General features: G+C 42.9%; 1 protein-coding gene and 1 long non-coding RNA gene across 2 annotated transcripts; one reads left to right on the forward strand and one right to left on the reverse strand.

The window, feature by feature from the left end:
- The first annotated feature begins 2,920 nt into the window (after window positions 1-2,920).
- On the forward strand, window positions 2,921-4,722 carry LOC112610292. The gene is made up of 2 exons (XR_003116304.1): window positions 2,921-3,636; window positions 4,173-4,722. It is a non-coding gene; the product is annotated as an uncharacterized LOC112610292 (long non-coding RNA).
- Window positions 4,723-13,585: 8,863 nt separating this feature from the next.
- FBXO47 (F-box protein 47) lies at window positions 13,586-45,317 on the reverse strand. Its single transcript, XM_025363656.1, has 11 exons — window positions 45,145-45,317; window positions 40,372-40,578; window positions 39,436-39,606; window positions 34,820-34,896; window positions 31,642-31,719; window positions 28,377-28,485; window positions 22,987-23,163; window positions 21,612-21,758; window positions 20,515-20,657; window positions 16,348-16,507; window positions 13,586-14,447 (listed from the first exon to the last, which is right to left on the reverse strand). The coding sequence occupies exons 2-11, from the start codon at window positions 40,550-40,552 to the stop codon at window positions 14,332-14,334; spliced, it is 1,359 nt and encodes a 452-aa protein (XP_025219441.1). The 5' UTR covers window positions 40,553-40,578; window positions 45,145-45,317; the 3' UTR covers window positions 13,586-14,331.
- Between the last annotated feature and the right edge of the window lie 26,772 nt (window positions 45,318-72,089).

Genomic DNA, 72,089 nt, shown 5'->3' on the forward strand with positions numbered 1-72,089 from the left:
ATGGGACCTGGCTAAAGCTGTCTGTAAGGTGGCCTGGTAACCCAAAGCACTACTCACAGTGCCTTCTGAATGTAATCTTTAATACACATCCCCTTTCTTCCTTCTTCCTCACAACCCTGTGAGAGAAGTAACTACTTATAGAGGGGCTCACTGAAACCCAGAAAGGCAAAGCAGATTGGTGGCAGTCACAGTGGCAGAGTGGGGCCTGAGACCCCCATGTGATGCTCACAATCTGGTGCTGTGCCATCTGGCCGTGGCAGGCCATGTGCCTGTGTCCTTGGCAGCTCTCAGATGCGTGTCTCCTGGGCTCCATGTTTTGCTCCAGGTGCCCAGGGTCTGTGACTGGCCAAAAGGCCAGGCGGCCTCCCCTCTTGCTCAGTGGGCTTGGGAAGAGGACAGTGGTAGAGAGGTGAGTCTGGCCCTGCTCAGTGCTGCCAATCAGCCTCAGGTCCAGCTGCTTGAGGGGCATTTCTCTCTTGGGGCTCAGAACTAAAGCATTCTCCAGCCTCAGAATCACAGCAGGGTGGAGAGGAGGAGGGCTCTCCTGAGCTGAGCATTTGTAATCTGGAGAATGACATGGCCAGAGTCCGCCGAGCTGGGCCAGTGTGGGGAGCATCCAAGGCGGCCCTGGGTGGTATAATTAGAGACAGCACTGACACCTGCTCCCCTCCAGGGGCGCAGGCAGCCCAATACTTTCCCAATAGAAGGGAGTTTGTTGGCAAAGCTTGCCTCATGTTGGCCTACCCCACTCCTCAGGAGGCTTCATTCACCTTCAGATCTATTTGAGGGAACAGTGCTTTGGGGGCATTGCTGCCACGTCTCCACTCCCTGCTCACAGAAAGCTCTGCCTCCTGGGAATGGGCCAATGGGAGGGGCTTCTGGATTTCCTTCTGAGTGGCCTAAGTTCTTGAGGTCTAGCATTATGAGGAGGTTACCAATATATCTTAACCCCAGGCCTTTAAAAAAAAATACTATTTGGGGTGGGGGCCAAGGAGACTAGGTCTCAGAGACATCCTAGGGAATTTTTTAATTTAATAGAAAATAATTGAGGCTTATAAAAAGGCAAAAAAATCCTGGCTAACATGGTGAAACCCCGTCTCTACTAAAAATACAAAAAATTAGCCGGGCGTGGTGGTGGGCGCCTATAGTCCCAGCTACTCGGGAGGCAGGAGAATGGTGTGAACCCAGGAGGCGGACCTTGCATTGAGCAGAGATCGTACCACTGCACTCCAGCCTGGGCGACAGAGTGAGACTCCGTCTCATAAATAAATAAATAAATAAATAAAAATAAAGAAAAGAATAAAACAATTCTCTTTTCCCCCTCAGAAGAAACCACTTGAATTTTTTTAATTTCAGGGATGCCCCCTGAGAATTCTTCAGTGTCCTCTCTGTGTATAACACTATGCTGAGCTTTTGGAAGAGGATACCAAAGAAAACAAAATTAGGCCCAGTGCAGTGGTTCACACCTGCAATCCCAGCACTTCGGGAGGCTGAGGTGGGAGAACTGCTTGAGTCCAGGAGTTTGAGACCAGCCTGGGCAAAATGGCAAGACCCCGTCTCTACAAAAAAAGAAAGAAGGAAAACAAAACAGTGGGTAATGACTGCAAGAGACGAAGGAGTGAGTGGAGGAGGGGTCTCTGGTGCCCATCCTGTAAGTGCACCCTCCGCAAGTTGAGCAGTGCACGTGGGGTGTAGAGGCCTTCCAGACCAACAGGGGGAGCAGTGTGGGGCAAGAGGAAGAATATGAACTTTGATGTCTGCGTGCTTAGTTTTGAATCTTGGTCTCTGACATTTCTTATTTATTTATTATTTTATTTTATTTATTTTTTTGAGATGGAGCTTCACTCTTGTTGCCCAGGCTGGAGTGCAATCTCAGCTCACTGCAACCTCCACCTCCCAGGTTCAAGCGATTCTCCTGCCTCAGCCTCCCAAGTAGCTGGGATTACAGGCATGCGCCACCACGCCCAGCTAATTTTGTATTTTTAGTAGAGGTGGGGTTTCTCCATGTTGCTCAGGCTGGTCTTGAACTCCCGACCTCAGGTGATCCACCCGCCTCAGCCTCCTAAAATGTTGGTATTACAGGCATGAGCCACGACACTAGGCCTTTTACTTCTTATTTTATTTATTTATTTATTTTTGAGACAGAGTCTCGCTCTGTCGCCCAGGCTAGAGTGCAATGGCACGGTCTTAGCTCACTGCAACCTCCGCCTCCCAGGTTCAAGCAATTCTGTAGCCTCAGCCTCAAGAGTAGCTGGGATTACGGGCATCTGCCACCATGCCCAGCTAATTTTTTTTTTTTTTTTTGAGATGGAGCCTTGCTCTGTAGCCCAGGCTGGAGTGCAGTGGCACGGTCTTAGCTCACTGCAACCTCCGCCTCCCAGGTTCAAGCAATTCTGTAGCCTCAGCCTCAAGAGTAGCTGGGATTACGGGCATCTGCCACCATGCCCGGCTAATTTTTTTTTTTTTTTTTGAGATGGAGCCTTGCTCTGTAGCCCAGGCTGGAGTGCAGTGGCACAATCTCGGCTCCACCTCCTGGGTTCAAGCAATTCTCTGCCTCAGCCTCCTGAGTAACTGGCATTACAGGCATGCGGCACCAAGTCTGGCTAACTTTTGTAGTTTTGGTAGAGACAGGGTTTCACCATCTTGGCCACACTGGTCTTGAACTCCCGACCTTGTGATCCACCTGCCTTGGCCTACCAAAGTGCTGGGATTACAGGCGCGAGCCATTGTGCCCGGCTGGTCTCTGACACTTCTAAGCTATGAAGCATTAGGTAAATTTCTGGCCATCTCTGACCCCCATCTATGAAAGACTCGTAGGTGGTTGAAATTGCACCACATGTACAATATCTGGCCCAATGTAGGAAATGTGTAAATGTTAGCTTCATCCCCCAGGGAAGCCCACTGAGATCCATATGAGTCCTTTGTCTGTGTCTCCCCATAATGTGACCTTTAGAAGTTGCCAATGGCCCACCCAATACCCAACCGTGATTTTTCTGAGATAATCTGCCCTAGGTGTGTGAGAGGAAAGGCGAAGAAGGCAGTCAGGAGGATTCACTCGCTGGGGAGCTGGGTAGGATCCTATCTCCTCCTACATCCAGAGCATGCAGGCTCCATTTAGATACAAAGGGGTCAGATTGGGTTACTGGGGAGAAATTGAGCCCCTTTGATTCTGCGGTTCTGTGGGTCTAAATCTGGCAGCTCCTTGGCTATCCACCCCCAGGCTTTGTGATTGGTTGGCTGTGGTTGGTGGGGGGGCAGGAAGCTGCTGGTGGAGCTGCAGCATCCTTCAGTCTCAGGCCCCCAGGAGGGGGAGGGGAAAGAACAAGGGCTGAGCCGTGGAGGGAAGAGGAGCCATTTCTCTCCACCGATTGCAACCTCCGTGCTCACAGCTCACGTTTCACCAGAATCCAGGGGCCTGGTCGGCCTAGGAATCCACAATGCTGGATATTTTCATCCTGATGTTCTTTGCTATCATAGGCCTGGTCATTCTGTCCTACATTATCTATCTGCTCTAGTGGCCTGGAGCTGCGGCTGGAGCCTGCTGGAGAACAGCTCAGAGGGAAGGATGGAGCTGAATGGCCGAGTGCCCTGCTTGCTGACGCACCGGTGGATTTTTGCTTCTGGCTGTTATCTCGGGTATTGATTTAAAAAAAAAAAAAAAAAAAGGAAAGAGTTTGCTTTCCTATTTTTTTTCTCAGACCACTCTGAAAAGAATAAGAAATGCCAGCTTCTTTCTTTGGGACCTAATTTAAAATAAGAGTTTAAAAATTACAAATAAAATCTACAATGCAAAGGAGTTTTAGGCAGAATGGGTTGGGAGTGATGGGTGTGGTGGGGAGGGACTATTATTTCCTAATTTCTTCTTCAAGTTAGGTGCGCAAACTCAAGTTGTCTATTTTCTTCCGGTAATTAAAGATAAAACACATCTTTGCATGTCAGCATACTTGCAACATAGTTGTTTACGACTCTGCTTGTATAATTGCATTACTTAATTATTGACTCATTCTTATTTGAGGGTGAGACAGCAAATAATTTTACTTGGGGTGGGGCTTTCAGGGAGATGTCCCAACTGTGGGATTTGGTGGAGAGGAGGGAGGAGCTCCTGGTACTTGGGAGCTGATACCTTTGCAGCTGTCCCCATCTAAGCCTTTTTATTTCTGGGTTTCTTACAGCTCCTGGTCTCTCCAGTCCAACAAGAGGTCTCTCATCCACAGCAGCAGTCCCGCTGCCCAGCAGACCTCTTTCAGAGCCTTCCAGACATGGCTGACCCCTGGCAAGCAAGGGGCTTTTTGAGCTGAGAGGCACTTGGCTGGGACATCAGGAATTCATGGACATGGCTGGCAGATACTGCATGTGTTTGAGCTGTAGATAGAGGGGATTGAGAACAGAAAGTTGAAATGGAGACTTATTAAAGTTACAGTGGAGAACTGCTCAAAAATTCATTTTGAATTAAGGAAACTTAAATGAATTTAAGTTTCCTTAGATCTAAATGCAACTGCACATTACACTCAAATATGTTCCTTCCTTCTCACACACAGGGCTCCCTTGTGAAACTCAAGGGGAAGTTCAAGTTGTCCATCTTCACCTATGAAGTAGTCACTTTATCACTGTCTTTACAGATTGCACAATCTGGGGTTTTGTGGTTTCTCTTGTCTCACTCTCCAGCCAGGAAGAACTTGTCATTTGAGTTTTTAAAATTTATCATTTCTTCCCTACCTCAAACCACTTGTATCCCAGTTTCTCATTTAAAGGGAGAAATGGTTATATAGTCCTCATCCTTGCAGCTGATTGAATTATAAATGATAGAAACAAGATGGCTATACTTATTTAGGAAAAATCTCTTACCCCAAAATGAGTGGGTGTGTGTGTGTGTTTTGTCAAAGATCTTTTCTGGAAAAAAAAAACTTTCCACATAGTTCTCTGACCCATTAGAGTTGAAGAAACTATATATTTTGGGATTCAAAGTAGAATTGGCTTGCAAATCTGGGGTGTTTATTCCTTTTACAAGTCTGTCGTAATTGTTCTACATTTAATTTTCCCTTCTCACTTAAAAATAAACAAGGAGAGTCAGGCGCGGTGGCTCACACCTGTAATCCCAGCACTTTGAGGCGGGCAGATCACCTGAGGTCAGGAATTGGAGACCAGCCTGGCCAACATGGTAAAACCCCATCTCTAATAAAAATACAAAAATTAGGCACGGTAGTGCGTGCCTGCCGTCCCAGCTACCTGGGAGGCTGAGGCTGAAGAATCGCTTGAACCCGGGAGGCAGAGGTTGTAGTGAGCTGAGATCATGTCACTGCACTCCAGCCTGGGAGACATAGTGAGACTACAACTCAAATAAAATAAAATAAATAAATAAATAAATAAGGAGAAAGGTTAAATTAATAGCTTTTAGTAATAACATTGTGTCCAATTTCCATGTTTTAGAACAAAAATTGAGGCATTATATGTCACAATTAAAATGGAAAAGTTGCATTTAAAAATTACGGACAAGGCCAGGCACAGTGGCTCACGCCTGTAATCCCAGCACTTTGGGAGGCCGAGGCAGGTGGATCACTTGAGGTCAGGAGTTTGAGACCAGTCTGACCAACATGGTGAAAACCTGTCTCTACTAAAAATACAAAAATTACGTGGTGTGGTGGCAGGTGCCTGTAATCCCAGCTACTCAGGAGGCTGAGGCAGGAGAATGGCTTGAACCTGGGAGGCGGAGGTTGCAGTGAGCTGAGATCACACCCCTGCACTCCGGCCTGGGTGACACAGCGAGATTCCATCTCAATAATAATAATAATAAAAACATAAGAATTATGGACAAGAAAAAACACAATTCTGGAAGCTTTGTTTTGGCAACAGATTATGTGACTTTGCATAAGTCATTTAAACTTCAGGGCTAGGCCAGGCACTATGGAACATGCCTATAATCCCAGCATTTAGGGAGGTAGAAGCAGGAGGATAGCTTGAGGCCAGGAATTCCAGACCAGCCCAGGCAACATAGCGAGACCCCCATCTCCACAAAAATAAAAAATAAAATAAAAATAAATAAATACATAAGCTTTAGGTCTTCTGTTTATTCTGTCAAATGAAAGTGTTAGGCCAAGGTCGCATTATCTCTTTGGAAACTACATCATTGAGAACAGAATTCCCATAGAACAAACTCTTAATAGGTCACTGGTAGTCCCCCTTTTCTGAATATTCTCCCCAACATGACATTTTATAGTGAAAATTTAACTGCAAAACTCCCTTGTTTTTTTGCACCAACAGCCAGATTTTGATGAGAAAATGGCCATTATTTATTTACTCCAAATATATATATTATGTCAGTGATAATTTGCCTAAACTGTTTCAGGAATATTAACAAGTATGATACTGCATTGTGGTATACTGCAAAAAGATAGGTAATCTGACATACATAGATGCAAGAAGCATGACTGTGAACCTGGATATATTTAGGAATGATCTTCAGTGGAGTCCTTGACGTGACATTTTCCACTAAAATATTCTTCTAACTCCAGTATAACTTAGTGTTTCAAACTACAATTTCCCTCTTCAAGCCAAGACAGCAGCTCTACATCCTTACCTAGGTAATTCAGGCAAGTGCCAGTATTTTGGAGGAGTTCAAATTAGAGTTAGTTATGACGGTATAGATCTTTAAGGTATAGTCTAACCAAGCTTGCTCTGGCCTTTTGTGACATCAAGGCTTCTCAGTCTGTATTCTTACAAAGTTGAACCAACTAATCAATTCAGTGAAAAAAAACCAGCAGATTTCACTCATGCACTGGTGACATATACCACTGGTATTGGGTACAGTGTAAGGAGAGAAGATTACCCATCTCTTCAGTTGTAAAATAGGATTTAAAAAAAATCAATACATTTTGGAAAAAATGTATGACTTTGTGTTTATATTTATGCAACAGTATGCTAGCTTATAACAGGGTTTTACTGTATTATTTTGATAGTTGTTTAAATTTTACATTTAAACTATTTGTATTTTGGCATCCCAAAACATAATAAAACACTGAAAAAAGTTACTTCTGTAATATAAGGTTTTGTATAAATTTTATAAATCTGTGTCATAGGGTAATTTTGTCCAATAAAATGTCAATGAAATAAAAACCACTCTGAATAGATTACTTAGAAAAAATCAAGTGACAATGCTAAGAATCATTACACTAATACCTGCTTTCTTGATGAAAACGGGGTTTGTGGGGAAGAATGATGTATTTTATTTATTTTATTTTTGTTTTTTGAGACGGAGTTTCGCTCTTGTCACCCAGGCTGGAGTGCAATGGAATGATCTCGGCTCACTGCAATCTCTGCCTCCTGGGTTCAAGCAATTCTCCTGCCTCAGCCTTCTGAGTGGCTGGGACCACAGGCATGCACCCCTATGCCTGGCTAATTTTTGTATTTTTTTAAAGTAGAGATGGGTTTTCATCATGTTGGCCAGGTTGGTCTGGAACTCCTGACCTCAAGTTATCTGCCTGCCTCAGTCTCCCAAAGTGCTGGGATTACAGGTGTGAGCCACCATGCCTGGCCAAAATGTCATTTTGATTTTAAATTACTCAAAAATAGGCCGGGCGCGGTGGCTCAAGCCTGTAATCCCAGCACTTTGGGAGGCCGAGGCGGGTGGATCACGAGGTCAGGAGATCGAGACCATCCTGGCTAACATGGTGAAACCCCGTCTCTACTAAAAATACAAAAAACGGCCGGGCGCGGTGGCTCAAGCCTGTAGTCCCAGCACTTTGGGAGGCCGAGGCGGGTGGATCACGAGGTCAGGAGATCGAGACCATCCTGGCTAACATGGTGAAACCCCGTCTCTACTAAAAATACAAAAAACTAGCCGGGCGTGGTGGCGGGCGCCTGTAGTCCCAGCTACTCGGAGGCTGAGGCAGGAGAATGGCGTGAACCTGGGAGGCGGAGCTTGCAGTGAGCCGAGATCGCGCCACTGCACTCCAGCCTGGGTGACACAGCACGAGACTCCGTCTCAAAAAAAAAAAAAAAAAAAAAATTACTCAAAAATAATGGGACTTTTCCTTAGTAAGGCATCAAAGCACAACTGAAGTGGAAAATTGTCTTTGTAAATTACATGCTTTGGCTTTATCAAACTATAAATATTTTCAAAAAGTCTAGAGTATCCTCTTCTAAGTCAGTTTTGCACCCATCTATTTTAAACAAAAATAAAACCAAAGTCATATATTAAGAGGGGAACAGAAAAAATCATTGACACAACGCCCATTATAAAATCAATCACACTAAGGCAGATACATTTAGAAATGTTTAAGAACATCTTTGTACTTAAAATTTAAACTGTGAGACTGCCAGGCACGGTGGTGGCTCACGTCTGTAATCCCAGCACTTTGGAAGGCTGAGGCAGGTAGGTCACTTGAGGTCAGGAATTGGAGACCAGACTGGCCAACATGGTGAAACCCCATCTCTACTGAAAATACAAAATTAGCTGGGCGAGGTGGCACATGCATGTAATCCCAGCTACTCAGGAGGCTGAGGCAGGAGCATCACTTGAACCCAGAAGGTGGAGGTTGCAGTGGGCCGAGATTGCACCACTGCACTCCAGCCTGGGCGACAGAGTGAGATTCTGTCTCAAAACAAAAAACAAAAAACTGGTCGGGCGTGGTGGCTCAAGCCTGTAATCCCAGCACTGTGGGAGGCCGAAACAGGCGGATCACGAGGTCAGGAGATCGCAACCATCCTGGCTAACACGTGAAACCCCATCTCTACTAAAAGATACAAAAAACTAGCCAGGCGAGGTGGCGGGCACCTGTAGTCCCAGCTACACGGGAGGCTGAGGCAGGACAATGGTGTAAACCTGGGAAGCGGAGCTTGCAGTGAACTGAGATCCGGTCACTGCATTCCAGCCTGGGCGACAGAGCAAGACTCCGTCTCAAAAAAAAAAAACCAAAAAACAAAAAGACAAAAACAAAAAACAAAACGGTGGCTCATGCCTGTAATCCCAGCACTTTGAGAGGCCAAGGTGGGCAGATCACGAAGTCAGGAGTTCGAGACCAGCCTGGCCAACATGGTGAAACCCCGTCTTTACTAAAAATCCAAAAAAAAAAAAAAAAGTTGGGCATTGTGGCACGTGCCTGTAATCCCAGCTGCTCAGGAGGCTGAGGCAGGAGAATTGCTCGAACCCAGGAAGCGGAGGTTGCAGTGAGCCAAGATCACACCATTGCACTCCAGCCAGGGCGACAGAGCAAGACTATGCCTCGAAAAAACAAACAAAAAACAAACAAAACAAAAAACAAAAAAACACTGTAAGAGGCCGGGCACTGTGCTTCATGCCTGTAATGCCAGCACTTTGGATGGCTGAGGGAAGCAGATCACCTGAGGTCAGGAGTTTGAGACCGGCCTTTCCAACAAAGTGAAACCCCAGCTCTACTAAAAATACAAAAATTAGCCAGGCGTGGTAGTGTGTGCCTGTGGTCCCAGCTTCCCAGGAGGCTGAGGCAGGAGAATCGCTTAAACCTGGGAGGCAGAGGTTTCAGTGTGACAAGATCGCACTACTGTACTCCAGCCTGGGTGACAGAATCTGTCTCAAAAAAACACTGTAAGATCTTATAGTCATGGGAAATTGCAGGTAATCCACAATATTTAATTACATATATTATTTTTTGAAACTGGTATTAAGCTATGATAATTATAGCATTTCTAGTTTAGCAGTAATTGGAATATTCATTGCTTATGGATTTAATCACTGAATTAAATAGCGGAACAGTGCAGAATACTGTTCTATAGATTACTGTTTATGAGTTATTGCTAGTAAATGAAATTATTTAATTTTATGTTAATATTAAGTGTAAGTATACACATACATAAATATACACCTAATTACAATATTAATTTATATTAAGACATTTCATTTTTTTGATCATGGTAGAGCTATAATTAACAGCTTAAATGAAGATAAGTTCCCCCACAAAAAACTCAATGACTTGCATAATGACAAACTCTGAACAAGTTGGAATGTTTTCAATTTTAACATAGTTTTATTAATATAGTAAATAAACAAAATTTAGCAAATATATTTAGTGTCAAAGAAATTTTACCATAAATACAATACTTCTGAAATAGCAATGCATATTTTCCAGTTATATGTACCTTTAAAAAAGCAGTGATCTCAGAATGTCTACAAGTATTACTATTATTATTTTAAGAGTCTTTCAAAGGGCAAATCATTGGGGTTTGTAGGGTTCTTTTTTCAGTCTCTAGTTATTTGAGGAATTTTCTGGAGTTATATTTTTCTTCTTCTTTTTTTTTCAATCTTGCCCTTAAATGGAATATATTTGTTTTCTCGATGAAAAGAATGCAATCTTAGTCCTTTGGAAATTTTTTCTTTTTTAACCTGGAGAAGACTGTTCAATGCAGCTATCTTTCAGGTCACCTTTCCTAGCTTAGTAATGCTTCAAAAACCAAGAAGCATATGTCCATATCCTGATTTCTTACAGGTTTCACAGTTACCTGCTGGTGGAGGTGCTACAGAAGTCACATTGTTAGTAAGATATCCAATAACCAAAGAGGCTTTTGTAATAGCCTTACTTTTACCTTTCACAATATTTATTGACATAAAAACCTTTAATCATACAATTGAGTACTATTTGCATAAAGAGGTTAACCTTTTAGTAACAATCACAAAGAGGTTAGTATTTGTTATTCATTGACATAAGATGGTATTTCCAGCTGCACCTTCTGTCGGGTATCTCATAATTGGCATGAGAAGGAATCCTCCAAAAAAGTGTTAAAGTTTCATAGTTTCACAAGGTACAGAGAGTTTATCACAAGTTGTACATTTTCAATTAGTTTCTCAGGAAGGTAGCATCATTAGTTTGTTAGTACTATTATGGTGCATGGTGTGTGTAGAAACAATAATAAAGATAAAGATAATAATGTGTTATTGAACTTGCCTTCTACAGGGAGTAAAAAATCATTCTACAAATCAAAGTCAAAGGAGGCTGAGGAAATCATTACAAAAAGGAAAAAGGAGCTGGGCGCCGAGGTCTGCTAATTTAGGCCAATCTTTTTTTTTTTTTTTTGAGTCAGAGTCTCGCTCCATTGCTCAGGCTGGAGTGCAATGGCGTGATTTTGGCTCACTGCAACCTCCGCCTCCTGGGTTTAAGCAATTCTCCTGCCTCAGCCTCTCAAGTAGCTGGGATTACAGGTGCCCGCCACCATGCCTGGCTAATTTTTGTATTTTTAGTGGAAACAGGGTTTCACCACACTGGCTAGGCTGGTCTCTTGGCCAGGCTTGTCTCGAACTCCTGACCTTGTGATCTGCCCGCCTCGGCCTCCCAAAGTGCTGGGATCGTGAGTCACCACGCCCAGCAGCCAATCTTCTACTTTAAAAAACAGTACAGGCTAAATTATCTGACTTGTTAGTACTTTACATAGTTATGTTGTTATGACTGTTCCAGAGTTAGCTAGAAATTGACAGTCTCCTAACATTTTTAAACTATTCATATTCCAAATTCTCTTTTTTTTGTGACAATATGACTGCCTATACCATCACTTAAACATTGATAGTAATGGTAAGAAAAACATATGCTTTTAAAAGTTAATTTCCCCTTTAAAATTTGACATTACACTTCCTCATGACAAAGGTATTCAGCAAAAAAGAATGGACCACCGAATTGAAAAAACTGCAAATTTGGTCATAAATGTTATTTATAATTTTTAACAATTGAGTGGACAATTTGTCAGCTTGCTTTTTATTGATGGCAGAATGACACAGTTTATTTCCTGCACCCAAAGAATGAATCAAACTTTTTATGTTCCAAATTTTTGGTAAGGATGATATAATAATCTCACAATTATTAAGAATAATGAAATAAATAATGTGAGGGTTTTTTTTAATTACAGCAGCAGTCATGTCAGTTCAAGTGTATAAAGAAGATTCAAAACCCAGACCAAATATGTTTTACATGCTTCTTTTGTAAACTTGCTAAAAACAATTGCTGTGGAGACTGGGATCATTCAAGGAATTCAAGGAAACTTTACAATGCAAAATTTCTTTCTCTAAGGAAATGAAATCTAGAATCCATTTACTAAAATATTAAAAATATTCACTATTGCCGGGCATGGTGACTTACACTTGTAATCCTAGCACTTTGGGAGGCTGAGGCGGGTGGATAACCTGAGGTCAGGAGTTTGAAATCAGCCTGGCCAACATGGCAAAACCCTGTCTCTACTAATGATACAAAAAAATTAGCCAGGTATGGTGGCACACGCCTGTAAGTCCCAGCTACTGGGGAGGCTGAGGCAGGAGAATCGCTTGAAGCAGAGAGGCGGAAGTTGCAGTGAGCCAAGATTACACCACTGCACTCCAGCCTGGGCAGCACAGTGAGACTCAGTCTCAAAAAAAAAAAAAAAAAAAAAATTCACAATCTATATTTAAATATTTCACTTTTTTTTTTCCTTATTTTTTCTTTCCCTCACAGGTAGTTGAAGAGGTATGTTCTTAACTTGGAATAACCAATGTTTTGATAAATCTATGCTTTGCAAGCATGTATAGGAAAAAAGAGAGGGGAAAATGAAAAATCTAAGGTATTATTTTATACTCTGATATCTGCCAACTTTTAATCTTTATAATTCAATTCCATTTATAATTCACTGAGGGTGAATTCTTAAATTGAGAAGAAGAAAATGAAACCAGGATAAAAGCAAGAACTTTGTTTTTGCATAAATATGCTAATGAAAAACTGGAGAAAAAAATTCCGGCCACCAATGGAATTACAGTTGGAAAACCCATCTAAGAAAGACAGTTAAACTTCTCACCCTGCAGAGATGAAGGTTAAGTGCCTTTACTACTGAAATATAATAAAATCCTGTTTTCACAATTTGTATTTTCTCCACAATTTTCACTCTTCCTCAGTCCTATTCATCTCTCACTGAGACCCTCTTACCAAACATTTGAGAATTTCCTACACTTTACACCCTACTTCTGCAGATACTTTCCATATCCTCTAGTGTTTCTTCCCTTCATCAGCTCCAAAGGTGAATTAAATCAAGAGCGTGGGTAAAGAAAGCCAGCCTCTGAGAAGTCCAGGTGGAAGCAATGTGTCTTCAGAAGTAAAGTGCTCAAACCCAAGGAGAAAAAAATGGGATGGGAGATCCAGGAGGACTCCAGCATTATTTCAGCCCTGTCAAGTACTATTATTATCTACTTTAATAGTAAAAGTAAAAGCAGTAGTGGCAGATGCTAGTCAGGCTGAAATAGTCCTGCAGCTTCTTGGAATCTATATACTTGAGTGAAGAGAACCGAACCCTACTCTCTCATGGGCTGCTGTAAACCACTCATACTTTTACTTTCCTTCGTCAAATCTCGTTTGTTTTGTTTTGTTTCTTTTTTTTTAGAAACAGGGTCTCACTGTGTCACCAGGCTGAAGTGCAATGGTGCAATCATAACTCACTGTAGCCTTCAACTCCTGGACTCAAGGGATCCTCCTGCCTCAGCCTCCAAAATTTCTGGGATTACAGGCTTGAGCCACTGCACCCAGCCAAATCTCACTTTTTAAGAGAGGGAGAAAAGCTTTAGGAAGAAGTAAAAACTATTTGTAAAGATTATTCCGGCAGCAGAACAGCTATTTTCTTTCATTTTGTTTTTCTCTTATTTGCTACATTTTATTTGAATCCCTAGTAAAAGATTTGATTGTATTGAGACAATATACACCTTCCTGTATGTATAGACCTTTTGTATGATTATCTTAAAGAAGGAAATATATGTCTGTCTCTCTCTCTCTATATATATATACACACACACACAGACATATACATATACTTTTTTATCTGTTAGTTCATGTAAAACATGAACAAAATATAATGTTCTTTGTAAGCATATGCCAAGAAGGTAGTAAAAACTGTGATTTGTATTCTACACATTCCAAAACACCATATTGCAAATCTTCACAAAACATTCTGGGCTATGTCTATACAACTTAAACAAAGTGAACACACATACTATTTAGTGAATTTGGGTCTAACTATAAAATGGAATTTTCTCTTGCTTCAAAAATCCACACATACAGGTTGGCTGGTCCCAGATTCTTGAACAGCTAACATTCTATTTTGGTTTGGTGTTAGGTTGACTAAAACCTGGAGAGGCAGAGCTTGTTTTCCAGAGAAATCTCAGTTCATTCTTGAGTTTGCCTGTTATTTTTATATTAATAACGATGTAAGTAGTTGCTTCTAAAATTCTATCCAGCTTTTGAATTCTTAGGTTACTTAGATGATAAAAAGTCCCATGGATGCTATTTTTTGAGTGAAAAAGTACCACTCCTCTAATCATTAGTTCAGTGAGGTTCTCTAAAGGCAAGGCTTTCTGAGGATTTAGGCAGACAGAGAAGTATTCATGGTCAAATACAGGACCTCTTTATGGAAGTTAGCCTGAGCATGTACAAGATGGAACAAATTCAGAAAGCTTCTGTCATCTTCATCACGGTCTCCTATATGCCATACATAGTAGGGAAAATAAAATGACAGTTAAAATTTTAAGTATATAATTTATTTTATTAATTAATATATTTTTTGAGATGGAGTCTCCCTGTGTTGCTCAGGCTGGAGTGCAGGGGTGCCATCTCGGCTCACTGCAACCTCTGCCTCCTGGGTTCAAGCGATTCTTCTGCCTCGGCCTTCCAAGTAGCTAGGATTACAGGCATGCACCACTACACCTGGCTAATTTTTCTATTTTTAGTAGAGATGATGTCTCTCCATGTTGGTCAGGTTGGTCTCAAACTTCTGACCTCAGGTGATCCGCCCACCTTGTAAGTATATAATTTATTTGAAACTTAAGATGTTCTAATTTTCCCTAGTAATACTTATTTATTTATTATTTTTTTGAGACAGAGTCTCCCTGTGTCGCCCAGGCTGAAGTGCAGTGGTGCGATCTCGGCTCACTGCAAGCTCCGTCTCCCAGGTTCAAGCGATTCTCCTACCTCAGCCTCCTGAGTAGCTGGGACTACAGGCACCCACCACCACGCCCAGCTAATTTTTTTGTATTTTTAGTAGAGACGGGGTTTCACCATGTTAGTCAGGATAGTCTGGATCTCCTGACCTCGCGATCCGCCCGCCTTGGCCTCCCAAAGTGCTGGGATTACAGGCGTGAGCCACCGTGCCTGGCCTTCCCTAGTAATATTTAAACAGAAGGCTTTTTGTTAGTGACTTTACTAAGTCAGGTTAACTACTGAAATCAAGGAATTATATAAGAAAAGTAGATCAGAAGTCAGAAGAAAAGGATGCTCATCCATGCTTTATTGCTTCTAACTTTGAGACCTTGGTAAGTCAGGTAACTTCTTTAAGCCTTAGTTTTCTCATGTAAAATAGAGTTAATTATCATGTTGGTTACTTAATAAAGCTGTAAAATAATATTTACAAATATATTTTTATGCTAGTGACAGTTGGTAAGTGAGCAAGTTAAATTTTTTTTTTTTTTTTTTGAGACGGAGTCTCGCTCTGTAGCCCAGGCTGGAGTGCAGTGGCCGGATCTCAGCTCACTGCAAGCTCCGCCTCCCGGGCTTACGCCATTCTCCTGCCTCAGCCTTCCCGAGTAGCTGGGACTACAAGCGCCCGCCACTGCGCCCGGCTAGTTTTTTGTATTTTTTAGTAGAGACGGGGTTTCACCATGTTAGCCAGGATGGTCTCGATCTCCTGACCTCGTGATCCGCCCGTCTCGGCCTCCCAAAGTGCTGGGATTACAGGCTTGAGCCACCGCGCCCGGCCGAGCAAGTTAAATTTTTTTGCTGTGCAAAATTGAAAGTGGTTCCTTTCAGAGCAGACTCTTCAACTTTATATTCTCCATTAAAACCAATACTAGATTTTTAAAGTGATGAAAGCCAGGAACTAAATATATTGCAAGGAAAAACAAACAAACAAACAAGAAGTCTGCTCCATTTATTGTTAATTTTTTTTTTTTTTTTTTTTTTTGAGACGGAGTCTCGCTCTGTCGCCCAGGCTGGAGTGCAGTGGCCGGATCTCAGCTCACTGCAAGCTCCGCCTCCCGGGTTCAAGCCATTCTCCTGCCTCAGCCTCCCGAGTAGCTGGGACTACAGGCGCCCGCTACCTCGCCCGGCTAGTTTTTTGTATTTTTTAGTAGAGACGGGGTTTCACCGTGTTAGCCAGGATGGTCTCGATCTCCTGACCTTGTGATCCGCCCGTCTCGGCCTCCCAAAGTGCTGGGATTACAGGCTTGCGCCACCGCGCCCGGCATTAATTTTTTTTTTAAAGTCAACATAGAAATAGCTTTTTTTTTTCCTATTCTTGGACTGTTAGAGAAAAATATCTCCATTTTAGGTGGAAACTAGAGCGCATTTTTATGCACACCTGTGCACCAAGTACATTCCTACTCACCAGACATAATTGATTGCAGCATTTCCATTATAACACATGCAAATGCATTTGCCACATTCTGCAGGAAGTTATTTCTTTCCATTGGAGTGCTAAAGACTTTGCAGACTTTTTGCATCATTTTAACTGTCCAATCCATGCAGTATAGTTCTTTCTCACACACCTGATTTAGACATATAAAGCATTGTAAACCTTCATGTGAAGAAAGCTATAGAATTTGAAAATGGTGAACAATGATGAACAATGATAGTTTGTGATTTTACATAATTTATGATACCTGACACCATACTGAGTCTATACATGGGAAATGCCCTTGTAACTAATACTATTTTGCTTTCAAATGGTACGATTTTAATGGGAAAAAAGTATGAAGTAAATACAAGCCTAATTTAAGATTATCATAGAATATTATTTACTAATGCAATACCTAATATTGAAAACAGGCCAGGCACGGTGGCTCATGCCTGTAATCCCAGCACTTTGGGAGGCCGAGGTGCGCGGATCACCTGAGGTCAGGAGTTCGAGACCAGCCTGGCCAACATGGTGAAACCCTGTCTCTATTAAAATACAAAAATTAGCCAGGCGTGGTGGCGGGCGCCTATAATCCCACCTACTTAGGAGGCTGAGGCAGGAGAATCACTTGAACTCAGGAGGCAGAGGTTGCAGTGAGCGGAGATCACACTGCTGCACTCCAGCCTGGGGGACAGAGCCAGACTCCGTCACACACACACACAAAATAAATATATATAATATATATAAAACAAATATATATATATATAAAACAGTTACTGAACATAGAAAAAAAGAATTCTGCTCATTTACTCATTCAATAAACATTTATTGAGCACCTGTCAGGAGCTGAAGATGCAATGAGAAACCATAAAGACATGGCTCTATTTTCAAGAAGTTCAATGAGGATGACAGACAAATGGGCAATTTCAATAAGCAAGAGAATTGTATGGTATTGTCGACTTTCCATCTTGAGAATTTTAGGGAATAAATTTCTTCATTATTGAAAAAATAAATATTTAAAGTAAATATTACATGTTCCTGCTAAAATTGACTGAAAAGTAAAAAGTTTCTTTACTAACATCCTTAATTGCCAATTTAACTCACATAGCCAAATAAATAATGCACATTATTAAAATAAACTGTATAGTAGTGTAACTAAATAATAGCACTGTGATAGGAAAGATCTATTGACTATTATGTGTAAAATACTGTACTAGGAACTATGAAAGAAATAAGTGACACAGCACTGGATTTCAAAGAGCTTGCAGTCTATTTTGGGAGATGACCTACCCCACACATACAGTGGCTTAAGCACACTAATAGTAAATGAAGATAGAGAAGACAAATCAGAGGCAATTCAGAGAACTTTAATGATCAGAATTGACATGTTAATAAGAGAAGGCTTTCTAGAGAAGGCTTCCCCACCCCTAGTGATTTTCTCTCCATTACATTTGCTATAGTGCTGCCAAAACGATCTGGAAAAACACAAAGCCAATTATGTCTCTCTCTTTCATAGAACTTTTCAGTAGCTCCCTATTAGAAAATGGATTGAAGCTCCACAGAATGGCCCACAAAACCCTTCCTTACCTAGCCTCTCCCTTCACGTCTAATCTCACCTCCTTCTACTCTTCTGCAGATTTTACCCTTCAGAAATCATACTCAGCTGCTTACAGTGTTCTGAATACAGTCACATGATCCCATTTTTCTTCTGCCTTGAATAACCTGCTGCCACCCTCTATCTGCCTGGTGAACTCCTACTTATTCATTTACTTATTTATTTTTTAGAGACAGGGTCTCCCTCTGCTATGCAAACTGAAGTACAGTGGTGTGATCATAGCTCACTGCAGCTTCAAACTCCTGGACTCAAGTGATCCTCCCGCCTCAGCCTTCTGAGTAGCTAGGACAATAGGTACACACCACCACACCCAGCTAGTTTTATTTTATGTTTTGTAGAATTGAGGCTTTCCCTATATTGCCCAGGATGGTCTGGAACTCCTGGCCTCAAGTGATCCTCTGGGCTCAGCCTCCCAAAAAGTTGGGATTATAGACATGAACCACTGCACTCAGCCTTTTACTTATTTTTTGAGATGGGATCTCATTCTGTTGCCCAGGCTAGAGTACAGTGGTGCTATCTTGGCTCACCACAGCCTTGACCACCCAGACTCAAGTGATCTTCCCACTTCAGCTCCTGAGTAGCTGAGCTCACGGGCACACATGCCACAACTCCTGGCTAATTTTTAAAATTTTTAAATTTTTTTATTATTTATTATTTTTGAGACAGCATCTCACTCTGTCACCCAGGCTGGAGTGCAGTGGCATGATCTGCTCACTGCAACCTCCGCCTCCCAGGCTCAAGTGATTCTCCTGCCTCAGCCTCCCGAGTAGCTGGGATTACAGGTACCCGCCACCACACCTGGCTAATTTTTGTACTTTTAGTAGAGTCGGCGTTTCACCACATTGGCCAGGCTGGTTTCGAACTCCTGACCTCAGGTGATCGGCCTGCCTCAGTCTCCCAAAGTGCTGGGATTACAGGCATGAGCCATCATGCCTGGCCAATTTTAAAAAATTTTTACTGTAGAGACAGGGTTTTGCTGTGTTTTCCAGGCTGCTCTCGAACTCCTGGGCTCAAGAATCTCATAATTGGGCCGGGCGCGGTGGCTCAAGCCTGTAATCCCAGCACTTTGGGAGGCCGAGATGGGCGGATCACGAGGTCAGGAGATCGAGACCATCCTGGTGAACACAGTGAAACCCCGTCTCTACTAAGAAATACAAAAAATAGCCGGGCGAGATGGCGGGCGCCTGTAGTCCCAGCTACTCGGGAGGCTGAGGCCGGAGAATGGCATGAACCCGGGAGGCGGAGCTTGCAGTGAGCTGAGATCCGGCCACTGCACTCCAGCCTGGGCTACAGAACGAGACTCCGTCTCAAAAAAAAAAAAAAAAAAAAAAAAAAAAGAATCTCATAATTTATGGCCCATAGTAAGCACTCAATACAAATTTGTGTTAAATAAATATTAAATAAATATAATATTTTATATATATGTATGCACGTGTGTGTGTGTGTGTGTGTGTGTGTGTGTGTGTTGAGAGGGGAGAGGGTCTCGTTCTGTTGCCCAGACTGGAGTACAGTGGCACAATCTTGGTTCACTGTAACCTTAAACTCCCAGGCTCAATCAATCCTCCCACCTCAGCCCCCTGAGTAGCTGGGACCAGAGATGTTGCCAAAATACCCAGCTAATTTTTGTATTTTTTGGAGAGATGGGTTTCGACATGTTGCCCAGGCTAGTCTCGAACTCCTGGGCTCAAGAGATCCTTCCGTCTCAGCCTCTCAAAGTGCTGGGTTTAGAGGTGTGAGCCATCCTGCCCAGCCTAAATATATTTTCAAGACTTTTTATTTTGAAACATTTTGACTATACAAAATTAGAGAGAATAATATAATAAACTCCCAGTATTCATTTCCCAGTTTCAACAATTATCAATCTTATTTCAACTCTATCTCCATTTACTCCCAAGTCCTCTACCCAACCCACCCCCACAGTGATTATTTTGAAGTAAATCAAATGGGATGCTTTTCTTAAAATTGATTTTTTTAAAAAAAGAATATAACTTAACAGAACTGTATAACGAAAATCCAGACTTGAAGTGGGGAGAGATTAATAGAAGGGATGATTCCAAATATTATAGTTCATGACATGTTTTAATATTGGGCCAGGTGCGGTGGCTCACGCCTGTAATCCCAGCACTTTGGGAGGCCGAGGCGGGTAGATCACAAGGTCAGGAGTTCAAGACCAGCATAGTGAAGCCCCGTCTCTACTAAAAATACAAAAATTAGCCAGGCATAGTGGCGCATGCCTCTAGTCCCAGCTACTCAGGAGGCTGAGGCAGGAAAATTGCTTGAACACGGGAGGCGGAAGTTGCGGTGAGCTGAGACTGTACCACTGCACTCCAGCCTGGGCAAAAGAATGAGACTCTGTCTCAAAAAACAAAATAAAACAAAACAAATGTTTTAATATTTTGAAAAAGAAACATTAAAAATATATACTTCAATACTCATTTTTATGAAATGTTTTTTGTCCACGTTTCAGTTCCTTAAGGGCAGCTCCCTGGTAGGTCAATTGTAGTGTTAAACAACTTGCTAGAGAAAAACTTATTTTTGCTTACCAAAGCTAAAAAGACTATGAGCCTTGCCAGTTCAATGGTCCGTCCATTCACAGCTTTACTAGCCATGAAAGTGAAACAGATGTTGTTTCCACTTAGCATTAGGAGACGTGCATTATTCTCTAGAAGCCACTCACGGGGAACCACTTTTATTAGAGAAAGAACAATTATTTAATGAGAAATCACACAACAGCTATAGTAAATACCATTAAGTACATGCAATATTTTATCACTTTATTGGAAATACAATTAGTGCCGAGGGAAATGCTAAAAAAAAAATGCTCTAGTTTACCAATTATGGCATTCAGTTAGAGACAGGTTATTGTCATGTCATGGAGACTCTTACAAATATACTAATAATATAATCAAAGCAATTCTCCTACACATATGTCAGCAGGCAAAGTGCTGTGCAAGGAAAGCATCCTTGTAAACTTTAGAATCTTAAAGGATTATGCAGGAATAGGAATAATTGTTTCACCTCTCCTTTACTTGCAGAAGAGGGCTTCTTACAGAACCTAGGAGGGTGTTTCTGAGAATTTACAACATGGGAGTAAGTGAGCTAATTAAAGGAAGAGGTTTTCAAATAATAATAATAATAAATGTTTATTTATAAAATCGGCAAGCAAAGGAAAGTAAGTTCATTATATGCATTCTTTTCAAACATAATGCCAAACTCTTTTTTTTTTTTTTTTTGAGACGGAGTCTGGCTCTGTTGCCCAGGCTGGAGTGCAGTGGCCGGATCTCAGCTCACTGCAAGCCCCGCCTCCCGGGTTCACGCCATTCTCCTGCCTCAGCCTCCCGAGTAGCTGGGACTACAGGCGCCCGCCACCTCGCCCAGCTAATTTTTTTTGTATTTTAGTAGAGACGGGGTTTCACCGTGTTAGCCAGGATGGTCTCGATCTCCTGAACTCGTGATCCGCCCATCTCGGCCTCCCAAAGTGCTGGGATTACAGGCTTGAGCCACCGCGCCCGGCCGCCAAACTCTTTGAATATTTTAGAGCATTCAGTGTTTCCAACAGACACATCATTTGTTACAATTTTATAACTGCATTTTAACAATAAACTTCTATTATTCTATGTTAGTAAATATATTTTTTTACCTGATAGTTCATCTACAAGACTGATAACATCATCTGCTGTCCACTCTTTAGTGCTAGCGTCATATAGTAACTTAATGGCATCAGCCAAACCTTTCAGACTGAATTCATCTGTAGGTTCTTCTATCATTTTCTGCCAAACCACCTGTCCTGAATTGAAACAAAAATGAGGCTATGACAGAATAGTTGGCTTTGTGATAAAGACTTGTTCAAAAAGGAAAGTGAATTGCATAATGGAATCCCATTACTTATACAAGCTACTTTCATTTTAACTTTCATAACAAGAAGTCAATTCTGGTAATAGTATAGATTTGAACATCTCTGGCCAGGTGTGGTGGCTCATGCCTGTAATCCCAGTACTTTAGGAGGCCGAGGTGGGAGGATCACTTGAGGTCGGGAGTTCGAGACCAGCCTGGTCAATATTGTGAAACCCTGTCTCTACTAAAAGTACAAAAATTAGCTGGGCATGGTGGTACACGCCTGTAGTCCCAGCTACTCAGGAGGCTGAGGCACAAGAATCGCTTGAACCCGGGAGGCAGAAGTTGCAGTGAGTGGAGATTGGGCCACTGAACTCCAGCCTGGGTGACAGAGCGAGACTATCTTAAAAAAAATATGTGTGTGTGTGTGTGTGTGTGTGTGTGTGTGTGTGTGTGTGTATGCTTCTTGGCCAGGCACAGAGGCTCATGCATGTAATTCTAGCACTTGGGGAGGCCAAGGTGGGACCCCAGGAGTTTGAGACCAACCTGGGTAACAAAGTGGGATCCTGCAGGAGATCAAGACCATCCTGGATAACACGGTGAAACCCCGTCTTTACTAAAAATACAAAAAATTGGCCGGGCGTGGTGGCTCACGCCTGTAATCCCAGCACTTTGGGAGGCCGAGGTGGGTGGATCACAAGGTCAGGAGATTGAGACCATTCTGGCTAACATGGTGAAACCCCATCTCTACTGAAAACACAAAAAATTAGCTGGGTGTGGTGGCGGGCGCCTGTAGTCCCAGCTACTCGGGAGGCTGAGGCAGGAGAATGGTGGGAACCCAGGAAGCGGAGGTCACAGTGAGCCGAGATTGCGCCACTGCATTCCAGCCTGGGTGACAGAGTGAGACTCTGTCTCAAAACAAGAAACAAAAAAACAAAAAATTAGCTGGGCATGGTGGCACGCACCTGCAGTCCCAGCTGCTTGGGAGGCTGAGACAGGAGAATTGCTTGAACTCGGGAGGTGGAGTTTGCAGTGAGCCGTGATTGTACCACTGTGTGCATGTGTGTGTGCGCGCACGTGTGCGTGTGTGTATAATATATGCTTCTTAAATATATATATATGCTTCCTAAAGTAAAAATAATGAGCCAGTTATGTTACACCCCTGAAAAATGGGTGCTCACCATCTTGAGGAGATATTGGCCCAAAGATGATATACAGTAATCTTGCCTGATTCACCATTGGCCATGGTTTTAATATCCGTGTCAACCAAAAAGCAGAATCACTTCGATGTGTCCAATGATCAAGGAGGACATTCCTACAGAAGAGTCTGATCCTTAACTCAAGTTTTCGGGCACTTCCTATGAAGACAAAAGAATTGTAAATCATTCTTTGTAGAAAGGCTGCTGTGCATATTGAATAGCGATCAAAGCAACTTATTAATCATTATGGTTAGTAATAGTAAACTAGGTTTCTAAACAGGAAGTAACCAAGAGATTATCTATTCTTTTTTTTTTTTTTTTTTTTGAGACGGAGTTTTGCTCTACCGCCCAGGCTGGTAGAGTGCAGTGGCCGGATCTCAGCTCACTGCAAGCTCCGCCTCCCAGGTTTACGCCATTCTCCTGCCTCAGCCTCCCGAGTAGCTGGGACTACAGGCACCCACCACCTCGCCTGGCTAGTTTTTTGTATTTTTTTAGTAGAGACAGGGTTTCACCGTGTTAGCCAGGATGGTCTTGATCTCCTGACCTCGTGATCCGCCTGTCTCGGCCTCCCAAAGTGCTGGGATTATAGGCTTGAGCCACTGCGCCCGGCCGATTATCTATTCTTAAACTCCCCTAACTTCATAATTTGTCTATCTACTTACTCTTACCTTCCTGATTTATAATCAATATTTTGAATAATGGGTCAATCAATCAAAAGACATGCTTAAGCTTACCAGACTCTTGTACAATTTTGGATTTAAAAATAAATAAATGCAGAGAAAGGTCAAAGACATACATCATTCATATACTTTGTACTGAAAGAGTCACTTCATTTTCCTTTATGAAAATTTTATGACCAGGTGCGATGACTCACACCAGCACTTTGTGAAGCTGAGGTGGGAGGATCACCTGAGGTCAGGAGTTCAAAACCAGCCTGGTCAACATGGCAAAACCCTGTCTCTACTAAAAATACAAAAAATTAGCCAGGTGGCAGTGGTGGCACATGCCTGTGATCCCAGCTACTCAGGAGGCTGAGACAGGGAGAATCCCTTGAACCCAGGAGACAGAGGTGGTAGTGAGCTGAGATCTCACCACTGCACTCCAGCCTGGGTGACAGGGCTAGACTTTGTCCCCCCAAAAAAGAAAATGTTATGTTGCTGTTGTTGATAGATATGGGGTCTTGCTCTGTTATCCAAGCTGGAGTTCAGTGGCATGATTGATCATAGCTCATTACAACCTTGAACTCCTGAGTTCAAGCAATCCTCCCACCTCAGCCTCCCTAGTAGCTGGGACCATAGGCTAATTTTTTGTAGTTACAGAGGTCTCACTATATTGCTCAGGCTGGTTTTGAACCCCTGGCCTCAAGAGACCTTTCCATTTTAGCCTCCCAAAGTGTTGAGATTACAAAGCATGAGTTACCACACTCAGCTACAAAAATTTTAGATTAACAGCCGGGCGTGGCGGCTCACACTTGTAATCCCAGCACTTTGGGAGGCTGAGGCGGGTGGATCACGAGGTCAGGAGATTGAGACTATCCTGGCTAACACGGTGAAACCCCATCTTTAGTAAAAATACAAAAAAGTTGGCTGGGTGTGGTGGCGGGCGCCTGTAGTCCCAGCTACCCGGGAGGCTGAAGCAGGAAAATGGGTGTGAACCCAGCAGGCAGAGTTTGCAGGGAGCCGGGATCACACCACTGCACTCTAGCCTGGGCAACAGAGCCAGAATCCATCTCAAAAAATTTAGATTAACATAGGACTACTTTTTCAAAAGCTTTATTGAGATATAAATCACATACCATACAATTTACCCATTTAAAGTTTGCAATTCAATGGATTTTAGTTTACTCACAGTTATGTGCAGCCATCATCATAGTCAATTTTAGAACATTTTCATCACTTCAAAAAGACATGCTGTTCTTTTTGCTATCATCTTGTTATCTCTCTGTCCTTTACCACCCCCAGCCCTAAGCAACCAATGCTCTACTTTCCATCTCCATGGATTTCCCTATTCTGGATTTTTTTCTTTTTCTCTTTTTTTTTTTTGAGACAGAGTCTTGCTCGTCACCCAGGCTGGAGTGCAGTGGTGCGATCTCGGCTCACTGCAACCTCTGTCTCCCGGGTTCAAGCGATGCTCCTGTCTCAGCCTCCTGAGTAGCTGGGATCACAGGCGCTTGTCACCACGCCTGGCTACATTTTTTGTATTTTTAGTAGACATGGGGTTTTGCCATGTTGGCCAGGCTGGTGTCGAACTCTTGACCTTAGGTGATCCACCTGCCTCGGCCTCCCAAAGTGCTGGGATGACAGGTGTGAGCCACCACGCCTGGCCCCTATTCTGAATTTTTATATGAATGAAATCATATAGTATGTGGCATTTTGTGACTGGCTTATTTCACCTAATACAGTGTTTTCAAGGTTCATCCATATTGTAGCATGTATCAGCACTTCATTCTTTTTTTTTTCTTCAACTTTTATTTTAAGTTCAGGGGTACATGTGCAAGATATGCAGGTTACACAGGCAAATGTGTACCATGGTAGTTTGCTGCACAGATCATTCCATCACCCAGATATTTATTTATTTATTTTTATTATACTTTAAGTTTTGGGATACATGGGCAGAACGTGCAGGTTTGTTACATAGGTATGTGCCATGGTGGTTTGTGCCATGGTGGTTTGCTGCACCTATCAACCCGTCATCTACATTAGGTATTTCTCCTAATATTATCCCTCCCCTTGCCCCCATCCCTCCATCACCTAGATATTAAGTTCAGCATCCATTAGCTATTCTTCCTGATGTTCTCCCTCCCCCAACCCCCACAGCACTTCATTCTTTTTAATGGCCAAATAATATTCTATGGTATGGATGTACTACTACATTTTGTTTATCTATTGACCCATTGATGGACATCTGAGATGTTTCCATCTTTTGGCTGCTATGAATAATGCTGCTATTAACATTCATGTAGGCCAGGCATGGTGGCTCATGCCTGTAATCCCAGCACTTTGGGAGGCTGAGACAGGCCCACTTGAGCCCAGGAGTTTAAGACCAGGCTGGACAACATGGTGAAATCCCATCTCTATAAAAAATGCCAAAAAAATTAGCTGGGCATAGTGGTATGTGCCTGTAGTCCCAGCTACTCGGGAGGCTGAGGTTGGAGGATTGCTTGAGCCCAAGAAGTGGAGGTTGCAGTGAGCTGAGATCGTACCTCTGCACTTCAGCCTGGGTGATAGAGCCAGACCCTGTCTCAAAACAAAACAAAACAATAACAACAAAACCATTCATGCACACGTTTCTCGGTGGACATATGTTTTCATTTATCCTAGGGCTATATACCTAGAAGTGAAATTGATGTATCATATAACTCTATGTTTAATCATTTGAGAAACTGTCAGACTATTTTGCAAAGTGACTGCACCATTTTACATTCCCGCCAGCAATATGAGGATTGTTGTCACATTCTCACTAACACTTATTATCTAAATCGAACTTTCTGATTCTAGCCATCCTAACGGAATGTGAAATGGTATATACTATTTCTCTGCTTTTCTGAGACAGTGTCTCATTCCATTGCCCATGCTAGAATGCTGTAGAGCAGTCATGGCTCACTGCAGCCTCAACCTTCAGGGGCTCAAGTGATCCTCCCACTTCAGCCTCCTGAGTAGCTGGGATTACAGGTGTGAGTCACCTTGCCCAGCCTATCACTGTTTTCTTTCGACAGCTTTATTGAAATATAATTTATATACCATACAATTCAACCATTTAAAGTGTGCAATTCAAAGGTTTATAGTATATTATCAATTTTTTTATATTGTGGTAAAATATAAATCACATAAAATTTGCCATTCTAACCATTTGTAAGTATGCAATTCAGTGGCATCATTTATATTTACACTGTTGTTCAACCACCACACTATTTCCAAAAGTTTTTCATCACTTCAAACACAAACTCTGTAACTATTAAGCAATAACTCCCCACTCTCCCCTGCCCTCAGCTCCTGGCAACCTCAAATCTACTTTCTGTCTCTATGAATTTGCCCGTTCTAGGTATCTCATGTAAGTAGAACCATACAATATTTGTCCTTGTGTTCCTGGCTTCTCTCACTTAGTATAATGTTTTCAAGGTTCACCCATGTTGCAACATATACCACATTTTGTTTATCCATTCACCTGTTTTGTTTTGTTTTTTTTTTTTCTGAGACGGAGGGCCTCCTCTGTCACCCAGGCTGGAGTGCAGTGACTGGATCATGCCTGCCTACTTTTTTTTTTTTTTTTGTAGAGATGGGGATCTTGCTATGTCCCCCATGCTGGTCTCTAACTCCTAGGCTCTAGTCATCCTCCCACCTTGGCCTCCTAAAGTGCTGAGATTATAAGCATGAGTCACTGCCCTCTGCCTGCCATGATTATTCATATACATGTCTCCTTCTGCACATTGTGGGAGTTTCTCAGAGTGAAACAGCTCGATATAAAGTTCTATAATTTAAAAATATGAAATATTTCTGGTATATAGAGAGGTTTACAGGATGCTATAATGAGCTCCTTTGTATCTACCAGCTGGCTTAACGAATAAAAGATCATCAATACAGTTGAAGCCCTCTTTCTCCAATCTCATACTGCTTTTCTACCTCACTGTCTTATTCAGTATTTATCATTCCCTTACATTTCTTTGTCCTTTTGCTATTATGTATGCCACAATTTATTTTTATTTTTATTTTTGAAAAGGGGTCTCTGTTGCCCAGGCTGGAGTGCAGTGGCTTGATCTTGGCTCAGTACAGCCTCAATCTAGTGGGCTCAAGCTATCCTCCCACCTCAGCCTCCTGAGTACCTGGGACTACAGGTACATGCCATCACTGCTGGCTAATTTTTTTTTATTTTTTGTAGAGACAAGATCTTGCTGTCTTGCCCAGTCTGGTCTTGAACTCCTGGCCTCAAGGGATCTTTCTGCCTCGGCTTCCCAAAATGTTGGGACTGCAGTTGTGAACCACGGCACCTGGCCTACTATTTATTTATTTATGGAGACAGGGTCTCACTCTGTTGCCCAGGCTGAGTGCAGTGGTGCGATCACAGCTCACTGCAGCCTCGACCTCCCAGGGTCAAGCGATCCTTTCACCTCAGCCTCCTGAGTAGCTGGGACCACAGGCACACACCACCATGCCCGGATAATTTTTTATTTTTTGTAGAGACAAGGTCTCACTATGTTGCCTAGGCTGCTCTTGAACTTCTGGACTCAAGTGATCCTCCGACTCTGGCTTCCCAAAGTGCTGGGATTTTAGGCATGAGCCACCACACCTGGCCAAAATTACTCTTAATTACATTTTTAAAACTCTATTTTTTCTATTTTAATCTCTGTAAATTATATGCAAATTGTAGTTTTTTACCTGGTTTGCTGCAGACAGCCATTTGCATCTTGCGGCAGAGATTAGTCAGTTCGCATAAGAAATTATAAACGCGATGGCACTCAAGTTCATCCCAACCTGCTGTTAAGGTCTGAGGAAAATAAAGAAAACATTGTGGATATTCAGACTATCAAGTCAAACCATAAGTCACACGAGGCATGGTGGCTCACGCCTGTAATTCCAACACTTTGGGAGGCCAAGGTGGGCGGATCACCTGTGGTCAGGAGTTTGAGACCAGCCTGGACAACATAGTAAAACCTCGTCTCTACTAAAAGTACAAAAATTAGCCAGGCATGGTGGTGGGCATGTGTAATCCCAGTTACTTGGGAGGCTGAGTCAGAATTGCTTGAACCTGGGAGGCGGAGCTTGCAGTGAGCCGAGATCATGCCATTGCACTCCAGCCTGGGTGACAAGAGCAAAGCTCTGTCACAAAAACAAACAAACAAACAAAACAGGCCAGGCGCGGTGGCTCACACTTGTAATCCCAGTACTTTGGGAGGCCAACATGGCAGATCATGAGGTCAGGAGATTGAGACCATCCTGGCTAACACAGTGAAACCCTGTCCCTACTAAAAATACAAAAAATTAGCTGGGCACGGTGGCACGCACCTGTAGTCCCAGCTACCTGGGAGGCTGAGACAGGAGAATCACTTGTTCCCGGAGGTGGAGATTGCAGTGAGCCGAGATCACACCACTGCACTCCAACCTGGGCAACACAGTGAGACTCCGTATCAAAAAAAAAAAAAAAAAAAAAACAAACAACAAGAACATAAGTCACTACTGCTTTATGAGTATAACTGTTTTTAGCACATGATCAAGGTGATGTGCAATTTTTACCCATTATGGAACTATCAAATTAATAACAAATTAACATAAACAAAACTTGGAAAGCTCCAAAATTCAGTTTCTTTTTGGTTGGAAAGGAAGTATCTTTTCAGATAACTTTTTTTTTTTTTTTTTGAGATGGAATCTCACTATGTTGCCCACGCTGGAGTGCAACGGACAGAACTTTTTTATTTGTTTGTTTGAGAAGGTTTAAATGGTACTGAATCCTGAACTTTGACAATGTGAGGCAAATAACCAAAACCCTGAACACAGTTTAGATATCTGACTTACAACCATGCTATGGCTTTAAGACTAGAGTAGAATCCCTTTGACACCCGCAGTTGTCATTTATGATATTGCTTATAAATGAGAATGATCCAATTTCAATGTGACAATTCTGAGCATTTATGTATGACTTTTTTTCCAGAGATGGGGTTTTACCATGTTGGTCAGGCTGGTCTTGAACTCCTGACCTCAGGTGATCGGCCTGCCTCAGACTCCCAAAGTGCTGGAATTACGGGTGTGAGCAACTGTGCCTGGCTATTTATGACTTTTGAACGTCAACAACCAAAAACCTTTTATTGGCTGGGCACAGTGACTCACGCCTGTAATCCTAGCACTTTGGGAGACCGAGGCAAGTGGATTACTTGAGGTCAGGAGTTTGAAACCAGCCTGGCCAACATGGTGAAACCCTGTCTCTACTAAAAACACATACATACACACACACACACACACACACAATAGCTAGGTGTGGTGGCAGGCCCCTGTAATCCCAGCTACTTGGGAGGCTGAGGCAGGAGAATCACTTGAACCCAGGAGGCCGAGGTTGCAGTGAGCTGAAATCGTGTCACTGCACTCCTGCCTGGGCGACAGAGCGAGACACCATCTCAAAAAAGAAAAAAAAAATTAATCTGGCTGGTCGTGGTGGCTAACGTCTGCAATCCCAGCACTTTGGCAGGCTGAGGCGGGAGGATCACCTGAAGTCAGGAGTTTGAGACCAGCCTGACCAACATGGCGAAACCTTGTCTCTACTAAAAATACAAAAATTAGCTGGGTGTGGTAGCACATACCTGTAATCCCAGCTACTTGGGAGGCTGAGGCAGGAGAATTGCTTGAACCTGGGAGGCGGAGGCTGCAGTGAGCCGAGATCGTGCTACTGCACTCCAGCCTGGGTGACAGAGTGAGACTCTGCCTCAAAAATAAATAAATAAATTAATTAATTAAAATTAATCTTATTCCCTGTGGAAGGACATATAAGAAACTGATAACTGATTACTTCTGGTGAAGGGAACTCAGTGGACAAGGAGAGAGACTAACTTTTTACTTTATACATTGTGTACCATTGTAAATGTACATGAATACATACATATGTATTACATGTCCCAAAGAAAGAAAGAAACAAGTAAAAAACAAAATTAAATAAGAAAAATCTGTCTTGGAAGAGGATTAGTAAGGGCTTAGACCCCTGCAATCTGGGTGAGTACGAGTTGGTGGCTGGTAGGCTGAGCACAGCAAGATTCTTACGGGTGCAGTGCCTGCCTCACAAGGTTGTTGTAAATGTAAATTAGTCAATACATGTTGTCGGGTGTGGTAGCTCACACCTGTAATCTCAGCACTTTGGGAGGCAGAGGTGGGTGGATTGCTTGAGGTCAGGAGTTCGAGACCAGCCTGACCAACATGTTGAAACCCTGTCTCTACTAAAAATACAAACAAATAATTAGCCAGGCGTGGTGGCGGGTGCCTGTAATTCCAGCTACTCAGGAGGCTGAGGCAGGAGAATCGCTTGAACCTGAGAGGCGGAGGTTGCAGTGAGCTGAGATCATGCCATTGTACTCCAGGCTTGGTGACAGAGTAAGACTCTGTCTCAAAAAATAAATAAATAAATAAATAAAAATTAATCAACACATGTAAACTACTTAGAACAGTGTTTGGCACATAGTAAGCTGAGTAAACGCTAATTATTATCTTCTTTGTTTACAATATAAAAGATCAGTCAAAATGTTCTTGAATTAATACAACTGATTACTAATATCACACCTTAAATAACTAGCCCAAGACTAAACTCATTATATAGATAGATATAGATACACGCATGCACACACACCATCCCATAATATTTCTAATCTTTACAACTAGTAGAAACTTTGAGGACACCAATTCTTCAGGAGGAGTAACCTTCATTCAGCATGTAGAATGGTTTGGGGGATAAATAAATGTCAAACATTTTTTACCACTGAGAAATTCAAAACGAAAATCTGAGATAGCAAACATTATTAGATTAATACATTCTCAAATCTTTATTTTATTTTGCTCTTTTTAAGATTATTATAACTTTATTAACCTATGAAAAGAGAGACTGGATATTCTATTTGTTAGCAGTTCCAAAGGTATCCCTTTTCTTCTCTGATTAAAAAAAATGTACCTGTAAAAACATGCCATAACATGTTAATCCTAAACACTGCATAGGAGCTGCACAGCCATTGAATTTAAAGCAGGAAACCTGTAAAGAGAACAATGTTAATACCTCCTTGTTGGTGAAACTATAGTTTGACAATAGTGGAACAATGGTTTGACATTCAAATTTAATGGAAATAAGCAAGAATTTTTTTAGCACCTATTCTGATCAGCATCGTGTTCCATAGGTGGGGATTATAAAAGTAGTATAAAAGTCTCAGCCGGGCGCAGTGTCTGACGCCTGTAATCCCAGCACTTTGGGAGGCCAAGGCAGGCGGATCATGAGGTCAGGGGATCGAGACCATCCCGGCTAACACGGTGAAACCCCGTCTCTACTAAAAATACACAAAAAATAGCCGGGCTTGGTGGTGGGCGCCTGTAGTCCCAGCTACTCCGGAGGCTGAGGCAGGAGAATGGCATGAACCCTGGAGGCGGAGCTGGCAGTGAGCCGAGACGGCGCCATGGCACTCCAGCCTGGGTGACAGAGCGAGACTCCGTCTCAAAAAAAAAAAAAAAAAAAATCTCTACTCTCAAAGAAGTTCACAATTTATTTAATAATAACAATAATTTTTTATTTTTATTTTTTATGATGGAGTCTTGCTCTGTCACCCAGGCTGGAGTGCAGTGGCATGATTTTGGCTCACTGAAGCCTCCGCCCCCTGGGTTCAAGCGATTCTCATGCCTTAGCCTCCCAAGTAGCTGGAATTACAGACACCTCCAGGCCTGGCTAATTTTTGTACTTTTAGTAGAGATGGGGTTTCACCATGTTGGCCAGGCTGGTCTTGAACTCCTGACTTCAGGTGATCCACCTGCCTCAGCCTTCCAAAGTGCTAGGATTACAGGTGTGAGCCACCGTGCCCTGCAAAGGTTTTATACAAGAAGTTATGAGGCTGGGCGCGGTGGCTTATGCCTATAATACCAGCACTTTGGGAGGCTGAGTTGGGTGGATCACTTGAGGTCAGGAATTTGAGACCAGCCTGACCAATATGAAGAAACCCTGTCTCTACTAAAAATACAAAAATTAGTTGGGTGTGGTGACAGGTGCCTGTAGTCCCAGCTACTTGGGAGGCTGAGACAAGAGAATTGCTTGAACCCAGGAGGCAGAGGTTGCAGTGAGCCAAGATCGTGCCACTGCACTCCAGCCTGGGTGACAGGGCGAGACTACATCTCAAAAAAAAAAAAACAAAAAAAAAGAAAGTTATGTTGGCCAGGCGTGGTGGCTCACGCCTGTAATCCCAGCACTTTGGGAGGCCGAGGCGTGGATCACCAGGTCAGGAAATCGAGACCATTCTAACATGGTGAAACCCTGCCTCTACTAAAAACACAAAAAATTGGCCGGGTGCTGTGGCTCACGCCTGTAATCCCAGCACTTTGGGAGGCCGAGGTGGGCGGACCACGAGGTCAGGAGTTCGAGATCAGCCTGACCAACATGGTGAAACTCTGTCTCTACTAAAAATACAAAAATTAGGCCGGGCGCGGTGGCTCACGCCTGTAATCCCAGCACTTTGGGAGGCCGAGGCGGGCGGATCACGAGTTCAGGAGATCGAGACCATCCTGGCTAACATGGTGAAACCCCGTCTCTACTAAAAATGCAAAAAATTAGCCGGGCGAAGCGGCGGGCGCCTGTAGTCCCAGCTACTCGGGAGGCTGAGGCAGGAGAATGGCGTGAACCTGGGAGGCGGAGCTTGCAGTGAGCCGAGATCGCGCCACTGCACTCCAGCCTGGGCGACTAAGCGAGACTCTGTCTCAAAAAAAAAAAAAAAAAAAAAAAATACAAAAATTAACTGGGCATGGGTGCACACGCCTGTAATCCCAGCTACTTGGGATGCTGAGGCAGAAGAATCACTTGAACCTGGGAGGCAGAGGTTGCAGTGAGCTGAGATCATGCCACTGCACTCTAGCCTGGGCAGCAGAGCGAGACTCCATCTACAAAAAAAAAAAAAAATTAGCCAGGCGTGGTGACACATGCCTGTAATCCCAGCTACTCGGGAGGCCAAGGCAGGAGAAGTGCTTGAACCTAAGAGGCAGAGGTTGCAGTGAGTCATGATAGTGCCACTGCACTCCAGCCTGGGCGACAGAGTGAGACTCCGTCTCAAAAAAAAAAAAAAACATATTTATGAATGTGATGCTTTAGGAAGAGTAATCTTGATTCAGCATACAGAATGCTTTGGGGAGTAATAAATTGGATGACAGAAAGGTCATCTGGGAAGCTGCAATAATAATACAGACCAGAATTCAATGTAAATGCTGACACGAAAAAGTTGGCAGGGCAAGGTGGCTCATGCTTGTAATCCCAGCACTTTGGGAGGCCAAGGTGGGCAGATTGCCTTAGGTCAGGAGTTCAAGACCAGACTGTTCAACAGGGCTAAACCCCGTCTCTACTAAAAGTACAAGAATTAGCCAGGCATGGTGGTGGGTGACTGTAATCCCAGCTACTCGGGAGGCTGAGGCAGGAGAATAGCTTGAACCCAGGAGGTGGAGGTTGCAGTGAGCCGAGATCACGCCGCTGCACTCCAGTCTGGGTGACAAAAGCGAGACTCTGTCTCAACAACAACAACAACAAAAAGAAAAGAAAAGAAAAGAAAAAGTCAGTGTATCAGAAACAGTAGATACCACTGAGTGTTGAACTGAACCATCAAGAGTTGGACGTATACTTGGATTTGTATATAAAAGTCTTATAAAGAGACTATGCTCAAACATATTGATATACATTTCCAAGTCTATTATCATAAAATGTTTGTTGTTTTATATATTAAAAACACTTTCCTATGTTTCTATACATTTAAACAATAAAATTTCAACATTCAGAAATTATTTCACTTTAATACAATATCTGAATCACTACTTTAAAACTTCCTTAGGATTTGTATGAGGTGTAAAATACACTTTATACTCTAAGAAACCTAATAAACTTCAATGATGTGCTTAGTTATATATGAAAATGGTTTTATAATAAGTGAAAGATTACTATATTTTGACATTATATAATTTCTAAGTACTTGGTAAAATATTAGACTATCATAAATCAATTTTTTAGTGCTAATTCATGAAATTCTACTAATACAGAGTAAAATGAGCATGAGATAATAAAATAATATCTTTACTGGAAATCAAGATTGTAAACTAATTTAGAAGTATGATCTTACTTCTGTGAGTATCTTGTGAATGTACTTTAGCCTTTCCTTGGTGGGTAGCAGCAATGTACATCTTTTAAACAGTAGACCTAGGAAAGTAAAGAGACATAAGAAAAAATGACAACAATACAATTAAGAATATCAATAGAGCACAGAATAATGTTTCCTGAAAGTCAAGTATGGTATATCACAGTGGACTATGAGTTGATATGGTTTTTAAGAGAAAGTTTGGGAGGAAGGGTGCAAAACACTTTCCATTTATGGTATTTAACAAGTGACTCTGATGCTCATCTAAGAGGCCTTGGCATAAAATCTTGCAAAAAATTGTTAAATTGCTTCTATAGGACACGTGGAAAAATACATAGAGTATAAAAGATACAATAATAAAGACACGCTAGAGAAATTTTATTTTGCCTTTATTCCATAGAAAGCAGATTTCAGCATCTCTTGAAATTAACCTCATATCCATATCCACAAAGGAAAATGTTTTAAGAGTTGCTAATCTAAAACATGGAAAGAATGAGAAAACAGATTTTTCTTTTTTTTTTTCTTGAGACAAGGTCTTACTCTGTCGCCCAGGCTGAAGTGTGGTGGCATGCCATCATGACTTACTGCAGTCTTGATCTTCTGGGCTCAAGTGATCCTCCCACTTCAGCCTCCCAAGTAACTAGGACCACAGGCATGTGCCACCAAGCCCAGCTAATTTTATTTATTTTTTCTTGATACAGGATCTCGCTCTGTCACCAGGATGAAGTGCAGTGGCGTGATCTCTGCTTACTGCAACCTCCACCTCCCAGGTTCAAGTGATTATTCTGCCTCAGTCTCCTGAGTAGCTGGGACTACAAGTGCACAACGCCATGCCCAGCTAATTTATGTATTTTTAGAGACGAGGTTTCATCATGTTGGCCAGGATGGTCTCGATGTCCTGACCTCATGATCTGCCTGCCTCGGCCTCCCAAAGTGCTGGGATTACAGGTGTGAGCCACCATGCCCAGCCCAAGCCCAGCTAATTTTTAAAAAAACATTTTTTTTTCGTAGAGATGGGGTCTTGCTTTGTTGCCCAGGCTGGTCTTGAATTCCTGGGCTCAAGTAATCCTTCCACCTTGGCCTCACAAAGCACTGGGATTAAATTGCATTGGGCTGAGAAAACAGGTTTTGTATCCCTCTCTCCAAATACAAAAATTTAAGTCATAAGTACTTAAAATTTCAGAGGCTATATTTTTTTCTTTTTTTCACAGAAAGTATCCAGTTAGGATGAAATATCCATTTATTCCTTCTAAGATATCCTTTTATGGGACTTGCATGCTAAGAATGTATAGGATTTTGTGTACAGATACTTTAAAAAGAAAAAAAAACTCAGTTTCTCAGTGAGATATATAATGTGAGCTACAGTGACAGGAAGTGTATGATTTGTTTCCTCTAACTTTAAACGTTCTATTTTCCTAAAATGGCAATACATTGTTAACATTCCTATGAGGGCAAATGTCCTCAAACTAAATAGAAGATATATGGTAGGAAAATATATACCTGAACCTCATGACGTTTTTCAGCTTTCATCTTCTCTGTATTTACTTTTTTACATAAGATTATAATTACTTTACATAATTCTAAAGAATCTATAGGAATCTAACTTATTTTAGAAGTTGCTATGTTTGAGGAACACATGAACAGAACTGAGTTTTAAACATAAACCCTCTTTATTTTTGTATATAAAGACATTTTTCATACTTGACAACTAAGGGAAAAGAAAAAAAATTCTAGGCATTAATTCTTAGAATTCTACTCCTGGGCACAATTGATCCTCCTGCCTTAGCCTCCTGAGTATCTGGGACTACAGGCACGTGTGACTGCATCCAGCCTTATTTTGGTATGCTGATTGCCTAATATAAAACTCCTATTTTTAAGGATCACAACTTACCATAAAATCCAATACCGGCTGTTTAAAAAAAAAAAAAAAAAAAGAAAACCATAGGTGCTCTGCTATACGCTTTAGAGACTTTTTAAAAGTTCTTCCCTAAATAGAGTCAGATGTAATGTTCTTTCCACATTGGCCATCTGCTCTGTTTTACATGAAGAAGCAAATTAAAACTTATAATTGGCCGAATACGGTGGCTCACGCCTGTAATCCCAGCACTTTGGGAGGCTGAGGAGGGCAGATCACTTGAGGACAGGAGTTCGAGACCAGCCTGGCCAACATAGTGAAACCCTGTCTCTACTAATACAAAAATTAGCTAGGCATGGTGGTGCATGCCTGTAATCCCAGTTACTGGAGATGCTGAGGCACGAGAATCGCTTGAACCCAAGAGGCAGAGGTTGCAGTGAGCCGAGGTTGTGCCACTGCACTCCAGTCTGAGTGACAGAGTGAGACTGCCTCAAAAAAAAAAAAATTCTTCAAAGCATTGTGTGTATGTGTGTGTGTGTGTGTGTGTGTGTATGAATATGAGACAGGGTTTCACTCTGTTGCCAAGGCCAGAGTGCATTTTCAAAATCGACTCACTGCAGACTCGACCTTTGGGGCTCAAGTAATCCTCCCACCTCAGCCTCCTGAGTAGCTGGGACAACAGGTTTGTCCTCTAATTTGTTTCCTCTAACTTTAAACGTTCTATTTTCCTAAAATGGCAATACATTGTTAACATTCCTATGAGGGCAAATGTCCTCAAACTAAAAATAAGATTTATGGTAAGAAAATATATACCTGAACCTCATGACTTTTTTCAGCTTTCAGCTGGGCCACCATGCCCAGATAATTTTTTAATTTTTTGTAGAAATGGGGATCTCCCTATGTTGCCCAGGCTGGTCTTGAACTCCTGGGCTCAAGCGATCCTCCCACCTTGGCTTCCCAAAGTGCTGGGATTACAGGCATGAGCCACTGAGCCCGGCCCAAAGCACAGCATTCTGAAAATCTTATTTTAATGTCTGAAAACAAGCTGGATACAGTCACACATGCCTGTAGTTTCAGATACTCAGGAGACTGAGGCAGGAGGATCGATTGTGCCCAGGAGTACAGGCCAGCCTGGGCAACACTGCAAGATCCCATCTCAAAAAAAAAAAAAAGTGAAAACAATAACAGATCAGGTAAGAATGACAAGATGAGAAAATGGTAAGTATATGAAACATTTACTTAAAGAATTAGTCATAAATGAAGTGTTTGCATCAAAATTAGACAGTTGAAATCATTACATGAATAAAACCATTTAAAAAAGCTATTAAGATCAATACATATTTGTACTTTTTACTGAATTACACATATAATTGTCTTAGTGTTTTTGTCAGTTTAAGCAATTGAGACTTGATCAGGGAGAAATATTTCTTTCAGATCAAAACCAAAGTATAAGCTCTACTGTATTACCCAGGTACCACTTCCTCTACAACTAATGATGAACTGAAAATAATTCTTTTTTTTTATTTTTGAGTCGGAGTCTCACTTTGTCACCTAGGCTGGAGTGCAGTGGCGTGACCTCAGCTCACTGCAACCTCCATTTCCTGGGTTCAAGCAATTGTCCTGCCTCAGCCTCCTAAGTAGCTGGGACTACAGGCGTGTGCCACCATGCCCAGCTAATTTTTGTATCTTTAGTAGAGACAGGGTTTCGCCATGTTGGCCAGAGTAGTCTTGAACTCCTGACCTCAGGTGATCTGCCTGCCTTGGCCTCTCAAAGTTCTGGGAATACAGGTGTGAGCCACTGTGGCCAGCCGAAAAATTACATTTATAATGAGAAGTAGGAAAAAGTAGTTTCCATATTCTGTTACAGGCTTTAGTAAGCCTAATCATAAATACTGAAACCAATGACACTGTAATCAGATCACATACTTTTCTTTCATTTGGTCTTATTCAAATACACAGGTAATCATCAAATACATTTTGATGTATTTACATATCCACATACTCTTCTTATCTTAAATCTAAGCATCCTTGGGCTACTAAAAGGCAGTATTCACTTAACTTACTGTTACGCCTTTATTTAAATCACACCATCTTGATATTTGGTTTTATTGCCATGCTTTGATGAATTATAAAGTGGTTTCAAATCGGTGTCATTAGTCAAGTCAAAATTAGAATTTTACTTCAGCACTCTCAGGGACAATGAAATCAATGAATGGAGTAAAAAACATAAATGATTATAAATTAAGGAAGAAAGATTATACAGAATTTGCTTTGATAAGGTCAGTTTAATTATAGCTTAATGACTTACTAGATGTACTTAAAAAACCACAGTTTCTGGTGAGAGGATAAATAATCTTCCATAATAATGTGTTTAAATTTCTATTTTTAAGGACTAGATTATGGTTGAAAGGGAAAAGAGGTAAAGAGATAAAACTCATTCGATCTACAGGAAGTGACACATAGAAAATACATCAATTTCCTAAACTAATAAGCCACTAGACGTTAAGCATAGGTGACGTTGTATCTATATGAAATCACAAGAATTGACACTTTACATCAAAATGCATTTTCTCACCTTTAAAGATAACTGGTTAAGGGAGTGTTCTCACACTAAAGAGTAAAAGCATCATAGAAATGCACATTTTGGAATATATTCCATTTCCTACTGGCCTTACAGATTGTATACTAAGTTTCTCTTAATTAAGCACAGTTCTTTACTTGTTGCGATTCTCATTACATAAGTTACCTAGAGATCTGTAGTGCTCCAGCATAGCAGAGTCTTGTCTCCTGTCAGGCAGCTCAAGGTTATGAAAGTCCTGTAGTAAAAGTCTTTTGCTTCCTGATGAGGTTGAGATATAATTAATAATGTGTTGGCTGACTGTTTTGGACACCATGCTTAGCATGCTGATATCCTTCACTACCAAAAGAAATATATATGTGTATGTATCAATGGCTTAAATGCAAGAACATCACTATTAACACAGTTTATTAACTTATAGGTTAACTAAATCATCATCACTATCACCATCATCATCTCATTGGGAAAAAAGGGAAAAATCTTAAAATTGTTTAAAATCCAGTTCTCAATGAATTAGAAACATGTTTGGATTTACCAATCAAGGTACTATGTCATAATTACAGGCATGTTTTCAAGAGTTTAAGTATTGCTGTGTTCAAAGGAAGATTTAAAAAAATTAACTTAGGGCTAGGCGCAGTGACTCACACCTGTAATCCCAGCACTTCGGGAGGCCAAGGCGGGCGGATCACCTGAGGTCGGGAGTTCGAGACCAGACTGACCAACATGGGGAAACTCCGTTTCTACTAAAAATACAAAATTAGCCAGGCATGGTGGTGCATGCCAGCTAATCGGGAGGCTGAGGCAGGAGAATAGCTTGAACCTGGGAAGGTTGTGGTGAGCTGAGATTACACCATTGCACTCCAGCCTGGGCAACAAGAGCAAAACTCCATCTCAAAATAATAATAATAATAATAATAATAATAATTTAAGTATTGTGCTTTCTTATTGTACTCCTTATCTGACAATAATGAAACTTTAGAAAATAAACACTTAACATGAATGTCATTAACATTTTAGCATGGCCCATGATGACAAACTAGTTCTTGGGAAAACTTAAAATAGCCTAGTGTCTTTATAGGCTATTCATAAGTTCCCAAACCTCACCTGACAAATATTTTAAAATTATCTGGAATATTTCCAATGGTAAGGCTTTAAAATTTCCAAATGTTGATATGGGTTGAAAGCCTGAGCCAAGGGTCTTGGAACAACAGCTGGTTTGACGATTACTACGTCTAAGTTTCTGGTTGGGAATCAAAGTGAAATTGGTATTTATTCTGGATGCCATTCTTCTTCTTGTCTCATAAATTTATCCTGGTCAGAAAAACAAAATACAAGAGACAAGAAAGAAAGGAAGTTAAAGCAAGGAAGAGTTTTTTTTTGTTTTTTGTTTTTTAACAAAGAGGTTGATAGTATGATATGCAATAGCTGTTTCTCCGTATTTACAAAAGATTTTTGGTTTTTTTTTTTTTTTTTTTTTTTTTTGAGACAGAGTCTTGCTCTGTTGCCTAGGCTGGAGTGCAATGGCGTAATCTCAGTTCACTGCAACCTCCGCCTCCCGGGTTCAAGCGGTTCTTCTGCCTCAGCCTCCTGAGCAGCTGGGATTACAGTCAAGCGCCACCATGCCCAGCTAATTTTGTATTTTTAGTAGAGACAGGGTTTTGTCATGTTGGCCAGCAAGGTCTCGAACTCCTGACCTCAGGTGATCTGCCCTCCTCAGCCTCCCAAAGTGCTGGGATTACAGGCATGAGCCACTGAGCCTGGCCCCACTTACTTTATTACAGCTAAAATTTAAATAGTTTTAAAGTCTCTATTTTCATCTCTTTTTTTATTGTTTCGAACAAAAAAACTCAGTGCTCAGTTTTAAAGAAATAGAAAAACATTACTATGAAATTTTAAAGCTACATTAATATTTTGACTTTTTAAAAGAATATAGGCTGGGTGTGGTGGCTCATGTCTGTAATCCTAACACAAAAAAGTAGGTGGCATTACTATTACCAATTATGTGCTGTATAATACTCAAATAAGCAGTGAATTAAAGTCTTTCTTCTTTTCTTTGTTGGTTTTTATTTTTTTGTCAGTCTTGCTCTGTTGCCCAGGCTGGAGTACAGTGGCATGATGAGAGCTCATTGCAGCCTCGAACTCCTGGGCTCAAACAATCCTCCTGTCTCAGCCTCTTGAGTAGCTGGGACTACAGGCACAGAGCCACCATTCCCAGCTAAAGAAAAAAAAATTTTTTTTTGGCCGGGCACGGTGGCTCACGCCTGTAATCCCAGCACTGTGGGAGGCCGAGGTGGGCAGATCACAAGGTTAGGAGATCAAGACCATCCTGGCTAACACAGTGAAACCCCATCTCTACTAAAAATACAAAAATTAGCCGAGCGTAGCGGCGGGTGCCTGTAGTCCCAGCTACTCAGGAGGTTGAGTCAGGAGAACGGCGTGAACCCGGGAGATGGAGTGCAGTGAGCTGAAACCGTGCCACTGCTCTCCAGCCTGGGTGACAAAGTGAGACTCCATCTCAAAAAAAAGAAAAAAAAATTTTGTAGAGGCAGGGCAGTGTCTGCCTGTGTTGCCTAACCTGGTCTTGAACTCCTGAGCTCAAGTGATCCTCCCACCTCAGCCTCCCAAAATGCTGGGATTATAGGCATGAGCCACTGTGTGTTCATAAGACTAGAACAAATACATGAATAGTAATAATTCTTTCCTCAATTCCACCTTCTATTAATAACAGTCACTGGCTGAGCGAGGTGACTCACACCTATAATCTCCACACTTTGGGAGGCAGAGGTGGGCGGATCACCTGGGGTCAAGAGTTCGAGACCAGCCTGGCCAAGATGGTGAAACCCCAGCTCTACAAAAAATACAAAAATTAGCCAGGGATGGCAGTGTACACCTGTAATCCCAGCTACTTGGGAGGCTGAGGCAGGAGAATTGCTGGAACCCGGGAGGCGGAGGTTGCTGTGAGCCCAGCTACTCTGAAGGCTGAGGCATAAGAATCGCTTGAATCCGGGAGGCAGAGGTTGCAATGAGCTGAGATCATGCCATTACACTCCAGCTTGGGGCAACAGAGTGAGATTTGGTCTCAACCAACCAACCAACAAACAAAAAATAATAGTCACTGATGAATCTTAGGGTCTATGCAACTTGATTTCAAAGATAAATATTTCTTAAACTCATTAAACGTAACTTATTAAAATTACTGACTATTTACTTACACTAAATAATTTTTTTTTGATGGATTATTGCTCTATTGCCCAGGCTGGAGTGCAGCAACACAGTGCGCTCTCAGCTCACTGCAACCTCCGCCTCCCAGGTTCAAGTGATTCTCCTGCCTCAGCCTTCCAAGTAGCTGGGATTACAGGCGTGTGCCACCTCACCCGGCTAATTTCTGTATTTTTAGTAGAGGCGGGGTTTCACCATGTTGGTCAGGCTGGTCTGGAACTGCTGACCTCAGGTGATCCACTGGCCTTGGCCTCCCAAAGTGCTAGGATTACAGGCGAGAGCCACCGTGCCCGCCTATTACACTAAATAATTATTTAAACACGTGTACCACACAGTGACTTTGTGTCACTCTATGGCTCTAATTCAGAAAACAATGTCTTTTGTGTATATATACATATATGCATAATTACAACTCCAATAGAAGGCTCCTTGTTTCTGAAGTAACAACTAAGACATTTTCATCAAAGATATATAATTGTATCTGGCTAAAAGGCATTTTCTCCTTTCCTACAGAATTGCTAAAGTAACATTGTTACTTATTCATCTTGAAAGGTTACATATCAACTTACATCAATTTAAAATTGGTTACACATTTGAAAACATAACAAAGAAATTTAGTGCTTAGTGAAAAGTACACTCTGAACCTCCTTTGAAACCATACCACAGCGCTTGGGGACAGTATTGAGTGAACACTTAAATTAGGAGATATTTTAAAATTATCATTAAAATAATACAAATAGGCCGGGCATGGTGGCTCACGCCTTAATCCCAGCGTTTTGGGAGGCCGAGGCCGGTGGATCACGCGGTCAGGAGATCGAGTTCACCCTGGTTAACACGGTGAAACTCCTTCTCTACTAAAAACAAAACAAAACAAAAAACCAAAAAATTAGCCGGGCGTGGTGGCACGCACCTGTAGTCCCAGCTACTCCGGAGGCTGAGGCAGGAGAATCGCTTGAACCCGGGAGGCGCAGGTTGCAGTGAGCTGAGATCGCCACTGCACACCAGCCTGGGTGACAGAGCGAGACTGTCTCAAAAAAAAAAAAACTTAAAAAAAAAGCCCGGGCGCGGTGGCTCAAGCCTGTAATCCCAGCACTTTGGGAGGCCGAGGCGGGTGGATCACGAGGTCAGGAGATCGAGACTATCCTGGCTAACATGGTGAAACCCCGTCTCTACTAAAAATACAAAAAACTAGCCGGGCGTGGTGGCGGGCGCCTGTAGTCTCAGCTACTTGGGAGGCTGAGGCGGGAGAATGGCGTGAACCCGGGAGGCGGAGCTTGCAGTGGGCCGAGATCACGCCACTGCACTCCAGCCTGGGAGCACAGCGAGACTCCGTCTCAAAAAAAAAAAAAAAAAAAAAAATTACACAAATAATAACTTTACACAATACAGCTAAACGAAGAAAAAATTAAGTTCACTTATAAACACTTTGGTTTATATAATTTCAAACTTTTACATACACTTCTTTTTAACAAAAAAGAGGGATCATTATACTACTTTGCAATCTGCTTTTTTCAATGAATTATCTTTCCATGCTAATAAATATCCTTCTACAAGTAATCATATTTTAATGACTGTATGTCATTCCACCAAGTAAAAGAATCTTAATTCGTTGAATCCATAAGGTTGTTTGTAACTTTAACTTTTCACAGTAGGCGTTTAGTTTGTTTTTGAGATGGCGTTTCGCAGTCTCCTGAGCAGGAGAGCAGTGGCGCGATCTCAGCTCACTGCAAGCTCCGCCTCCCGGGTTCAAGCGATTCTCCTGCCTCAGCCTCCCGAGTAGCTGGGACTACAGGCGCCCGCCACCACGCCTGGCTAATTTTTTGTATTTTCAGTAGAGACGGGGTTTCACCACGTTAGCCAGGATGGTCTCGATCTCCTAACCTCGCGATCCGCCCGCCCCGGCCTCCCAAAGTGCTGGGATTACAGGCGTGAGCCACCGCGTCCAGCCAACACAGTAGGCGTTTTAAAGCATTTTTATTACAGTAACATAAATCTGGCCTTGGCTTCGTCCTGTTTCTCTGAGGAATGTGGAAAGCGGGGCTTAGGCCCGTGGGCTCTTCAAAGACTGTCACCAGGTGGGGACTTCACTGTGTCAACTATGAACTATATACATGTTTAAAATAAATATAAATACACATTTAAAAATGATAAGCCCAAATTCTTTTAAAACTGAAGTCTCCACTTATAGTTCCTTATTTTCCTCACTCAGAGCTGGACGTTTCGCAGGGAAAACGCAGGCTTTTGTGAAAATTCTAAAGGTATAATCCTAAATTATTTTTGGTTTCCGCTCACGCCTCAAGTGAATAAGAATCACAGCCCCAAATAATAAAAAAATGATGCTTCATGCCCCCCGTTCCATCCCACTAACTTCGTCCGCGTGTGAAAGGCTCAATTGGATGAACTTCCCCGCCCCCCACACCTTTAAGGTAAAAACTACATTCACAGCGATTTCTGTTTTAACATAAAACTCTTGGAAGGGCCCCACCCAATCTGTCGGGCAGCTGCCCCCAAACATCTCCAAAGCCGCAAACTAGGCAAGCCTAAAGGACAACCTGGCCAACAGAAGAATCAAACCACACGGGGTACGTTTCACTCCCTTCAGTCCATGAAAGATGAAATTATCGCAATAAAATACTGGGGGAAAAAAACCTCTTTTACCACAGATTTTGACACTTTTCCGGCTACAGAGTCACAGGAAAGTGGCAGTTAGTCGTTCTGCCCCATCATCCTCAAATTTCTTAGTGTTTAGAAAAGAAAGTATCTCCTCAAGATCTTCCCGCCAGGAAGCGGGAAGGTCAGACTCCCGTAGGCTCCGGAGCTGCAGCACTGCCCACCAGGTGTCCCCGTGGCCTCTAGAATATTGTAGAATCTTCCCAAGAGCCCACGCGGGAAGGAGGCCCGCCCCCTCATGAATAGCAAGAAGCCTCAGCTCTCGTAGAGCCCGCCTCCCTCATGAATATTGTAGATCTTCCCAGGAGCCCTAGCGGGAAGTCGGTCCCCCCACCGCCCCCTTATCAATAGCAAGAGAGCCAGCTCCCATGGTGCCCTTCTTCTCATGAATAATTAACAGAGCGAGGTTCCTGGAGCCCAAACTCAGGCCTCAGCCACCCTTCGCGCCAAGCTGAAGACAGGAAGGGGCTGGAGCCGTTACGGTGTGGGGGAGGGGAGGGTGTAGCCCAAGATCTTGAACGCGGCGAGCCACGTCTGTGCTCCACTGCCTTTCCCTTCACCTAGTTTTGAGACAATTTTTGAGTCGCTCCCACCCCCACTAACCCCAGAAGGGCAAGTTACAAGGGGTTTCATCAAACCTTTTGATGGAAAAAAACCACCAGACATTCCTTTTTAAATCTGTCTTGCCGGTGCGGTGGCTCACGCCTGTAATCCCCGGGAGGCTCCCTTGAGTCCAGGAGTTCGAGATCAGCCTGGGCAACATAGGGAGACCCCCCCCCACACACACACACCCCCCTCTCCTGGTCTCTAAATAAGCACATAAATAATAAATCTGTCTGGAATCAAGGGAAGATGTCTGTCTCCAGCCTCTCAAGATGGAGTCAAGACAAATCTTTCTAGCTAGGCCCTCCTGGCTAGAAGATTAAATTCTCATTAATTTATTTCTTCATTCATTCTGTAACTATTTATTGAAGCCTGCTCTGGGCCAGGCACAGGAGTAGGCCCTAAGAATGGAAGAGAGAACAAGACAGATAAGTTTCCTGCTTTAATGGAGTTTATTAGCCTAACGGGGAAGATAGAATGAACAGACAGAGCATCTACAGATGTTGAGAGCAGTGCCGGTGAGAGCAGCGTGACAGAGGAAATAAGACAGAATGATGGGGTGTGTGTGTGTTGGCGGAGAGCTACTTTAGATAGACTGATCCTCAAGGTCCCTTTGATGTGACAATTTGAGAACTAATGGAGGAGAAGGAGCCAGTCAGAAGGGCTGAGGGAAGAAGGAATGGGGGAAAGATTCTCCTACATTTGCAGATCAATTCTACGTTATACCCAACACAAAATATATAAGGAACTACTTAAAGACTGAGTGGAAATTTAGGATTAGTTGGCACGCTGTTATTTTGTATAGTCACAAATATTCATCCGTTTTGGCTTTGTATCTTTTTTTTCCCTGACCTCAGGTGACCTGCCTACCTCAGCCCTGAAAAGTGCTGGGATTACAGGTATGAGCTACCACTCCTGACCTTTTTTTTTTTTTTTTTTGAGATAGAGTCTTGCTCTGTCACCCAGGCTGGAGTGCAGTGGCACGATCTCGGCTCACTGCAGCCTCTGCCTCCCGGGTTGAAGTGATTCTCCTGCCTCAGTCACCCAGTAGCTGGGACCACAGGTGCACACCACCATTGTATTTTTAGTAGAGATGGGGTTTCATTGTCCAGGCCGGTCTCAAACTCAGAGGCTCAAGCGGTCTGCCTGCCTCCCAAAATGTTGGGATTAAAGGTGCGAGCCATCGGGCCCAGCCCTGGCTTTGTATCCTTTTGCAGCCAATTCTTTTTTTTTTTTTTTTTTTTTTTTTTTTGATGGAGTCTGCCTCTGTTTCCCAGGCTGGAGTACAGTGGTGCGATCTTGGCTCGCTGCAACCTCCACCTCCCAGATTCAAGTGATTCTCCTGCCTCAGCCTCCCAAGTAGTTGGAATTACAGGCACCCACCACCATGCCCAGCTAATTTTTTGTATTTTTTAGTAGAGATAGGGTTTTACCATGTTGGCCAGGCTGGTCTTGAACTCCTGACTTCAGGTGATCCACCCACCTCAGCCTGCCAAAGTGCTGGGATTACAGGCGTGAGCCACCGCACCCAGCTGCAGCCAATTCTTTTTTTTATTCCCTGTCTCCAACATTGATTAGAGGTCCTTGACCAAATATCATCTCCTTGGCAGTGGGCCAGATGCACATAATGGAAGCAAGGATCCTGAGTGGTGAGTATTTACATTTTACTCAAAGTGTCATGGGGAAGTGTCATGGGAAGTCCTTGAAGAGTTTTAAGCAGAGAGTGCTATGATCTGATTTACATTACTAAAATATTGCTCTGGTTTTTTTTTTTTTTTTTTTTTTTTTGAGACTGAGTCTGGCTCTGCCGCCCAGGCTGGAGTGCGGTGGCCGGATCTCAGCTCACTGCAAGCTCCGCCTCCCGGGTTCACGCCATTCTCCTGCCTCAGCCTCCCGAGTAGCTGGGACCACAGGCGCCCGCCACTTCGCCCGGCTAGTTTTTTGTATTTTTTAGTAGAGACGGGGTTTCACCGTGTTAGCCAGGATGGTCTCGATCTCCTGACCTCGTGATCCGCCCGTCTCGGCCTCCCAAAGTGCTGGGATTACAGGCTTGAGCCACCGCGCCCGGCCTGCTCTGGTTTTTATGTGGAGAATAAATGAGGCTAGGAGTGGAGGGTAAGATCTGTTAGGATGTTGCAGGACTAGAATGGTGGCTCTGAGGGATGGGTTTGAGATATATTTTGGTGGTAGAAGTAACTGAATTTACCTAATAGATTGCATAAGGGTGGAAGGAAGGGAAAGGAAGGAGATAGGAGTAATTCCCAGGTTTCTGACTTCAATAAATGGGTAGAGGTTAATCCCGTTTACTGAGATATGCAAGTGAGGAGTTTTTCTAGTGGAGTTTTGTCTTTCTTTTCTTTTCTTTTTTTTGATAGAGTTTTGGTCTTGTTGCCCAGGCTGGAGTGCAATGGCTCCCTGCAACCTCTGCCTCCCAGGTTCAAGTGATTCTCCTGCCTCAGCCTCCCAAGTAGCTGGGATTACAGGCATGCGCCACCATGCCTGGCTAATTTTGTATTTTTAGTAGAGACAGGGTTTCTCCATGTTGGTCAGGCTGGTCTCGAACTCACGACCTCAGGTGATCTGCCCGCCTCTGCCTCTCAAAGTGCTGGGATGACAGGAGTGAGCCACCGTGCCCAGCCTTATGTTTGTTTTTCTTCTGTTTTCTTTTGGGAACAAGGTCTCACTCTGTTGCCCAGGCTGGAGTAGAATGGTGCGATCATAGTTTACTGTAACCTCGAACTCCTGGCCTCTAGCAACCCTCTCACCTCAGTGAAGTGCTGAGATTACAGGTGTGAGCTACCTTGCCTGGCCAACTAGTGGAGAATTAAGAGAATTCTAGTGGATAATTAATTTTCCAAGTGGTAAATTTGACATTTCTCTGAGGCATCCAAGTGAAGATGTCATGTTAAGGAGGCAGTTGAATTTAAAAATCAGAGTGCTTTTGGAGGAAAATGTCTGGGCTGGAGATATACATTTAAGGATTAGAGGAATATAATTGTAAGCATTAGAGGAATATTGACACTCAGACATTGGGAAGAGGAGGGCAAGATCTCAAAGGAGGTTGAAAAGGAGTATCTAGCAAAGTGAACTGGAAAAAACCAAGAGAGTATGGGGTCACAGAATCCTGAAGCAGGGGTGCTTCAAGAATGAGGAGTAGCCTTCTGTGACAAGTGCCACCTAGTTGAGCAACGTGTCTATTACATGAGCATTGCAGGTGTCTGCTGGATTTGGCAATCCAATTTAGGTACAAGCAGTAAAGGTCCACCTTGTCATATCCTATTTCAATAACCCATAGTAACTTTGCCTTGCCAGCCACCTCAAACTCAGATCTCTCTGCTATTTCATCAGCGTCCTCTATGATCTATTGCTTACCTGTTCATTCATCCATTTGTTACATTCAATCCATGCCTATTTTCTGCCAGGTCCAGTGGTAGCTCAGGATAAATACAGTTTCGGCCTTCCAATGGCTCATGCTCAGAGCACCCAACTTGAATAAAATGTAATCCCTTCCTTCCCAAGGAAACAAACCTGCTACTCCAGCAGGGGCGGAGGAGGTGTCTCCTTCTTAGTAGATTTACCCCCTACCTCTTTGTGCTAAAACTCCCATTAAAAATGACCTCCCTCCTTTCTAAATCTCCCTCTGGGTTCCACTTTAAGATTCACACCCTGCATCCGTTAAGTATGCCTTCTCACCTAAGTGACGCTGTAAACCCCTTGAGATGCCTTATATCTCTTTTGTATTCTTCACATAGAAAAGAATGCCAGGTACAGAGATGGATCTACCATGAGGCTATGGAAACTTAAACATCAGGGTCCCCTTCTTGCTCAGGCCCCTTCCAAGTCTTTTCTTTCTTTTTTTTTCTTTTGAGACAGAGTCTTGCTCTGTCACCCAGGCTGGAGTGCAGTGGCATGATCTCGGCTCACTGCAACCTCCGTCTGCCAGGTTCAAGTGATTCTCCTGCCTCAGCCTCCCAAGTAGCTGGGACTACAGGCGCCCACCACCATGCCCTGCTAACTTTTGTATTTTTATTAGAGATGGGGTTTCACCATATTGGCCAGGCTGGTCTTGAACTCCCGACCTCAGGTGATCTGCCCGCCTCAGCCTCCCAAAGTGTTGGGATTATAGGCGTGAGCTACCGTGCCCGGCTTTTTCTTTTTCTTTTTAAAGTCTCACTCTGTCTCCCAGGCTTGAGTGAGTGCAGTGGTGCGATCTCGCCCAGCCTAAGTTTTGTATTTTTAGTAGAAACGGGGTTTCACCATGTTGGCCAGGCTGGTCTCGAACTCCTGGCCTCAGGTGATCCACTCGCTTCGGCCTCCCAAAGTGCTGGGATTACAAGCATGAGCCACCACGCCTGGCCCCTGAGCCACTGTGCCCAGCCCCGTAATTTTGTATTCATAAACAGCAGATGAAGATTGAAGAAACATTTGCTGATGGGCTCAGAATTAGCTAACTTCACGTATTTGTTGATTTGTTAAGCTTGTTTTATTAACAGGGATTTATGTTAGGGCTTTAGTTACTGATTATATCATTCCCTTGCCCCAAAGCTTTCAATGCCTCTGATTAAATGTAAGCTTGTCATTCAATGCCTGCCTCGATGTGGCTGCATTTTTAGGTCTCCAGCCTTATCTCCTTAAACTGAAGCCCCCATTATCACCCCTGGTGGCTTTGTTCATGCTGATTTCTCTGCTCAGAAAGGTGTCTCTTCCAACTCTACCTTTTCTTTTCTTTCTTTCTTTCTTTTTTAAAAAATAGATAGGATCTCCTTTTGTGCCCAGGCTGGAGCACAGTGGCACAATCATGGCTCACTGCAACCCCAACCCCTCCTGGGCTCAAGCAATCCTACTGCCTCCCAAGTAGCTGAGACTACAGGTGTGTACCACCACATCCAGGTAATTTTTCTATTTTTTTTAGAGATGAAGTCTCTCTATGTTGCCCAGGGTGGTCTCAAACTGCTGGACTCAAGCGATCTGCCTGTCTTGTCCTCCCAAAGTGCTGGCATTATAGGCATGAGCTACCACTTCTTCCTGCTTTCACCTTTTCCCATCCTAAAATATCCTTCGGCATTTGCTTCTGAGAGAGAGTTTCCTGGACCAACAACCTAACTGAGAGTTTGCTAGAAATGAAGACTCTCAGACACCACCTCAAAGCTAGTGAATGGGAATCTGCATTTGAATAAGATCCACAGTAAAGTTTGAGACATAGTGACTTAGGCCGTTTCACAGGCTACCTCCTTGAGGAATCCGAAATCTTTTAAAATCCCTGTAATGAGATAACGTTTTTCCTCTTTTGAACTCTTCATTCATTTTTTGCTGGTACTTCTCTCTGGGCACTTTATTTCACCTTGAATTGTGGTTATTTATGCACAAGACTTAGTTATCCTGTTAGGTTGTGAGGTCTTTGAAGGCAGTAACAGTGGAATCTCCACTGTGATGAATTAGTTGGCTTGGGAGCATCCACACACACACACACACACACACAAATCTAGGTGGTACTGATGTTTTAGTTGATCCTCAGAATTTTGCAAGGATTCAAATATAAACTGACTTTCAAATGTGAATGCCATGCATGGGCAAGATCTGTTGCAATTATTTTTACTTAATAAAACAAGCATACAACTATTATTTTATATCATGAAAGTCTTTAATATAATTTTCTTTTCTTTTCTTTTCTTTTTTTGAGAGAGAGTTCTACTTTTGTTGCCCAGGCTGGAGTGCAATGGCCTGATCTTGGCTCACCGCAACCTCCACCTCCCGGGTTCAAGCGATTCTCCTGCCTTAGCCTCCTGAGTAGCTGGGTTTACAGGCATGCGCCACCATACCCAGCTAATTTTGTATTTTTAGTAGAGATGGGGTTTCTCCATGTTGGTCAGGCTGGTCTCAAACTCCCGACCTCAGGTGATCCACCTGCCTCAGCCTCCCAAAGTGCTGGGATTACAGGTGTGAGCCACCGAGCCTGACTAATAGAATTTTCTTTACCTTTGTCTGGTGCTGTGTGATAAAATTATATCTTCATCTGTAAATTGCAGAGTAGGAAGAGAACTAGTCTAAATTATTTAAAAACAGCTGGTTACCTGTAACATTCTATAAAAACTCCAGGGAGGCTGGGCACAGTGACTCATGCCTGTAATTCCAGCACTTTGGGAGGCCAAGGCGGGTGGATCACTTGAGGGTCAGGAGTTCAAGACCAGCCTGGCGAACATGATGAAATGCTGTCTGTACTGAAAATACAAAAATTAGCCAGGTGTAGTGGCACGCATCTGTAGTCCCTGCTACTCGGGAGGCTGAGGCAAGAGAATGGCTTGAACCCGGGAGGCGTAGGTTGCAGTGAGCCGACATTGCACCACTGCACTCTAGCCTGGGCGACAGAGCGAGACTGTCTCAAAAAAAACCCCCAAAAACTAAAAAACAAAACAAAAAAAACCTCCAGGGAAGGAGATTTCACAGATTCCTTTGACTGAAACAACATTTTTTTGCGGGGAAGGGTATGGAATATTGCTCTGTTGCCCAGACTGGAGTGCGGTGGTGCGATCTCGTCCCACTGCAACCTCCACCTCTGGGTTTCAAGCAATTCTCCTGCCTCAACCTCCCAAGTAGCTGGGATTACAGTTATGCGCCACCACGCCCAGCTGCTAATTTTCGTATTTTTAGTAAAGATGGGGTTTCACCATATTGGTCAGGCTGATCTCCAACTCCTGAGCTCGAATGATCCACCTGCCTTGGCCTCCCAAAGTGTTGGAATTACAGGTGTGAGCCACCGCGCCCTAGCCAGAGTTACTGTTTAATGGGTACAGAATTTCAGTTTCTGGAGACAGGATGTGGTGATGGTTGCACAACATAATGAATGTATTTAATACCACTGAACTGTACATGTGAAAATAGTTAAGGTGGTAAATTTTACATGTATTTTTACCACAATTAAAAATGCATTTAAGGCCGGGCGCAGTGGCTCACACCTGTAATCCCAGCACTTTGGGAGGCTGAGGTGGGCAAATCACAAGGTCAGGAGATCGAGACCACGGTGAAACCCCGTCTCTACTAAAAACACAAAAAATTTGCCAGGTGTGGTGGTGGGTGCCTGTAGTCCCAGCTACTCAGGAGGCTGAGGCAGGAAAATGGCATGAACCCGGTAGGTGTATGTTGCAGTGAGCTGAGATCGCACCACTGCACTCCAGCCTGGGTGACAGAGAAAGACTCTGTCTCAAAAAAAAAAAAAAAAAAAATGCATTTAAGGCTGGGTGCGTTGGCTCAGGCCTGTAATCCCAGCACTTTGGGAGGCCGAAGTGGGCAGATCACATGAGGTCAGGAGTTTGAGACCAGCCTGGCCAACATAGTGAAACCCCGTTCCTACTAAAACAAAAAAAATGCAAAAATTAGCCAGGCATGGTGTCGCACCCCTGTAATTCCAGCTACTCGGGAGGCTGAGGCAGGAGAATCACTTGAACCTGGGAGGTGGAGGTTGCAGTGAACTAAGATTGCGCCACTTCACTCCAGCCTGGGCAACAGAGTGAGACTCCATCTCAAAAAAAAAAAAAGCATTTTGAGGCCGGGCGCGGTGGCTCAAGCCTGTAATCCCAGCACTTTGGGAGGCCGAGATGGGCGGATCACGAGGTCAGGAGATCGAGACCATCCTGGCTAACACGGTGAAACCCCGTCTCTACTAAGAAATACAAAAAATAGCCGGGCGAGGTAGCAGCGCCTGTAGTCCCAGCTACTCGGGAGGCTGAGGCCGGAGAATGGCGTGAACCCGGGAGGCGGAGCTTGCAGTGAGCTGAGATCCGGCCACTGCACTCCAGCCTGGGCGACAGCGCGAGACTCCGTCTCAAAAAAAAAAAAAAAAAAAAAAAAAAAAAAAAAAAAAAAAAAAAAAAAAAAAANAACCCCCAAAAAAAAAAAAAAAAAAAAAAAAAAAAAAAAAAAAAAAAAAAAAAAAAAGCATTTTAAAAAAGAGATTATATCTGTTAAGTAGGATAAAAATTAAATAAAAATAAATTAAAAAGAGGGTATATATAAAAATGCAGTTTTGGCTGGTGCAGTGGCTCACGCCTGTAATCCTAGCACTTTGGGAGGACGAGGCAGGTGGATCACTTGAGTCCAGGAGTTCGAGACCAGCTTGGGCAATGTGGTGAGACCCCTGTCTCTACAAAAGATTAAAAATATTAGCCAGGCCTGGTGGCACATGCTCCGTAATCCCAGCTACTCGGGAGGCTGAGGCAGGAGAATCGCTTCAACCCAGGAGGTGGAGGTTGCAGTGAGCCAAGATGGTGCCATTGTAGTCCAGCCTGGGCAACAAGAGCAAAACTCTGTCTCCAAAAAAAAAAAAAAAAACAAAAAACAGAAAAACTGTGTTCCTGTAGTCCCAGCTATTCAGGAGGCTGATGTGAGAGAATGGCTTGAGCCCTGGAGGTGGAGGCTGCAGTGAGCTTAGATTGCTCCACTGCACTCCAGCCTGGGTGACAGAATGAGAACCTGTCTCAAAAAAAAAAAAAAAAAAAGTCTGGTCTCATTGGCTCACGCCTGTAGTCCCAGCACTTTGGGAGGCTGAGGAGGGAAGATCTCTTGAGCCCAGGAGTTTGAGACCAGCCTGGGCAATGTAGAGAGACTCTGTCTCAATTTTTAAAAAATTATATATATTTGAAAAAAAATCATCTCCACAAAGAATACAAAAATTTAGCCAGGCATGATGGCATGTGCCTGTGGTCCCAGCTATTGGGGAGGCTGAGGTGGGAGGATTACTTAAGTCCAGGAAGCAGAGGTTGCAGTGAGCCATGATCACGTCACTGCACTCTAGCCTGGGTGAGTGAGACCCTGTCTCAAAAACAAAAAAAAAAATGCAGTTTTTAGACAAATAAAATTTAAAATATTTGGAGATGTGATTGTAAATAGGTCTAAGTAGGCTCAAAGTCCACTAAATGTGGTTGTTAAAATGTATTAGATTTATAAATAGAATATTAAGATTTTTTTTTTTTTTTTTTTTTTTTTTTTTTTTTTTTTTTTTTGAGACGGAGTCTCGCTGTGCTCCCAGGCTGGAGTGCAGTGGCACGATCTCGGCTCACTGCAAGCTCCGCCTCCCGGGTTCACGCCATTCTCCCGCCTCAGCCTCCCAAGTAGCTGAGACTACAGGCGCCCGCCACCACGCCCGGCTAGTTTTTTGTATTTTTAGTAGAGACGGGGTTTCACCATGTTAGCCAGGATAGTCTCGATCTCCTGACCTCGTGATCCACCCGCCTCGGCCTCCCAAAGTGCTGGGATTACAGGCTTGAGCCACCGCGCCCGGCCAAGAATATTAAGATTTTTAACCTGAATTTGGAAGCTTAAGGGAAAACTTGGATTTTAATGTGTGAGTTTAATAAACCAAATATTAAAAGGAAAAAGAATATGTCACTTAAAATTATCATAGGAAAGTGACAGAAAATCCCAAATTACAGTACTTTAAACAAGATAGAAGCTTATTTTTCTCATATAAAGTCCAGAGATAAGCAGTCAGGACTGGTGTGACAGCTCCATAATCATCTGAAACCCAGGCTCCTTCTATCTTTTTGAGCTGCGTCCTCAACCTGTGGCTTCTACCTCATGGCTCAAGGTGGCTGCTTAAGCTCAAGCCATCATGTGCACATCTCTTCAAAGACAGGAGAACATACCCACATACACTTCAAAGACCAGAACTTAGTCACATGGTCAACACCAACAGGAAAATATTTTGGAAGGCCCTGTGCCCAGCTAAAAAATAGCGGATTCTATTATTATATAGGAAGAGAGGAGCAGGGCGCAGTGGCTCAGGCCTGTAATCCAGCACTTCGTGAGGCCAAGGCAGGTGGATCATTTGAGGTCAAGAGTTCGAGACCAGCCTGGCCAACATGGTGAAACCCTGTCTCTACTAAAAATACAAAAATTAGCTGGCTGTGGTGGTGAGCACCCGTAATCCTGGCTACTCAGGAGGCTGAGGCAGAATTGCTTGAGCCTGGGAGGTGGAGGAAACTCTGTGTCAAACAAATAAAAAACAAAAAAGAAGGGAGGAGCAGATATCAGGGTATGACAGCAGTCCACCTAAAAGGTAAGCACATTTTTCGTTTTTGATACATTTTACCTTCTGTTTGCCATCCCTTAATCAACAGCCTTTTTTTTTTTTTTTTTTTTTTTTTGAGACAGAGTCTTGCTCTGTTGCCCAGGTGGAGTGCAGTGGCCAATCTCAGCTCACTGCAAGCTCCGCCTCCCAGGCTCACACCATTTTCCTGCCTCAGCCTCCCGAGTAGCTGGGATTACAGGCGCCCGCCACCACGTCCAGCTAAATTTTTTGTATTTTTAGTAGAGATGGAGTTTCACCGTGTTAGCCAGGATGGTCTCGATCTCCTGACCTCATGATCCGTCTGCCTCAGCCTCCCAAAGTGCTGGGATTACAGGTGTGAGTCACCACACCCGGCCAATCAACAGCCTTTTAATGTCTACATCAATCTAACAACAACCTAAGCCAATTTCCTGTTGTTCTTGATAGAGAAGAAACATAATTGACTTATGTCTTTTATATAATTGAAAACAATTAAATCTACTTCTAACTTCCCTTCCTTAGACAAAGTAGTTTCCTTTCTAGCTTGACTTGCTTCAAGTTTCTCAATCTTACTCCATCCTGAGATATTTCTCATCTTTTACAGATATTGCTTTACTTCGGTCCCTAAGTTTGTTACCTCTTTTTCCTACAAAATTATACTTGTTTAAATTGAATTGAATTGAAATATAGTGACTTCATCCTATATTTTTGTTTATTTACTTATTTAAATACTAAGAGTACAGCTGAACAATTGATGGGTTTTTAACTTTTTGTCCTCCTTGTTTTTTTTTTTTTTTTTTTTTTTTTTTTGAGATGGAATCTTGCTCTGTCGTCCAGGCTGGAGTGCAGTGGTGTGATCTCGGTTCACTGTAAGCTCTGCCTCCCAGGTTCACGCCATTCTCCTGCCTCAGCCTCCCGAGTAGCTGGGACTACAGGCGCCCGCCACCATGCCTGGCTAATTTTTTGTATTTTTAGTAGAGACAGGGCTTCACCGTGTTAGCCAGGATGGTCTCGATCTCCTGACCTCGTGATCGGCCCACCTCAGACTCCGAAAGTGCTGGGATTATAGGCATGAGCCACTACGCCCGGCCTGTCCTCCTTGTTTTTATTAAAAAGACGGATATTTTCTTTTTTCTTTTTTTTGAGATGGAGTTTCACTCTGCTGCCCAGGCTGGAGTACAATGGCACGATCTTGGCTCACTGCAACCTCTACCTCCCGGGTTCAAGGATTCTCCTTTCTCAGCCTCCTGAGTAGCTGGGACTACAGGTGTGTGCCACCACGCCCAGCTAATTTTTGTATTTTTAGTAGAGATGGGGTTTCACCATGTTGGCCAGGTTGGTCTCGAACTCCGGACCTCAAGTGATTCACCTGCCTCGGCCTCCCAAAGTGCTGAGATTACAGGCATGAGCCACCACACCCAGCAGAATATTTTCTTTTTACTCGTTATTTTTATTTTTTTTTTTTTTATAAGTCTTTTTTTTTTTTTTTTTTTTTTTTTTTTTTTTTGAGACGGAGTCTCGCTCTGTCGCCCAGGCTGGAGTGCAGTGGCGCGATCTCGGCTCACTGCAAGCTCCGCCTCCCGGGTTCACGCCATTCTCCTGCCTCAGCCTCCTGAGTAGCTGGGACTACAGGCGCCCGCCACCGCGCCCGGCTAATTTTTTGTATTTTTAGTAGAGATGGGGTTTCACCGTGGTCTCGATCTCCTGACCTTGTGATCCGCCCGCCTCGGCCTCCCAAAGTGCTGGGATTACAGGCGTGAGCCACCGCGCCCGGCCTTACTCGTTATTTTTAAAGACTAGTCAGGTGAATCATAAAAGTTGCTAGCAAACATAATAAGGCATATTCAAGTGATTTGCATGGGGCAGTTAGAAAAAACGTACTTCTGGGATTACAGGCATGAGCCACAGTGCCCAGCAGTATATTTGGGAGGTGGGCAGATCTCTTGAGCCCAGGAGTTCAGGGACCAGCCTAGGCAACATGGTGAAACCCCATCTCTACAAAAATTAGCTGGGCATGGTGGTGCACACCAGTAGTCCCAGCTACTTGGGTGGCTGAAGCTGAAGGATTGCTTGAGCTTGGGGGTCAAGGCTGCAGTGAGCTATGATCACACCACCGTGCAGAGCAAGACCCTGCCTCAAAAAAAAAAAAAAAAAAAAAAATCAAGAAAAGAAAAAATATATATATACTAACCACAAATAAAAGTGTGTACAAACTAACGGTATGTGGCACTTGGGGCCGTCTCACATGAGAATGTGACATGGCGACAAGATTTCATCCAAAAACATGCTTTGGCAGAGGAATGGTTTTCAGGGTTGGAAAAAAATTCCTCGTTTTTCAGACAAGGGCACCAAGGCCCAAGGAGGTAAAAGCCTTTCCCAAGGTTTTCCACCCCAATATCCTGGCATGAAGCCAGTCTGTGTAATTACATTTGGATCATATCAAATTTCGTCTGGGAAAGTGCTATCTTAAAAAGCCAACTATAAAATCATATGTGCTGCCTTATCCTATTTTATGAGGGAAATGTACATATAAGTATATAAGAGACTGGAAAGGATGATGACACTATTAATATGTCAGCAGTAGTTATTTTTGCACTGCAAGATTAAGGGAGGTTTAAGTTCTTTTTTCTTTTATGCATTTCTGGGTTTTCTAAGCTATCTCTATCCCGGCCTATGTTATTTGTGTCATTAGAAAAAATATTTAAACTATGCACTGTTGTATATTATTTTACCACAAATGGAAGAGATAGAGAAGGGTTGGAAAGTAGTTTTGGATATTTTTAAGTGGGTGTCATTATAAACTGAAAGATGGTAATAAATAAGTGTATTCAGATATCTAAGTCAGTTAATAGTTTTGTCTGGGAAATTACGAGGCAGAGGGACAAATAGCACAGCCATGAGTAAGCATTACCTCATTTTCCCAAAATCTTTTCCTGACTTCTTTCAAAAGAAATGCATTGCCTCATGTTAGTTTTTGTTTTGTTTTGTTTTTGTTTTTTTTTGAGACAGAGTCTTACTCTGTCACTCAGGCTGGAGTGCGGTGGTGCGATCTTGGCTCACTGCAACCTCTGCCTCCTGGGTTCAAGCAATTCTCCTGCCTCAGCCTTCTGAGTAGCTGGGATTACAGGCGATTGCCACCATCATGCTTGGCTAATTTTTGTATTTTTAGTAGAGAATGGATTTCACCATGTTGACCAGGCTAGTCTCAAACTTCTGATCTCAAGTGATCCACCTGCCTCAGCCTCCCAGACAGCTGGGATTACAGGTGTGAGCCACCATGCCTGGCTGCAAATTTAAACTACAGTGTGATATACTGACAACACCAAATGCTGAAGGATGTGGAGCGACAGGAACCCTCATTCATTGCTGGTGGGAATGCAAAATGGTACAGACACTCTGGAAGACAGATAGTTTGTTTTTTCTTTCTTTTCTTTTTTGAAATGTTTTTTGTAGAGATGAAGTTTTGCCATGTTTCCCAGGCTGGTCTCGAACTCCTGAACTCCTGAGCTCTTTTTTTCTTTTCTTTTCTTTTTTTGAGACAGCATTTTGCTCTGTTGACCAGGCTGGAGTGCAGTGGTGTGATTACAGCTCACTGCAGCCTGGAACTCCTGGGCTCAAGCGATCCTCCCACGTCAGCCTCCCAAATAACTGGGACTACAGGAAATGCCACCATGCCCAGCTTGGTTTGGCAGTTTCTTATAAAACTAAATATACTCTTACCATATGACCCAGAAGTCATACTAGTTAGTATTTACCCAAATCAGTTGAAAACTTATCTACACAAAAACCTGCATACAGGTATTTATAGCAGTTTTATTCATAATTGTCAAAACTTGGAAGCAACCAAGATGTCCTTCAGGAGGTGACTGGACAAATAAACTGTGGTACATTCAGACAATGGAATATTATTCAGTGCTAAAAAAAAAATGAATTATCAAGCTATGAAGAGACATGGAGGAAACCTAAATGCATGTTACTAAGTGAAAGAAACCAATCCGAAAAGGCTACATACTGTATGACTCCAACTACATGACATTCTGGAAAAGGCAAAACTGTGGAGACAGCGAAAAGATCAGTGGTTGCTAGGGGTTGGTGAGGGGGAGATAGAGGATTTTTAGGGCAGTGAAAATACTCCGTATGATACTATAAAGGAACTCTACGATACATGTCATTATGCATTTGTCAAAACCTGTAGAATGGCTGGGTGCATTGGCCCATGCCTGTAATCCCGACACTTTATGAGGCCGAGGTAGGTGGATCACTTGAAGTCAGGAGTTCGAGACGAGCCTGGTCATCACGGTGCAACCCAGTCTCTACTAAAAATACAAAAATTAGCTGGGTGTGGTGGCATGTGCCTGTAATTCCAGCTACTCGGGTGGCTGAGGCAGGAGAATCGCTTGAACTTGGAAGGCAGAGGCTGCAGTGAGCTGAGATCGTGCCACAGCACTCCAGCCTAGGTGACAGAACGAGACTGCATCTCAAAAAATAAAAACAAAACAAAACAAAAATTAGCTGGGTGTGGTGATGGGCACCTGTAGTCCCAGCTACTCCGGAGGGCTGAGGCAAGAGAATCACTTGAACCTGGGAGGCGGAGGTTGTAGTGAGCCAAGATCGTGCCACTGCACTCCAGCCTGGGAAACAGAGCAAAACTCCATCTCAAAAAAAAAAAAAAAAAAAGAAAAGAAGGATAATTTAAATAAAATATTTTTTCTGTCCTATTAAATACTTCTTATGTTCTACTAAATACTTCTTATCAGACCTCAGGAGTACAACACCAAAGACACTTATTGAAGCAAATTCTGTGTGAGTAGACTTGGCAAGTCAGTCATCGCAAAGCACTAGACAAGTATGAAAAATACTCCCATGTGGGAAAAACTGCTAAAAAATTAATTTCCAGATGGTCAAAGTTCAGGCTTGACTCATGTGGAATTTTTTAAAAATCAAAAACACTGAAACTTGGTAAACCCAGAAAACTATAATTCTTATTAGTTGACTGAAATTACTAAGTAAACAAGCCACAGTATCAAAGGAACTGTTACTGAAGAACTCATTTTCAAGGAGAAATGTGTGCTGCAATTTTCCCAGAAGGTGGCAGCAGAAAGCTGTATATGACAATATGATTTTTCAAATGAAGCAGGGGGAAATCCTGAAGGTAGAAAACTGGAAGCACTGTAGCTGAAACAGAACACTCTCATTTTACACATGAGAAAACTGAGTTCCAAAGAGATTACCTGACTTTCTTAGGCAAAATTCTTCATTGAAATAAATTCCTTGAGGCCGGGCACTGTGGCACATGCCTGTAATCTCAACACTTTAGGAGGCCCAGGCGGGCAGATCACCTGAGTTTAGGAGTTTGAGACCAGCCTGGCTAACATGGTGAAACCCCATCTCTACTAAAAACACAAGAATTAGCCAGGCATGGTGGTGCATGCCTGTAATGCCAGCTACTCAGGAGGCTGAGGCAGGAGAATCACTTGAACCCAGGAGGTTGCAGTGAGCCAAGATCATGCCACCGCACTCCAGCCTGGGCGGCAGAGCAACGCTCCATCTTAAAAAAATAAATAAATAAAAGAAATAAATTTCTTGAGAGCTGGGAGCAATGGCATGCACCTGTAGTCTAGACCCAGCAACTCAGGAGGCTGAAAAAGGAGGATGACTTGAGCCCAGGAGTTCTAGGCTATAGTGCACATAATTGTGCCTGTGAATACACTGCATTAAAACTTGGGCAATATAGCAAGACCCCGTCTCAAATAAATAAATAAATAAATAAATAAATAAATAAATAAATTCCTTGAAATATGTCACACTATGCAAATTTCATTTATATGTATATTATGCTCAGTGTAAGCAAAATTATTTTTAGTTTTGGAGACAAGGTCTTGCTGTGTCACTCAGGCTGGAGTACAGTGGCACAAATCATGGCTCACTGCAGCCTCAACCTTATAGGTTCAAGCAATCATCCTGCCTCAGCCTCCCAAAGTGCTCGGATTACAGATGTGAGTCACTGTACCTGGCTGCAAATTTAATTAGACATAAAAAATATAATATTAAGTTATTATAGACAAAGCTTTGGAATATTTCCAGAACTTCCCCTCTCTCCACCGTTTTTTTGTTTTTTTTTTTTTTTTGAGACTGAATCTCCCTCTGTTACCCAGGCTGGAGTGCAGTGGTGCAATCTTGGCTCACTGCAACCTCTGCCTCCCAGGTTCAAGCAGTTCTCCTACTTCAGCCTCCCACGTAGCTGGGATTACAGGCAGCTGCCACCACACCTGGCTAATTTTTTGTATTTTTAGTAGAGACGGGGTTTTACCATGTTGGCCAAGCTGGTCTTGAACACCTGTCCTCAGGTGATCTGCCCGTCCTAGCCTCCCAAAGTGTTGGGATTACAGGCGTGAGCCACCATGTCCTGTCAATTTTTTTTTTCATTACAAAGCTAAAGACAACCAACCCAAAGTTTTAAAAGCTCCTATTACAAAACGAAACACCAAAGCAGTGTTATAAACTTTGTGTTACATTAAAAAATACTTATATTTAGTAAGTTAGAATCCCAAACCAAGGAATACATTGCAATATAACTGTGCCAGTCATAAGGTAATAATAGGACATATGAAATATTAATTCACAGGGCACTAAAGAAAGTGTGTGGGCTGGTATTGGGACATATGCTTAAGGCTGTATAATGGATATCTTCATTTTTTTTTTTCAAAGCAACAACATAAAATCATAGGGATATCTTTATTCTTGTTCATTTTTGAGACTGTTGTGCTCTCTTTTGGAGATGAGGTCAAAGTTTGAATTTGATGACCCTTTGTGATAATGGAGACTTAGCTAAACAGCTCTCTGGACTCCCATGATAACAAGCCCTATATACTTTCTGATGTAATAGTAGAGATACTTGGTACTTTATCCTAGAAGAATGTTTTCATTATCAAACATGACAGGCTACTTATGTGGTTTTATTTTATTTTATTTTATTTTATTTTACTTTATTTATTGAGACGGAGTCTCGTTCCATCACCCAGGCTGGAGTGCAGTGACATGATCTCAGCTCACTGCAACTTCTGCCTCCCAGGTTCAGGTGATTCTCCTGCTTCAGCCTCCCAAGTAGCTGAAATTATAGGCATGCATCCCCACACCTGGTTAATTTTTGTGTTTTTTGTAGAGACAGGGTTTCACCATGTTGGTGAGGCTGGTGTTGAACTCCTGGCCTCAAGTGATCCGCCCTCCTTGGCCTCCCAGAGTGCTAGGATTACGTATGGCCTGAGGCTGTATTTTATGTATTGTTCCTTTGTTAACATTGGAAAATGGCCGAGGAAGCTAATGGGCTGCACACAGCCAAAGGATATAGTGGCCTGGTTTGTATACTTCGAGGTACCGGAGGAGCCTCGGCAAAACTTTACGCCCAAAGGGGCCATTTTCTCCTTTTAGCCACTTGCATAAAGAAGAATGATAGTTCACTATGTATTGAAATTGTCCATCACAAGTATTTTTTCTGAGGGTTATGGTTATCACACAGCACCACAAAGGCATTAGGAAAGAAGCAGTCTAGACAAGTCCAATCAAGTAGATGGTCTTGGTGTTGACACTGAGCCAGATTTACAAATGAAGCCCAAACTTAAAAAAACAAACAAAAAAACCCAAAACTATATTGTTAGGAATTTCTTTTAAAATTACATTTATGGCCAGGTGTGGTGGCTCATACCTGTAATCCTAGCACTTTGAGAAGCTGACATGGGAGGATCACTTGAGCCCAGGAGTTTGAGACCAGCCTGGGTAACATGGCAAAACCAAAACTGTTACCATAAAATTTTTAAAAATGAGCCAGGCATGGTGGCGCCCACCTGTAGTCCCAGCTACCTGGGAAGCTGAGGTGGGAGGATCACTTGAGCCTGGGAGGTTGAGGCTACAGTGAGCCACGTTCACGCCACTGCACTCCAGTCTGGGTGACAGAGTGAGACTCTGTCTCAAAAAAAAGTATTAAATATTGAATAGATCAAAAGAATATTTGCAAAATATACAAAGTAATAAAGAATCGTGATGCAGTGGACCCTCATGTGTTCCCCACCACTTATAGTGTAAGAAACGTGAGGAATGACATCATTGTGAACTTTGAAGTCCACTGGGATTCCCTCCTAGATCCCCTCTCTTCTTTCTCTCCTTGGAGGTAACCATTATCCAGAGCTCATGTTTTTAAATTCCTTTGTTTTTAATTATAGTTTTACCACATGTGTTTGTATTCCTAATATTTATATGTATATAGGTGCTTAAATTTTTAACAGAAATATAGCATGCATACAAAATCACGCATGATGGCTGGGCGCAATGGTTCACGCCTGTAATCCCACTACTTTGGGAGACCGAGGCGGGTGGACCACCTGAGGTCAGGAGTACGAGATCAACCTAACCAACATGGTGAAACCCTGTCTCTACTAAAAACACAAAATTAGGCCAGGTGTGGTGGTGCACACCTGTAATCCCAACTACTTGGGAATCTGAGGCAGGAGAATAGCTTGAACTGGGAGGTGGAGGTTGCAGTGAGCTGAGACTCTTTTAAAAAAAAAAAAAATCATGCATTTAAAAAAATGATTTAAGGCTGGGCGTAGTGGCTCATGCCTGTAATCCCAGCACTTGGGGAAGCTGAGGCAAGAAGATCACGTGAGCTCAGGAGTTTGAAACCAGCCTGGGCAACATAGCAAGACCTTGTCTCTACTGAGGAAAAAAAAAAAAAATTAGCCTGACAGTGGTATGTGCCTGTGGTCCCAGCTACTTAGGGTGCTAAGGTGAGAGGATAGCTTGAGCCCAGGAGGTCAAGACTGCAGTGAGTTATGACCATTCCACTGCCCTGCAGCCCGGGCCACAGAGTGAAACTCCGTATCAAAAATAAAATAAAGGGTAGGGCGCAGTGGCTCATGCCTGTAATCTCAGCATTTTGGGAGGCCAACGCGGGCAGATCCTCTGAGGTCAGGAGTTCAAGACCAGCCTGGCCAACATGGTGAAACCCCGTCTCTATTAAAAATACAAAAATTAGCCGGGTGTGGTGGTAGGTGCCTGTAATTCCAGTTACTCGGGAGAATCGCTTGAACCCAGGAGGTGGAGGTTGCAGTGAGCAGAGATTGTGCCATTGCACTCCAGCCTGGGTGACCAAGTGAGACTAGGGAGACTCCCATCTCAAAAAAAAATAATAATAATAAAATAAAAACAGCAATAAAATGAACACGCATGAATCTCTTAGCAGTCAAGCAAGAGAACATTGCCATGTTCAGGGAGCCCATGTGCCACTTTTCCAGTTGCATCTCCTTTCTTCTTCCGAGAGAAGAATACTGTCTGGAATTGTACTAACCACTTTTTATACTGTAAAATATATATAATATGAAAGTTATCATTTTAACCACTTTTTAATTTAATTTTATTTTTTTTCGTGAGACGGAGTCTCGCTGTGTCGCCCAGGCTGAAGTGCAGTGGCGCGATCTCGGCTCACTGCAGCCTCCGCCTCCTGGGTTCAATCTATTCTCCTGTCTCAGCCTCCCGAGTAGCTGGGATTACAGGCATGCGCCGCCAAACCTGGCTAATTTTTGTATTTTTAGTAGAGATGAGGTTTCACCATGTTGGCGAGGATGGTCTTCATCTCCTGACCTCGTGATCTGCCCACCTCAGCTTCCCAAAGTTCTGGGATTACAGGCATGAACCACCGCACCTGGCCAACCATTTTTAAGTGTACAGTTCTGTGGCATTAAGTACACTCACATTGCTGTGCAACTATGACCACCATCCATCTCCAGAACTTTTTCTTCTTCCCCAAATGAAACACTGTGTCCATTGAACAATAACTCCCCAATCCTGCCTCTCCCCAGTCCCTGGCACCCCCCATTCTACTTTCTGTCTCTGTGATTTTGACTGCTCCAACTACCTCATATAGCTAGAATCATTCAATATTTGTCCTTTTGTGACTGGCTTATTTCACTTACTGTAAAGTTGTCAAGGTTCATCCATGTTGTAGTATGTGTCAGAATTTTCTTCCATGTAAAGGCTAAATAATATTCTATTGTATGTACACACCACATTTTGTTTATCCATTCATCTGTTGATGGACACAGGTTGCTTCTATCTCTTGGTTATTATGAATAATTGTACTATGAACATGGATGTCCAAATACCATTAGAGTCCCTGCTTTCACGTCTTTTGGGTGTATACCCAGAAGAGGAATTACTGGATGATGTGATAATTCTATGTTTAATTAATGAATTAATTTATTTTTGAGATGGAGTTTCGTTCTTGTTGCCTGGGCTGGAGTGCAATGGTGCAATCTCGGCTCACTGCAACCTCTGCCTCCCAGGTTCAAGTGATTCTCCTTGAGAATCACTTGATTCTCAGCCTCAGCCTCCTGAGTAGCTGGGATTACAGTGCGCACCACTATGCCTGGCAAATTTTTTTTTTTTTTTTTTTGTATTTTTAGTAGAGAGAGGATTTCACCATGTTGGTCTGGGTGGTCTCGAACTCCTGACCTCGTGATCTGCCCACCTTGGCCTCCCAAAGTACTGGGATTATATGCGTGAGCCACCGTTTTTAATTAATTTTTGTACATAGTAAGGTAAGGGTCCAACTTCTTTTTTTTTTTTTCGCATGTGGATGTCCAGTTTTTCCCAACACCATTTGTTGAAAAGACTGTCCTTTCCCCCACTGAAAGGCCGTAGCATCCTTGTTGAAAGTCATTTGACTAAATATGCAAGAGTTTTCTGGCCGGGCGCGGTGGCTCACGCCTGTAATCCCTGCACTTTGGGAGGCCGAGGCGGGAGGATCACGAGGTCAGGAGATCGAGACCATCCTGGCTAACAAGGTGAAACCCCGTCTCTACTAAAATACAAAGAATTAGCCGGGCGCGGTGGCGGCGCCTGTAGTCCCAGCTACTCGGGAGGCTGAGGCAAGAGAATGGCGCGAACCCGGGAGGCGGAGCTTGCAGTGAGCTGAGATGGTGCCACTGCACTCCAGCCTGGGGGACAGAGTGAAGACTCCGCCTCAAACAAAAAAAAAAAAAAAAGAGTTTTTTCTGGGCTCTATTCTCTTCTACTGGTCTATTTTTCTGTTTTTATGCAGTACCATAACCATTCTAAAAATAATTTTTACCTCCTGTAGAGTATCTCTAATCTGTTTATTATTTAATTTTGTCTCATAAATTTTTTCAGTGGAATCACACAGTATATATACTCTTATAGCTTGCTTCTTTATTAAATATTGCATTTTCACAATATTTTTGCAAGACCCTCTGATATGGTTTGGATTTTTGTCCCTACCCAAATCTCCTGTGGAATTGGAAGACTGGCCTGGTAGTCGGTGATTGGATCATGGGGGCGGATTTCCTCCTTGCTGCTGTTGTGATAGTGAGTGAGTTCTCACAAGTTCTGATGGTTTAAAAGTGTGTGGCACCTCCTCGCTTGCTCTCTCCTGCTCTGCTGCAGTAAGAGGTAGTTGCTTCCCCTTGGCCTTTTGCCATGATTGTAAGTTTCCTGAGGCCTCCCTGCCATGCTTCCTATACAGCCTGTGGAACTGTGAGTCACTTAAACCTCTTCTTAAAAATACATTATCCCGGCCGGGCGCGGTGGCTCAACCCTGTAATCCCAGCACTTTGGGAGGCCGAGGCGGGTGGATCACGAGGTCAGGAGATCGAGACCATCCTGGCTAACATGGTGAAACCCCGTCTCTACTAAAAAAATACAAAAAACTAGCCGGGCGTGGTGGCGGGCGCCTGTAGTCCGAGCTACTCGGAGGCTGAGGCAGGAGAATGGCGTAAACCCGGGAGGCGGAGCTTGCAGTGAGCCGAGATCGCGCCACTGCACTCCAGCCTGGGTGACACAGCGAGACTCCGTCTCAAAAAAAAAAAAAAAAAAAAAAACATCATCCCTCCGCCGGTATTTTTTTTTTTTGTTTTTTTAGACAGAGTTTCTCTCTTGTTGCCCAGGCTGGAGTGCAGTGGTGCAATCTCGCGTCACTGCAACCTCCACCTCCAGGGTTCAAGTGATTCTCTTGCCTCAGCCTCTCGAGTAACTGGAATTATAGGCATGCACCACCATGCCTGGCTAATTTTATATTTTCAGTAGAGACGGGGTTTCACCACGTTGGTCAGGCTGGTCAAGAACTCCTGGCCTCAGGTGATCCACCCGCCTCGGCCTCCCAAAGTGCTGGGATTACAGGCATAAGCCACCTCGCCCAGCCTCAGGTAGTTCTTTATAGCAGTGTGAGAATATGGAGGGTCTTCCATATCGATATATGTAGCTAAAACTTATTAATTGTTCCTGATATATGGCATTCCGATAAGTGAATGTACCATGATTTATCCATTCTACTGTTGAGGAACGTCTGAGTTGTTTACCTTATTTTGTTATTACACATAATGCTTTAATTTTTCTTTTTTTTTTTTAAGATCTCCTGGCTGGCCAGGTACAGTGGCTCACACCTGTAATCCCAGCACTTTGGGAGGCCGAGGCAGGCGGATCATGAGGTCAGGAGATCAAGACCATCCTGGCTAACACAGTGAAACCCCATCTCTACTAAAAAAAAAAAAAAAAAAAATTAGCTGGGCATGGTGGCGGGCGCCTGTAATCCCAGCTACTTGGGAGGCTGAGGCTGGACAATGGCATGAACCTAGGAGGCGGAGCTTGCAGTGAGCCGAGATTGCGCCACCGCACTCCAGCCTGGGTGACAGAGCAAGACTCCATCTCAAAAAAAAAAAAAAAAAGAAAAGAAAAAGAAAAAAGGAAAAAAAAAGATCTCCTGGTGCAAGTGCACAAGCATTTATCTGTGGTGTGTAGCTAGAAACAGAATTGCTGGGTCTTAGAAACTGAACGTCTTCAATTTTCCCAGGTAATGACAAACTGTTTTCCAACGTGGTTGTAACAATTTACACTCTCATTCCAGGATATATTTCCTGTTGTTCCATACCGTTGCCTAACATTTAGTACTAAGACTATTTTTTGCCAATTTGATAGTTGTAAATTGTATCTCATTATTATTCTTATTTAGTTAGAGTTGCTCTCTGTCACTGAGGTTGGAGTGCAGTGTTGCTTTCATAACTCACCGTAACCTTGAATTCCTGGGCTCAAGCGATCCTTCTGCCTCAGCCTCCTGAGGAGCTGGGATTACAGGTGCACACTGCCATGGCTGCCTAATTCTTTCTGGTAGAGACAGTGGTCTCGCTACATTGCCCAGGCTGGTCTCCAACTCCTGGCCTCAAGCAGTCCTCCCACCTCAGCCTCCCAAAGTGCTGGGATTATAGGCATGAGCCACTGTACCTGGCCAATGATTTTTAATTTACATTTATCTGATTACTACTTAGGTTGGGCATCTTTTTATATGTTTGTTAGTCTTTGGATTTCCTTTTTTTCTGAAGGATATAACCATGTCTTTCCATTTTCCCATTGCGTTGTCTTTTTATTGATTGTACTTCTTTCTGTATTCCAGATAATTTTTGGTCTCTTAATGTTATCTTTTCATGAACAGATGTTCTTTAATGTGAATGTAATAGAATGTCTCAATCTTGGCACTATTGACATTTTGGGCTGGAAAATTCCTTGTTTTTTTTTTGTGTATGCGTGTTTGCGTGTGTGTTAGGGGCTGTCCTGTTATTGCAGGAGGTTTACCAGCATCCCTGGCCTCTGTCCATTAGATACCAATAGCACCTTTCTGTCCAAAGTATGATAACCAAAAATGTCTCCAGACATTGCCAAAAGTGCCCTGGGGAGCATCATTGCCTTTCTGCCTCTTGTTTAAGAAATCCTCCACTATTCTGGCGGGGCGTGGTGGCTCACTCCTGTAATCCCAGCACGTTGGCAGACTGAGGTGGGCAGATCACTGGAGGTCAGGAGTTCGAGAACAGCCTGGCCAAGGTGAAACCCGTCTCTACTAAAAATACAAAAATTAGTTGGGCATGGTGGCACATGCCTGTCATCCCAACTACTCAGGAGGCTGAGGCAGGAGAATTGCTTGAACCTGGGAGGTGGAGGGTGCAGTGAGCCGAGATTGCATCACTGCATTCCACCCTCTAACCTGGGTGACAGAGCAAGATGATGTCTTAAAAAAAAAAAGAGAGAAAGAAAAAGAAAAAGAAATCCTCCACTATTCTGAGGTCATGAAAATATTCTCTTTTATTATCTTCTAAAAGATTTATGTTATTTTTCCCTTTTCATATTTGGATTTCTGATTCACCTGGAACTGAATTTTGTATATGGTGAAAAGTAGAGTTTGTTTGTTTTTTTTTCTGTATAGATCCTCAATGTCCTAGTGTTATTTATTGCACTTATCCATCCACAATTCCCCCTCTCTTATATATCAAGTGGCGTGGAGGCAGGTGTGTATTTCTGGGCTCTCTATTGTTTTCAGTGCTCTATTTTTCTGACCTTGCTCCAATATCACACTGCTTTAATCATTATTGAGTGTTAAAGAGGCTGGATCTGGAAAGGAAGTCTTTTTTTTTTTTTTGGTCTTGGCTATTCCTGGTCTTTTGTACTTTCATTTACATTTTAGAATAAGCTTGTCAAATTCTTCACAAAATCTGTTGGGGTTTTGGCTGAGATTGCATTGAATCTGTAGATCAATTTAAGGAGAACTGACATTTTTATAAATGTGAGTCTTGCATTGCATGAACACAGTGCTCTGTTTATTTTAGTATTCTTTAAATCTTTTAATAAAGTTTTATTATTTTTTTCCTCAGAGAGCTCTGGCACATCTTTTGTTTGTTTTATTACTCTGTACTTCATATATTTGATCCTATTATAAAGTATCTCTCTCTCTCTCTTTTTTTTTTCGAGACGGAGTCTCACTCTTGTCATCCAGGCTGGAGTGCAATGGTGTGATCTCGGCTCACTGCAACCGCTGCCTCCCAGATTCAAGCGATTCTCCTGCCTCAGCCGCCCAGGCAGCTGGGATTACAGGCATGTGCCACCATGCCTGGCTAATTTTTGTATTTTTAGTAGAGACAGGGTTTAACATGTTGGCCAGGCTGGTCTCGAACTCCTGACCTCAGGTAAACCACCTGCCTTGGCCTCCCAAAATGCTGGGATTACAGGCGTGAGTCACCATGTTCGGCCGAGTATATCGCTTTTAAATTATGATTTCTATTGGTAGTTGATATATAGAAATGCACTTGATTTTCATTTATTCATTTTATATCTAATGTGCTTGCTTGTCTGGGCACGGTGGCTCATGGAGACGAAGTTTCACTCTGTCGCCCAGGCTGGAGTGCAATGGCATAATCTCACCTCACTGCAACCCCCCCCCGCAGGTTCAAGCAATTCTCCTGCCTCAGTCTCCCGAGTAGCTGGGACTACAGGTGCATGCCACCAAGCCTGATTTAAATTTTTGTATTTTTAGTAGAGATGAGGTTTCACCATGTTGGTCAGGCTGGTCTCGAACTCCTGACCTCAGGTGATCCACCTGCCTTAGCCTCCCAAAGTGCTGGGATTACAGGTATGAGGCACTGTGCCTGGCCTCTTCCATTCCAATTCTTATGCTTGCTCTTGCCTTACTGTGATGGCTTCCAACACAGTTTTGAAAATCAGCCATCCTTGTCTCGAATCTTAAGGGAAATGCTTTTTTAAATATATCATTATGCTTGCTAAGAGTTTTTCTTTCTTAAAATCATAAACGAATGTTCAGTTTTGACAAGGGCTTTTTTCCTTACTCTATTAATGTGGTAAATTTCATTACTTGGTTTTCTTTTCTTTTTTCATAACTTTTCTCTTTTTTCTACTTTCCTTTTTTTTCTTTTTTTGAGTTGGAGTTTCGCTCTCGTTGCCCAGGCTGGAGTGCAAAGGCGTGATATTGGCTCACCGCAACCTCCGCCTCCCAGATTCAAGTGATTCTCCTGCCTCAGCCTCCTGAGTAGCTGGGATTACAGGCATGCACCACCACGCCCAGCTAATTTTGTATTTTTAGTAGAGATGGGGTTTCTCCATGTTGGTCAGACTGGTCTCGAACTCCCGACCTCAGGTGATCCGCCCGCCTTGGCCTCCCAAAGTGCTAGGATTACAGGCATGAGCCACCGTGCCCAGCTACTTTACTTTTTAAACTTTTTTTTAGATTCAGGGTCTTGCTATGTTGACCAGGCTGGTCTTGAACTCCTGGCCTCAAGCAACCCTCCCACCTCAGACTCCCAAAGTGCTAGGATTATAGGCATGAGCCAATGCACCCAGCTATAATTTTTCATTACAAAAAATTTTCAATGTATATGAAAGGTGAAAGAACAGTACAATCAGCACACACATACCTAGTTACAACAATTGTTAACATGTTATTATT

This window comes from Theropithecus gelada, chromosome 16, assembly GCF_003255815.1.
Source record: "Theropithecus gelada isolate Dixy chromosome 16, Tgel_1.0, whole genome shotgun sequence".
Classification (NCBI taxonomy): Eukaryota; Metazoa; Chordata; class Mammalia; order Primates; family Cercopithecidae; genus Theropithecus; species Theropithecus gelada.

Excerpts from the sequence above, each read along its gene's own strand:
- FBXO47 (XM_025363656.1), bottom strand. The coding sequence starts at position 40,552 with ATGGCATCCAGAATAAATACCAATTTCACTTTGATTCCCAACCAGAAA. Across the intron at positions 28,486-31,641 it reads GTTATGGCATGTTTTTACAG|ACCTTAACAGCAGGTTGGGA; the intron begins GTACATTTTTTT and ends TATTTTCCTCAG. Across the intron at positions 20,658-21,611 it reads TCTTGTAGATGAACTATCAG|TGGTTCCCCGTGAGTGGCTT; the intron begins GTAAAAAAATAT and ends CTCTAATAAAAG.